General features: G+C 37.2%; 1 pseudogene; it reads right to left on the bottom strand.

Annotated features, from left to right (window-relative positions):
- Window positions 1-1,410: 1,410 nt before the first annotated feature.
- On the bottom strand, window positions 1,411-59,422 carry LOC149211116 (nuclear pore complex protein NUP155-like; annotated as a pseudogene).
- Between the last annotated feature and the right edge of the window lie 12,667 nt (window positions 59,423-72,089).

The following is a 72,089-nucleotide window of genomic DNA, read 5'->3' on the forward strand; positions in this document are numbered from 1 at the left end:
CACCGAGGGCAATGTTCACTCAAAGGGGAGGGGACTGTGACATCCCCACCCCAAATTCCTCGTATAAGCTATATTATAAGTGAATTATAAATACTTTGTAATATTGGAAATCAATAAAAATGGGATTGAGTCATGGGACACATATTCTAGATCTCAGGAGGTGGTCGCTTGCTTGGGATGTTATGGTTTCATGTGCAAAGAAGAAACCAAAAATGTAGGACAACCATTAAAGGAAGTATGCACATGTTGCTTGAGAGGAAACTGCAAGAAAAAGGGACAGGAAATGTATGGAGGGCTGCGCACTATAGGCCAACAAGGACGCAGTATTAATGGTGTCCGAGGGAGAGGCCAAGAAACGATGGAGACACAGGATTGAACAGAGAGATTCAGAAGGGAAGATATGAGGAAAACCCACATGGAGACAAATTGAGATGTGAGGGGGAGATACATTTAGATGAGAGGAAGAGATACAGACATACGAGGAATGGTATCGAGGAAAGACTTTGTTATCATTCTGTGATTTGAAGATTGGCAAGGCAAATTCACAAAAGATGCATCAAACTTATTAGGAGTCTAGGATCTAGCCCTCCTAGACCCAGAGAGGGATCTCTCTATATATTTAGGATTTAGATTTATTTCCAATGCTGTAATGTGTTAGGCTAGATAAAATAATGAAAGAAATTTATCACTTGATTGCTTGGTTGTTTTTTTGTTTGGTTGGGGTATATCATATTTGAATCCTTTCCATTGGGCTATGGAGTCAAATTTTGGGTGGTAACATCAATTTTCCAGAGCATTTACAAGGCAAGATAATTGTCTTTACTAGATCTAAGAGCAAAATGAGAAATGACATGACAAAAAAGTGATATCAGCAATGATTAAAAAGCAATTAAGTATTTTTTAATCATACATCAGAGGAAAACATTTAGATTACAAACACAGATAGAAATAAGGTGCTCCAACAACATATCTTAAACTAGAATTTCTGCTTTACAATAAGACTTAAGGATGCATAAATGAATAAGACAAAGATACATTCAGCAAAAAAAGGAAGACATCACCAGGTCAAAACATATCAAGTATCATGCAAACGATCCTTTTTATTGATGCTCCAGCTCAAAATTACAATGCTCCAAAGAGAAAAGATAGTTCAAATGACTTGGGTACAACCCCTAATACTTCTAATGCATGAAGTATTTAAAAAAAACCTATAGTGATTGCCTTATACACTTGGCAATCTGTTATTAGTTACACTGAAAGAAAATTGACAAGTGTAACCACGAAGTGGCCACACTGGGAAAACTGGGACATCTGATCCTCTTTTTTAGGGATGTTGTTGCTTGAGAAATCAATTTAACTCTAGTGGATTTGTTGACATGGTTGGTGTTGAATCAGATCTACGTTGTCGCTTCAATCATCCTTGTCTCCTTCTTCTTGATAATCACATAGGTCACTCCACACTTCTTCATCTGGAATCTTCATCTTCATTAGCCTCCTGTATATTTCATCAACTTCAGTGTATTTTTCAAAAGTTGGTTTGACTACAAAAATATGCTTCAGTTCATGTTCAATGTAGATCTGATTGTTAATAGCTTCTAGCAATGTCTTTCATGTTATGCTTCTTACCTTTGATATTGGAAAGATTTGTAGCATCCGTGGTTATTTCCTGAAGTTTCTTGACATAGTCCTCTCTGGCCATGAGTTTGTCATTTATGACAAACAAAGAGGGGAGACCTTTCAGATTAAACGCTGAATTCTGTTAAAGAACCTGTTCACTGTTACCTCCAAATTTTGACATTTTTCTTCTAGATGTACATTCAAGCTCTTCTTAGTCAGCACCTTCTTCACCTAAAGTATAGTCTTTGTCCTGTTTGATACTCCTAGTTCTTCCAATTCATACCTGTTTCTTGAATTTAGAAATTTGATTATCCTATTGGTTGTTGCTGGCATGTCTCCCAGCTCTTCATTTGTAGCTGAAATGGCTTCTCTAGCTTTCTTAACTAATTCTTTCTGTTCAAAGATAATTTGGATTCTTGGCAAAATTTCATTCATACCATTGATTCTGTTATTCCAAATAATCTCCTTAACTCTTCCTAGAGTGTTCCCAATAGATGATTATTTCTCTAGTTTTTGCAACCTTTCAATTAAGGTCCTTGCCCATTGCATCTCTACTGAGTGGTCACTTTCATCTCTTTTGATTTTTTCCTATAGAACACTGACTTGGGTTTCAAATCTCTTGATTTCTTCAGTCTGAATATTCATACCTTCCATGGACCTAGCTAATTGTTATGTGCTGCTTCTTGTCCCTGTGGCAGTAGTTGCTGGAGTGGCTGTTGGAAGAGCTAAGAGAGGAAGAGCTTCCATAGTAGTGCCAGCCATTTGTGTTGCCTTATCTTTCTCTTGTATCATTTTTGTCCATCTCTACTTCCATTTGTTTAATTTGGAGAGATTCTTCTATTATTAACTTCATCATTTCGGCCTTCTAACTCTCTATTTCCTCTATCACTTTGGTCAAGGGATCATGTGTTGCAGACATTTTGAGTTGCTTCCTCAAAGCTACTATATCCAACTCCTTTTCCGTGATTATTTCTTTTGTTGCTTTTACATCTAAAGGGTCATACCCAATCCTTACTACTAAGTCTTCTAAAGACTTAATTTTGTTGTCCTTTGACTGAGATGAAATCGTTTCCATCTTTAGCTAAGAATGAGCATTCGACAAGGCCACCTGCATTTTAAATAAACTCATGGAAGTACTGGTTAGAGTAGAGGAAATCATTTCACCTGCTTGTTTGTGCATTTCCATCTAATCAATAGGATGAACATTCTTGACATCAAATTCAAAAGAAGTTTGTTTGTAATCGGCTGGAGTTTTAGGTTCTATTGTCTGTGCCTCCAAGAATGCCATATGCATTTTGCCTTTTTCTAAATCAAAGGCTGAGAGAAGTCTTCCTTGAGAAGTTGCACTTTGTTTCCAAAATTGAGCATAAGTGCTCTTTTTCAACATCTCATTCCTGATATTTATCTCTCTGAAGGTGTCCAAGATGTTCTCCTCCTTTTCTCCAGTTACATTTGTAGATGAGGAAACTTGAAGAGACTGTTGCCTTTCTAAAATTGGAGTGTTAGGAAAATATTGACCTCTAGTTGGGGATGAATCTAGAATGTCAATGAGATTGATGACTATTTGTTGCGGTGATTCTTTGCCTATGTCCATGTGTCTCCTGGCCCTTTTTCTAAATTTTAGTTTGAATTCAGTCTCTAATGACTGATCCTCTCTTGGTCATTTCCCATGTTGCTCCCTCTTCTTGTTCCTTTCCTTTGTCTGACCTATCTTTTGTTCTCTGCCTTTCCTGCTATCTTGGGGTTTGTACACTTGAGGAAGAGATTACTTGTTCCTCAGCCTCTTGTAGGGTATTAGGAATCCACTCAATATGGTTCATGTATTTTTCAATTTTACGCCTTTGAGTGTGAATATAGGCTGTTGACTTGTTCTCCACCCTTTTCTTGGAGATGATGCCCCATGGATCATAGGACCATGTAAAATTGTGGGTGAATTTCATTTCCTTCAATCTCTTATCTACCTCTTCCCCTACTGCTATGTTGTTACAAATGAAAGGACCAATCTGGGATTTGATCCTAAATTGTGACTTTTTCTTGGCTGCTACAAAATGGAGTTCATCTGCATTGATCATTTGTGTGATGTATTCAAGTTCAAAGATCCTCAGGGTGAGTAACTTTGGTAGCTTATAAGGAGCCAACTCACAGCAATATACTCTTAATTCAGTGTAATTTTGGTACAAATACCAATCACCTGTTCTTGCTTGGTCTGGAAACTGCATCATCCTTCAAATTTCTTCACTGATTTTGGGTTCTAGAGTCCCACTAAGGAGGCTCATTGCTGGGTGAAGAAACATTTCTACAAATGTCTTGTAGCTGAATTCCTTTCAGTCCTTCATCACTAATGTTGTCCAGAAAATTATAGATTGGGGTTCACCTTCCTCATTCAACTTTCTCATTGAAAATTGGAACCCGTCTGCCTGAAAATAAACAAACATATATACCAAAACTGAGGAGTATTAAGACACTTCCTTTGTGAAGAAATTGAAAAACTAATCATGGATAGCATCTGCTAGAAATTGATTGAAATTGAAAAGGACAGAGGGCTTGGATTCTATTGATAAAATAGACAGAAAACCTATGATAGCTTCATCAAGCCACTGATCTGAATAATAGCCAAGTAAATAAGAAAGAACAATGACAATGTGTCTAGTTCTATCAGGGAAAAAAAAGGAGGAATAAGGAGGATTCTTGTTTGGCAGAGGTGTTTGCTCAGTCATGAAGAGTTCTAAGTTTTTAGCTCTCTTATAAAAATCTATTTTCTGATCGATTTTAGTGAGAATCTCATGGGAAAAGGGAGTAGTTCCTTCAATAACGGGAGCCTGCATCATCTGCATAATAGACTTGGCATATATAGTAAACAATATATGTCCTGTTGGGGCCATCACTGCTCTTCGCTATGGATTTTAGCATGAGTAGCATTTTCTAATTAATTCTGGGAAACTATGGGCTTTAGGGAAGATATAGAAAGATAAATTAGTGTCCCATAGGCATAGGTCATCCACTTCATCGACAAATTGATCCTCCAACCAGAAGTAGATGTCAAATAAATCAAACTCTGAGAGTGTTTCATGTATCTTAAAATCCCTGTTTGCAAGTGGTATGTGATCCAAATCCAATGGTGGGTGCACCATTGAATTAAACACATCATGTTCCTTTTTCTTCGGTGCCATGGTTGTCTTCTGTAAAACCTTTGAAAACTGAACTGCGTTGAATTTGTAACAGAAGGGGATGAGAATAAATGGGAATTAAGAGAAGGAGAAAGAAAAGGAATAACCTAGAAGAGGGGTTCAAGAAAGGGAATGTATGATCACTGTAGAAAAATAGATCCTTCTGCAACTGTGCTGTCGTATGAGCGTGCTCACTGTGTATGCCTGTATGAATTTGAATTGCACCTGCGAATGAAGAGAGCATATTAAAATTTGTGAATGGTGTGAAATGGTGCTTCTGTAGCTTTGGGGTGTTCTCGTTGGATTGGCCTGACTAGGCATGGGTCTGTTGGCTAACGGTCCAACCAATTCAATGTGCAATGGCGAGAATGGAGGTGATAGGCGGATGGGATGGGGTGGCGTCGTGAGGTGGCAGGAGTGATAAATGGTCACAGTGGGAGAGTGGTTTAGTTAAATGCATAAACCACTTTTCGGGGGGCCCTCGGAGTGGTAAGCGGAATGATAGGGGGTGCGAAATCCCGAGAGCATGACACGTCAGTGGTTTGACACCACTAATTTCGAACCCCCACCCCCCCAAAGGTTTAACTTTTGGAGGGTGAGGGGGTACCTGAAAATCATGTGGACCTTTAGATCATAGTGGGTAAGCTTAGATTAAGTGAGAGATGGGGGCAAGTAAAGTTGGATGTGACGGGTAAGTGATTGGACGTGACGGATAAGTGATTGGTGGGGTAGGGAAATACATCGGGGGGGTGGACTATAGGATATAGGGGTATAGAATAAGGTTAGGAAACATAACAAAAACCCCTTCCCCTTTTAATTTCTTTTCCCAACCTTAGGAAAAACATTGAGATGTGTCACCACAAAAAGAATTTTTCAGGTCTTTTTCCCTTTGAATTTTTCTCAATTCTACCTACCCTTATTTTTCTAATCTAACATCTTTCTTTTTTCTTTTGCAGGGTGCATTTGGACTTGCAAACCCTTTCACTTTTTATTTCATTTCTAACCTACTCTATCACTTATTTCTCCCATTGGTCCAGATTAAATAGTTGAACCAATTTTATTTCTACCTAGCTACTGATTTTCCAAGATTAAACTGTTTGGTAGATTTTTATTTTCTACCCTATCAACAAAAATTGGAATTTGTTCAATCATGCTTAGACTATATGATTTGAACAACATTTGGGTTTTCTTTTTCTACTTATTTGTTCTCTTTTGTTCTTTTTCTTCTTTTTCATATACCCTCTTTTCATTTTTTTTTATTTTTTTTGTGAAATCAATCGAATATTGAAATCTGTGACCAATTTGAAATCTGTAAACTGTGAAATACTCAATCACCTTGAGATACTATAAATTATAGGACCCTAATAGACTCAACAAGAGCTTCCAACATGCGGCGATGAAGAGAAGAGAAGAGAAGGGGATTGGTTCTTGATTCCTGGAGGCTTTGGGTTGAGTTTCTAGCCTCTGGAACCCTATAATAACTTGGGGTCCCTAGAGGCTATGGGTTGAGATAGGATCCCTGGAGCACTGTAATGCTTGGGTCCTTGGAGGTTGTGGGTTGAGATAGAGGTCTCTAGAGCCCTGTAATAGCTCAGGTCCCCAGAGGTTGTGGGTTGGGATGGAATATTTGGCGCCCAATAATAGCTTGGGTCCCCTGGAGGCTATGGGTTGAGATAGCATACTCTGGAGCCTTGTAACATCTTGGGAAGAGGCCATCCTGAAGAAAAAGTAGAGGAAAACTAGAATGAATGCTTTTGGTTACCATCCAGATGGTACAGTGGATTATGGAATCCATAGAAGCAGGTGAATCACTGTGTGTGCACTCAAGGATGAGATTAGGTGACTTTGGACCCCTGGTGTCATATAAGCAAGAATTTGTTAGCTACTAGTATTGAGGAAAGAAGTCCTTGGGAGTCCCTTAATCAGCAGCAGGTGGTGTGTTAGTCCCTGAAGAAAGCAACCTCACCTAGGCCGTAGAATTTGGATTGGGGGTGATGATTGTTAGCACCCTAATTTGCTCTATTTTTTCCATTTTCCCCTTCCTAAATCATAACCATTTACCGTTGTTTTACCTCTCTTATACACCCTCATCTTGCACCAGTCCAAGAACGGTGACATATTTCGTATGCACTTTATTTTTCATATTTTTAACTTAACTTAGCATTAATTAATCATTTATTACATGATTTCTTAATTTTAATCACTCTTTGTAAATTATCTATATGTCCAATGTTTATTTGGTAGTTATAGTACTTACCGTGACCATTGATCCTAGTGCAGGATCGGATCCTGTACCCTTTCCAGCACAGCAAATCCTTGCAGCAGTTCCGAACCTCCTTGATCACCACCTCGTTTTGAGCAACTTCAACCATGACAGCAAGATCAATCCAAAGGCAGCCAAGATCGAATCGCCCCATTTTGAGCAGCTTCAACCATGACAGCAAGATCGATCCAAAGGCAGCCGAGATCAAAACTATGAAGAACGAAAGCTGGAGATTGGCTACAGCCAGTTTTGTTAACTGTCTAAGTTTAAAGGCCAAGAAGCTAAATTCTGTGGTTGGTTATGTAATCGGTTGAAAGATCTATTTTGGCCCTTGGCCAAAGATCTATATAATGTAGAATGTAAATAGGACTAAAGGAGTTTTTGGATAGAACAGAGACACAACCAGAGAGGCGATAACAGGTTGTTGTATTTTGTTATCACCCGAATCTGGGTTGGACGATGTATTCACACATGTACTTGCCTCAGTGAATTAATAAAAGGGAGATCTGCCTCATGTTTTATAAATCGCATTTCTATATTTGAGCTGATGAATTTATTGAATTACTGAGCAACATTTTTTATTTAAAATGGAAAAGCGCTGGTTGGCTAGGGCCCAGCCAACACAACATGTTTACCCTATTTCTTGTTTCCTGTAATTTGTGTTTATATTGTCAAGTGTGATTTAATTTCAAGCACATGCATTCATGTCTGAGTGAAAGTGGATCTATTGTGTGAAGTAGCTAAATTTCCTTTCCTGCACTTGATTTCAGATTGGTTTTCCCCACCTGGTCCAAGCAGGAGAAACAAAGCTGCACTAGTGCACGTTGGTGTCGTATTTCCTATTCTGCAGTTCTGTTTGGTTGGTTTTCCTCGCCTGGTCCAAGCAGGAGAAATGAACCTGCACCAATGCACATTGGTGTGATGCAGCAAGCCTTTTTAATATACTTCCTGCAATTTTCTTTCTTTCATTAAGTGCTTTATGACAGGATAAATGTATATGGATTGTTTCTTTATTTCTGCACTCTGTCAAGATCAAAAGCATTCATTTTTTTTATGTGTGCAATTTGATTTAACAGTATAATAGCACTTGCAGTAACTAAGCACTCATTTTAAGAATTAAATGCTAAGTGCAAGAAGCTCTAATCTGGTGCAAGAACTAGTTTCTTGCCACGGGATCTAAGTGCTTTGAATCTGGAAAATTTCAAGCCCTTGCAGGAAGTAAAATTCCTTTAGTAAAGACACCATTTATACCTTCTACATAAATCTCTGTTCCTGCACTAGTGCAAGCAAGCTGCGATAGTGCAAGACGGATTAGTGCAAGAAGGAAATCTCTAAAGGAGTAGGTTTAAAGGGCCCATCTGATGAGACTACTAAGTGTCTCTACTAAAGAAAAACACACACTTAGTAGTTAAACAAGTGTTAGCTAGAGTGATTGCCCCTTTATTTTTAATTCCCTTTTGCAAATGCATTCTTCCTTGTTCCAGTCTTAGATTATTTTGATGGTTCAAGTTGCCTTTTTCTCTTTTTAGTTTGATTCTACAATCTTTCCTTTAAAGAAAGTAGGGATTTATATTAGAAAGATTCATACCATCTCTGGCATTGCCTGTGCTTCATCTCTAAGTTTACGGATCCCCTGGGTTGAAAAATTAAGTGTTGAGGAGTTTGCTTAAGTGTAATTCCTGCACCCAACATTTTGGTGTCGTTGTCGGGGAGGCGATTTGATTTGGTAAGAATTTTCTGATTATATAATAGAGGTAATTTTTCCTTTATTTTTGCAGTATTGTTTGGAAAAGCTTCTTTGAAGGAATTTTATTGGTGTTGATTTATTTTTGACAGCATTTTTTATTAGAAGTTGTTTGTTATTTTTCTTTCTTTTTTGAAATGAATGCCTAGAAAAGGTAAGGGTTCGAAGCCCAATAAGGGCCAAAAGAATTTTGAAAACAATTCTCATATTGGGTCTCCTTCTGTGAGCAGGAAGCCCAATCCAATTCAAACCCATCATGCATGAACAGTCCACTTGGATTCTGGTGACAACAGCTCAGGTGTGGTTCAGCCTGTTGAGGGCGGTTCAAGTAAAAGGGAAACCATGGCAGACCATGAAGATCATGTGGAAGGGACTGGTGAAAACCAGGTAACTAGGGAACAATCCACTTTTGTGTTTCCAATTGTGGACCCTGATACTATGGCGCAACTGAAGAATATTCCACCATCAGCTCTCCCTCATTTCCGTGGTAAAGTTCATGAAGATCCTGACTCTTTTTTATTCGAGTTTGATATGATTATTCAACTGATGCTCAGAAGTTAAGATTATTTCCTGTTACTCTCAAGGACTCAGCTCTACGCTGTTTTATGGGGTTGGGAGGAAACACTATAGCATCTTGGGATCAGATGAAGAGAGTGTTTTTGTCTAAATATCAAGAATATTGCAAAACTCGGGACATGCAGGATGAGATTTTTACAATCATACAGGATGATGACGAAACTCTTGAAGATTACCTAGAAAGGTTTCTATATATTTTACAAAGGTAGAAACTTAAGCTTGATTCCAGTACTATTAGAACCCTGTTCTTAAGAGGACTTTACTGATAATGCTAGAAATAATTTAAATCTGTTAGGACAAGGTGATATGTCTTAGCAAACTTTTGAAAAAATTTGTGAATTATGCAGGAAATTTTCAAGAAATCAGTATAGATCCAGTAGAGAAACTCGAAACAAAAAGAGAAAAACCGAATCTACTAATGTTATGATTATTGGACTAGAAAATAAAATGGAAAACATGAAAATTGATATAATGAATATTGTTACCAAACAGTTGGACTCTTTAAAATTTCAGCAAAAACTCATGAAGGGCAAGAGTCATTATGTATTTTTTGTCCTAAATGTAGAGACAAGCATCCTCCTAAGAGTGTCCTCTTAATTTGAAAGAAACTAATAAGTGTGTTATTTGTGCATAAGACCATGTCATAGAAAATTGTCCCTCTATACTAGGACTTAAAGTTGTATTTATAGGGGGACAGCCTAAAGATGAATACTTGTATGTTATGGGAGCAAGAAGAAATTGGCCTCGGGTAGGTGCAGGTATGGCTCCTAAATTTTCTCCACACTATTTTGGTTATAATTCACATACATATTCTTATCCTAACACTAATCAGCTGTGGCAGTATGGGAATCAATATCAGCATGGGCAACCTTCTCAACCATGGCAACAAGGTTGGAGAGGGCCAACTCATTCTCCATATTCCTACCAACCACCTATGCAGTCATAACCATCTACGCATACACCTTATTCAATGCCTCAACTTCCGAGTCAGTCTACTCCATTGTTGCCCTTACCTCCACCTTTTCGACCCCCTTAGTTTCCTGCTCAACATATGCCTAATCCTAACAATAATAAAGTAGTGAAAATGATCTATGTAACAAACCCACCTTTACCATTCGAGTACCAATCTATTCCAGTTGGGGTTCATGATATTCAATTAAGATCGGGAAGGACTGTCACATCGGAAAATCAGGAGCAACCTAGAGTGATTGTTGAAGAGAAAGGAGAAGAGAAAACTCTTAACCATTCTCTAAAAACTATCACTAAGCAGCCCTTACCCTCTGAATCCTTACCGTCTTCTTCCAAACAGCCTCCCTTCCCAAAGAGGCTAGTAATGGAAAGAAGTGAGCCTATTTTTGAGACTAGCTTGGCATTAGAGCTTCGAAATATTTTCATTAAGATACCTTTGCTTCAAGCCATCAAAGAGATCCCCATTTGTACCAATATTATTAAGGAACTCTGTCTCAAGAAACTCGGGAGGAAGAGATTGGAACCCCAAACCATTCAATTTGTTGGTATGGCCGCAGAGTTGATGATGGGATGTGTGTCTATGGAAAAATATACTAATCCTAGAAACCCAGTTGTCTCAGTTCATATTGGTAATGTCCTTGTCTCTAACGTCCTTATAGACCTGGGGGAAACCATTAATGTCATGACTAAGTAAACCATGGATCAACTTTGGTTATGTCATCTTCACCCTACTCCCACTATGCTTGAATTAGCAGATAGATCTAAAATTAAGCCAGAAGGAGTATTGGATGATGTGATCATATCATTAGATTCTTGGGAATATCCTACTGATTTCATTGTGCTTCAGCCAAAGCACCCAGTAGGAGGACATCCCTTGATCTTGGGTCAACCATGGCTTGCTACAGTCGATGCATATATTAGATGTCGTTCCGGTGATATGTATATTTCGCATGGAGATTCTAGGAAGAAAGTTATCTTATACTCCCCTGCCAGATCCATTCAGGACTTTCAAGATACTTTATGGTTGGATCAAAGCAGTGATGAGGAGACTCAACCTATTTACCTTATCCATCAGTATACTGGGTCTTCACAAGAAGATGAGATTCAAGATTTCCTGAATAATCTAGAAACTATGCCTAATTTTGAGCTATTGAGCCATATTTTCAGCCTAGATTTTCTCATTCTTTTGTACCACTACATTTGACCATCCCCTTGAGTACTCCTGATCCTGATACTCCTCTTGTTGAGATTAGCCTCGGTAAATCCTTGCATATTAGTTCAGATTTGGACTCATCTTAGCAGGAGCATCTTGTGAATTTGTTGCAAAACCATCTTAGTGCCTTTGCATGGGGCTATGAAGATATGAAGCGTATTCCTCCTGAAACTTGTACACATCATATCTATACTCAGGAAGGAACCCAACCTATCCGACAACCCCAACGGTGAATGAATCCATCTCTAAGAGATATTGTGAAGGAAGAAGTACATAAACTCTTGGATGCCAATTTTATCTATCCTATTTCCGACAGTCGGTGGGTCTCTCCATTAGTGCTAGTACCTAATAAAGTTTGAAGATGGCGTATTTGTATTGATTATCGAGAATTAAACAAAGCCACTCTCAAAGATTATTTCCCTCTCCCTTTCATTGACCAGGTGCTTGATACCCTTGCAGGAAAGAAATATTTTTCCTTTTTGGATGGCTTCAGTGGTTATAACCAGATACAGATTGCACCCGAAGATCAGGATAAAACTACTTTTACATGTCCATGGGGTACATTTTCTTATAGAGTGCTTCCCTTTGGTTTATGTAATGCCCCGGCTACCTTTCAAAGGGCAGTCCTAGCCATTTTTGCTGATCTAGAATTTGTAGAAATTTATATGGATGACTTTTCTGTGTTTGGTGATTCTTTTCAAGAAGCTCTCGAAAATCTGGAGAAAGTACTTCTTCATTGTTAGGAAGCCCATCTCACCTTGAGTGACAAGAAATGTATATTAATGTGCAAAGTGGGAGTGGTACTTGGCCATTTGATTTCTAGTAAAGGTATCCAAGTTCATACAGCAAAGAACGAAATCATTTTGCATCTTCCTGCACCCAAAACTCAAAGGGAAGTAAGAGGTTTTTTAGGACATACTGGTTACTATAGGAGATTCATTGAAAAAATTTCTAACATAGATGCCCCTCTTTTCCAATTTCTAGCTAAGGATAGTGAATTTTCTTGGACCACAACTTTCCAACAGTCTTTTGAAACATTGAAGGAAAAGTTAGTACATGCACTAGTTTTGAGAGGTCCTAACTGGTCCCTACCTTTTCACATTTCCTCTGATGCTTCAGATTTGGCTATTGGCGCAGCTTTAGGACAAGAGGAAAATAAACAATCCTATGTTATTTATTATATTAGTAAGAATTTTTCTTCCGCTGAATTAAATTATACAGTTACAGAGAAAGAGTATTTAGCTACAATTTTTGCAATTAATAAGTTCAGGCACTATATTACAGGATATGAAGTATTTGTACATACTGATCATTCTGCGATTAAATATTTGATGACCAAGCCATTGACTAGAAGTAGAGTGACTAGGTGGTTACTATTGTTGCAAGAATTTAATATTACTATTGTTGATAGACCTGGAAAATCTAATGTTGTAGTAGATTTTCTTTATAGATTAGATAATCCTGGTGAAGCAATTCCTGTTAATGATGATTTTCCAAGATGAACATCTTTTTGCTATGTCAACAAATTCTCCATGGTTTTCTGACATTTCTAATTACTTGGTTACTGGGAAAACACCACCCCACTTGTCTACTTGTGAAAAGTGGAATATTATTTAGAAAAGTGTTGCATACTCCTGGATTTAGAGGGATCTCTTTTACACTGGTCTAGATCTGATTATTCGTAGGTGTGTAAGAGAGGAGGAAGTGTTTGACATATTGAAATTTTCTCATGATGAACCTTGTGGAGGCCACTTCGTTGATAAGCGGACTACATATAAAGTATTGCATGGTGGTTACTTTTGGCCTTCCTTGTTTAAGGATGCCCAACAGTATGTCAGGCGCTGTGATAACTGTCAGCAAATGGGCCAGCCTAATCAAACCAATGAAATGCCTTTATTCCCCCAAGTTATGATCAAGCCATTTGAAAAATGGGCTATTGATTTTATAGGGACAATAAATCCAACATCATTAAGTAAAAAGCATATCTTGTTTTGTGTAGATTTTGTTACAAAATGGGTAGAAGCTAAAGTTGTTTCTTTTGCTACAGAAAAAGTTGTTGTTGATTTTCTTTTTACTGAAATCTTTACTAGATTTGATGTGCCTAGAGAAATTGTTTCTGACAATGGTCCGTAGTTTATTTCTAATCTGGTACAGGGTGTGATGGAGCAATATAAGATCCAGCATAGGAAATTTGCGCCATATCACCCGCAAGCAAATGGCCAGGTGGAATCCACAAACAAAGTGATTGAGTCCATTCTTACAAAGACAATAAATATGCATCAAAAGGACTGGGCTGAAATATTACCAGAAGCTTTGTGGGCATACAGAACCACTTGGAGAAATAGCATGGGACATACACCATATGAGCTGGTATATGGCAAACAAGTTCTGTTACCAATTGAATTCCAGATCAAAACTTTTAGAACTGCAGTTCAGTTAGGACTAGATCTCTCTGAGGCACAACAACAGTGTCTTCTCCAATTAAATGAGTTAGATGAATTTCATAGGGATGTTGTTCAGCAGAACATACTAATTCAGCAGCAACGCAAAAGGTGGCATGACAAGTCTATTCAGAAAAAGCAATTCCAACTAGGTGATTGGGTGCTCCTTTATGATTCTAGATTTAAAATTTTTAAAGGGAAATTCCATACATGTTGGATGGGACCTTATGAAGTGATCCGAGTATTCGAGAATGGAGCAGTAGAAGTTAAAACTATTGATGGAAAAAATTCAATATTCTTGGTAAATGGACACAGATTAAAGAAGTATTTTCAGCCACTTACCAGGAAAGATTTTACACAGCAAGTCCAACAGTAATTCGAGATGGTAGTGGTGAATGGTAACACCAACCTTATGAAAACATGAATTCTTCTTCTTCTTAAAAATTAAAAAATAAAAATAAGAATAAGAACATAAAAAGTAAAGAAAAAAACATTTTCCTGTAATTATGAAAATCAGTTCGCTGACATGATTGCAGAAGGATCATCCCGAAAACCATCTTGTTGACAGGAAGATCAAAAATTTCTAATAAAAAAAAAATGTTACTTGATCTTTAGATATGCTAGTGACCACCAAGTAAAAGCAGGTTCAACAGAACTAACCTTTATACGATTGGGGTAATTAGCATGGATATTTTTATTCAAGTAACACTTAATTTTCGCTGCAGTTATTTTTTTCTTGCACCAGTGTAGGCAAACCTTCCAGAATTTTTTTTTCCTTTCTTCATATTCCACTTTCGTAATATTCCCTCAGTTTTCTTCCTCAATCCCAGAATGATTAACCTTCCCATATTCTTTTGAATTTACCCTGTCTGTTTCAAAAAAATCCCACTTTACCCTTGAATTTTTTTCCCAATCCCACTTCTATTTATCCCCTCTTATGGTACTATTCTTGGAATCCCTGTAACAGAATTCCTTCCCATTCTGAAATTTCCCTTTTCCCACTTCTTTGTTCCCTCGTGAATTCATTGTAGGATCTTGCGCACAAAGAGAAAAAGGATATGCTTTGAAGTATCAAGAAAGGGTGAAGCAAATTTCTAGTATAATTTGAGGAAGCCGTGTTGGAAGTCCAGCCTATATTTTATTTAAATTCCCTGTTCTTTTTTAGATATTATGCTTGCACTAGTGCAAGCATGTTGTCCTATATGATAATGCAAGTAGAATGGTACCAGCAGAATAGCATAATTTAAGTGGTGCAAGAAGACCAGTGCAAGCATGCACCCTGTCAAAAACATAGTAAAATTTGTTATTTTTAGAGTATATGTCATAGGAAAGTGGTCATCATAAAATTTTATAAGAAGTCCTTTCACTTAGTAAATGAATACTCGTGCTATCATATTAACTAGAAGAAAATTATTTAAAGTAAAAGGTGTTTTTAAGTTAAGAATCATGATCATTTTTTAATGAATGCTAAGTTCTCTTTTTTGAATTATGAAGGAATGCAAAAGTGTTTAACCATTGCTTGGACATAATTGACCCTTTCTGCCATAATCCTAGATGTCCTTCACTCATGATGATTACCTCACCTAGTCGTTAAAACGTCGTTGCAAGTACCAATCCGACCTGATTTCAAAGATGTCGTGCATTCACGACTATTTCAGTGGAATGAATGGGTGATAAGATGGAAAGGATGGTGGATAGTTGGATCCCTATCTACAAGAACCAATTTTCCCAGTGTTTCATGTAGAATTCTTGACTGTTCATACCTGTTAAGTAGCGATGCCGCCTGTTCAAAGCGAACCCTCGTCGCTCAGTAGGGTAGAACAAACTATCGAGTATCACAATAGTCTTACACTATTACGAGACTTAGGCTTTCTTTAGTCCTTGCAGAAGTTTGATAGGCACGACAGAGAAATGGCCTTACAGTTTGCCAAAAGTTTCAAAAATGGCCGAGTAAAAATTTGGCCTCTAAAATTTGAAGTTATGAAAGAGTTTGTAGCAGCACCGACAGGCTTGGAAAATACTGGTGAGCAGTGGTTTAAGAATCAGAAACTAGAAAGAAAGCGATCGCAACGTTTTGTCATCGATAAGAAGATGAAGGTAGATTGGAAGGAAGGAGTTCCACGTAGTGCCCTTCTGGGACAGTGATAGGACCTCCTTTTCATCCTACAAAAATTTGTAACCTGTGAGGGAAGGTACTCTCGCACTTTTGTATATCATTTTAGAATGTTGTAGCATTTCGAAGCCGCCCGACACATCCATTGGAGGATGAATTTCCCCTATTTTTTGCTTAAGAACTTGGAAAAAATGGCCAAAGGTGTGCAGGACAGACGAGCAGACCGGACTGACACGAAGTTATATCACCACGGCCTGATAAATATTTTGGTCCAAAAACAACTAGAAGTTAAAGGCATGACCTAGGAGGCATTGTTAAAATGGCTACATAAAAAGACAGCTACTAGAAAGGAGACAAAGGACCCCGCCAACACAAGCAACGGCCCGAGTAAGAATGAAAAGGGAAGTCCTTCTTGCACTAGTGCAAAATTGAAATAACCAGAAAAATCAAAAGAAGGAAGGGCCCCATCTCCAAATAAGAAAATAGCTAGTGCACTTGTTGAAGAGGCTCCTTCTACGCCACCAATACAGGCACAGACCCTCGAAAAAGATAACTTGTCAGTCCTTGCAGACGCAATAAAATTTGCAGAGGTCGAAGATGACACTCTGTTGGTAGATTTCATTAAAAATCCCCGGAAAAAGAATAAAGAATCTGATGCAGGCAAAGAACCATAGGCCCCACAGGGTGTTGAATCCCCTCTTGCACCAATACAAGAATAGGCACTAGTACAAGAAGTAGAACTACAAAAAGAAGAACCAGAAGAAGAAGCAGAGGAAGAAGAACCAAAAGAAGAAGAACCAGAAGAAGAAGAACAAGAAGCAGAAGAAGCAGGAGAAGAAGAACCAGAAGAAGAAGAACCAGAGGAAGAATAATTTCCTGATGTAACCATGAGGGATATTGAGGTCCCTGAGGAAGACACTGTTAGAAAATTATATATTACGGAGCAATGGAACACATAAAATATTGCAGAAATATAAACACAGAAAACACACAAAACAAGAGAGACACAGATATACGTGGTTCACCCAGTTTGGGCTACGTCCACCCCGAACAGCCAGTCCTTCCTTTCTATTATCCAGCAAAATGAAGAGACACAACCTACAGCAAATCCGCTGTAATATCCTCTGTTTTCTCTCACAGTCTCACCTCTCTGTTTCTCGCTAACAGAATACACATCTATCACACAGCCTCAAATACAATACCCTCATACAAAGAGAGGGGTTGCCTTCTAGGGAAAAAACCCTAAACTAAACATAAGTTCTACCATCAGATCATCCACCTAATGAACAGCCCAGATTGACTAGAAATTACTATACTTTTACAAGGCAATTTTACAGCTGTTTTTAGCTTCGGGGGTGCTGCCCCCGAAACCCCCCGCCAGGGGGGGCTCCCAAAGGTCGCAGCCGCCCCCCCCTGGACCCCCCCTACAGCGAATATTTTACGGGATTTTGAACTGGGGTCCTATGTGGCGATACCTTTGAATATAGAAGATAATCAGGCTCCACACCCAACAATCTCCCACTTGGAGACTGATTGTAGCAACTCCACCGCTGCTCCATTTGCTGGACAATGACTCCTCTTTGGACCTGGCTGTTTCTCATCTTCATCGTCATCCTTGAAGACCAACTGAAACTGAGAATATTCTCAGTTTCTTCCTGGTTACAACTTTTGTTAGCATATCTGCAGGATTCTGGCTAGTGTGTATCTTTTCCAGCTTCAACTCTCCATCTTCCAACACTGATCGTATGAAATGGTACTTGAGCTGTATGTGTTTAGTCCTGGAATGAAATGCTGAGTTCTTTGCAAGATGAATGGCACTTTGACTATCACTGTATAACGTGCCAATATCATGCTCCTTACCCAATTCACCCATAAACCTTTGTAACCAAATCATTTCTTTACTAGCCTCTGTAGCAGCAACATACTCTGCTTATGTTGTTGAAAGTGCAACAACACTTTGGATTTTTGAAACCCAATTGACAGTTGTTCCTCCAACAGTAAATACATATCCTGTAGTGCTCCTCCTGTTATCTCTGTCACCTGCCATATCTGCATCAACATATCCTTCTAGGGAGATGTTTTAACCACCAAAGCATAATGCTTGATTTGTGGTACCTTTCAAATATCTGAGAATCCATTTCACTGCCATCCAATGTTCCTTTCCTGGATTGTTCATGTACCTGCTTACAACTCGCACTGCATGTGCAATATCAGGCCTTGTGCAGACCATTGCATACATTAAGCTTCCAACTGCTGATGCATATGGAACTTTAGACATATAATCCATGTCTTCTTGGGTCTTTGGGCACATTTCCTTGCTAAGTTTGAAATGGCTAGCAAAAGGTGTACTAATTGGTTTTGCATTGTGCATGTTAAATCTTTTCAACACCTTTTGTATGTACTCATTCTAAGACAATGTTAATTTACAATTTTTCCTGTCTCTAGTTATTCTCATACCAAGGATTTGTTTTGCAGCTCCCAAATCCTTCATTGCAAATGAATTTGCCAATTTTCTTTTGAGCACATTTATTTCCTGCATGTTAGATCCTGCAACAAGCATGTCATCTACATACAATAACAATATAATGTAGCTGCCATCATTTTGCTTTTTCAAATAAACACAATGATCAGAGTGACATCTAGTATAACCTTGTTCAAACATAAACTTGTCAAATTTTAGATACCACTGCCTTGGAGCCTGTTTTAAGCCATACAAGCTCTTCTTCAACCTACACACTAGTTTCTCCTTCCCTTTCACCTCATATCCTTGTGGCTGCTGCATATATATATCTTCCTCCAAATCCCCATGGAGAAAGGCTGTCTTTACATCTAACTGCTCAAGATGCAAATCTTCAGCTGCTACAAGTCTTAAAATGGTTCTGATTGAAGTCATTTTAACAACAGGAGAAAATATTTCATCAAAATCAATACCTTTCTTCTGTGCAAACCCCTTCACCACAAGTCTAGCTTTATACCTCTGTTTTCCTCCATCTTCTTCCTTCAGCCTGTAAACCCATTTATTCTTCAATGTAGTTTTTCCTATAGGCAACCTGACTAAATCCCAAGTCTGGTTATGCATTAAGGAGTCCATCTCTTCTTCCATGGCTACCTCCCACTTCTTCCTGCTTTCAACCTGCATTGCTTCTTCATAACATTCGGGTTCACCGGAATCAGTCAACAATAAATAATATAATGAAGGAGAGTATCGTTCAGGGGGTCTACTTATCCTGGTAGATCTTCTAACACCACTTTCAGGTGTTTGGGGTGCCTGTTGTTGTTGTGGTGGTTGTTGTTGTTGTGGTTGTTGATTATTATTATTTTCAGGCACCTTTACTTTTTCAGTGATTTCATCAAGAACTGTGTATTCCTTGTTTTCCTTTTCCTGTTTCTTTTCCTGCAACTAATTCTTATACAAGACCTTTTCATTGAATATTACATCTCTGCTCCTAATGATTTTGTGATTTTCATAATCATATAAGCGATAACCAAAATCATTAACACCATATCCAATAAAGGTACATTTCTTTGACTTTGCCTCAAGCTTTGTTCTATTTTCTTTATCAATATGGAAAAAGGCCTCACAACCAAAAGGCTTTAAAATAGAGTAGTTTACCCTTTTACCTGTCCATGCTTCCTCTGGAACACCACCATCCAAGGAACTTGAAGGCCCTCTGTTTATTAGATAAACAGCAGTATCTACAGCATCTGCCCAAAACTGTAAAGGGAATCCTGCATGCAATCTCATGCACCTTGCATGCTCCATGATTGTTCTGTTCATCCTTTCTGACACACAATTTTCTTGTGGTGTTCTTAGAACTGTCTTCTCTCTACGAATTCCATGCTCTGAACAGTACCTATCAAACTCTTTGCTGCAATATTCACCTCCATTATCTGATCTAAGACACTTCAATTTCTTTCCTGTCTCAATCTCAACCAAAGCTTTCCATTTCTTGAAAGTATCAAATATATCAGATTTATTCTTAATACAATAAATCCAAGTTTTTCTAGTTGCATCATCAATAAAAGTAACATAATAACGAGAACCACTGAGAGATGATACCTGAGCAGGTCCCCATACATCTGTATGCACAAGCTCTAATTTTTTATTCTTCTTTTCTTTCCCAACTCTGAGAAATCTGACTCTCTTCTGTTTTCCATAAATGCAGTTCTCACAGAAGTCCAAATCAACATTCTTCAAACCCGGCAACAAATTCCTTGAGTGAAGAATCTTCATCCCCTTTTCACTCATGTGTCCGAGCCTATGATGCCATAATGCTGCATCTGCTCCTTTGGAAGTTAAAGCATTAACAGAGTTAGAAATACCATTGCATAAATACAATGTACCAACCTTTTCACCTTTTGCTATTACCAGGGCTCCTTTAGTGACCTTCCAAGCTTTATCTGTGAAAGTTGTCACACAACCTTCACCGCCTAACTGCCCTGTTGAAATCAGATTTTTCTTTAGATCTGGAACATGCCTTACCTCCTTTAATAGCCATTGGTTTCCATTCTGCTGTTTTACAAGAACCTTACCCATTCCAACGATTTTACAGGGTTTATCATCACCGAGACGAACTTGTCCAAAATCTCCTTGAACATAGTCATGAAAGTATTTCTTATCAGGTGTGGCATGGAATGAAGCCCCTGAATCTACCACCCAGGAATCAGTAATATTTTCGAAAGAAAGAATCAAAGCATCTTGTAACACCTCACCTGTCACATTTGCTTCATGATTGTTTTTTTGTTGTGCATCTCCTTCTTTTCCCTTCTGAGATCTACAGTCTTTCTTTAGGTGTCCTTTCTTTCCACATTTCCAGCACACTATCCCCGATCTGGACTTGGATCTGCCTTTCCTTGATTTACTGCAATATCCTGAGCTCTTTCCTCTTTCCATTTTTCTTCCTCTAGACTCTGCACTCAAAGCATTTCCTGATGTCTCACTGGAGCTCTTCCATCGCATTTCCTCGCTAAGGATAGCACCGACAACATCATCAAACTTTAAAGTACTAGATCCAGAAACGGAGTTACTAATGGCCATTACCAAACCATTCCAACTTTCTGGTAATGAGCACAAGAATAACAGAGCTCTAACTTCATCATCAAAGTTTACCCCTACAGAACTTAACTGACTTGTAACTATATTAAAATCATTTAAATGGTTTGCAACAGATCCACCTTCCGACATATTCATATTAAATAACCGTTTCATAAGAAATACCTTGTTTGAGGCCGAGGGTTTTTCATATAGTTTTGACAACGTCTGCATCAAACCCTCTGTCGTGGTTTCCTTCGAAATGTTGAAGGCGACTGACGCAGCAAGGCACAACCATATTGTTCTGAGTGCCTTTCTATCGAGAAGGTTCCATTCTTCGTCTTTCATACCCGTCAGCATCTTTGTTTTTCCGCCCAATGGTAGGTATAGATCTTTCTGATACAGATAATCTTCCATCTGCATCTTCCACAGCGAGAAGTTTTGGCCATTAAATTTCTCGACCCTAAACTTACCATCTTCCACCATTGCTCCCACTCGAACCAGGAACCCTTCTTTCCTGCGAGTTTATCAGCCAAATAGACCTTCAGCTCTGATACCAGTTGTTAGAAAATTATATATTACGGAGCAATGGAACACATAAAATATTGCAGAAATATAAACACAGAAAACGCACAAAACAAGAGATACACAGATAAACGTGGTTCACCCAGTTTGGGCTATGTCCACCCCGAACAGCCAGTCCTTCCTTTCTATTATCCAGCAAAATGAAGAGACACAACCTACAGCAAATCCGCTGTAATATCCTCTGTTTTCTCTCATAGTCTCACCTCTATGTTTCTCGCTCACAGAATACACATCTATCACACAGCCTCAAATACAATACCCTCATACAAAGAGAGGGGTTGCCTTCTAGGGCAAAAAACCCTAAACTAAACATAAGTTCTACCATCAGATCATCCACCTAATGAACGGCCCAGATTGACTAGAAATTACTATACTTTTACAAGGCAATTTTGCAGCTGTTTTTAGCTTCAGGGGCGCTGCCCCCGAAACCCCCCGCCAGGGGGGGGCTCCCAAAGGTCGCAGCCGCCCCCCCTGGACCCCCCCTGCAGCGAATATTTTACGGGCGGCAACGAACTTGGGTCCTATGTGGCGATACCTTTGAATATAGAAGATAATCAGGCTCCACACCCAACAGACACAGCCCCTGTTGAGATAGAAAAAGAAAAAGATTTGGTAACTCCTGCTACCCGGGTAGTTGAACTAGAGCTTCAAGTGTAGAACTTAGAATAACTCATAGCTAAAGTGCAGGAGGATAAAGAACAGAGTAGAGAAGAATTAACTACGGAGATCTAGAAAAAGAAAAGAGAAGTTAAAGTCTGGAAGTACCGAGCTGCGCAATGTTTCAAGCGACTTAAAAAGGTGACAAAGAAACTAAAGAACATCAGAAAGAAGAAGTCTGAAACATTGCAGGATGATGTTAGTATGCTAGAGCAGGATTGAGCTGGAATGCTCAAAGTTTTGAAGGTTTTTTGCAAAGGTAAAGAGTTGTGTGAGGACACACAACAGTTTAGGGATGAGAGGATGTTAGCCCCTAATTTTCTCTCTTTTTTCCATTTTCCACTTCCTAAATCATAACCATTTATCGTTGTTTTACCTCTCTTCTACACCCTCGTCTTACACCAGTCCAAGAACGGTGACATATTTCATATGCAATTTATTTTTCATATTTTTAACTTAACTTATCATTAATTAATCATTTATTACATGATTTCTTACTTTTAATCATTCTTTGTAACTTATCGATATATCCAATGTTTATTTGGTAGTTATAGTACTTATCGTGACCACTGATCCTAGTGTAGGATCGGATCTTGCACCGTTGCCAGCACAGCAAATCCTTGTAGCATATCCGAACCTCCTTGATCACCGCCTCGTTTTGAGTAGCTTCAACCACGACAGCAAGATCAATCCAAATGTAGTCGAGATCGAATCGCCCTGTTTTGAGCAACTTCAACCAAGACAGCAAGATCGATCCAAAGGTAGCCGAGATCAAAACTGTGAAGAACGACAGCTGGAGATTGGCTACACCCAGTTTTTTTCACTGTCTAAGTTTAAAGGCCGAGAAGCTAAATTCTGTGGTTGGTTATGTAATCGGTTGAAAAATATATTTTGGCCCTTGGCCAAAGATCTATATAATGTAGAATGTAAATAGGACTAAGGGAGTTTTTGGATAGAACAGAGACACAGCCAGAGAGGCGGTAACAGGTTGTTGTATTTTGTTATCGCCTGAATTTGGGCTAGACGATGTATTCACGCATGTACTTGCCTCAGTGAATTAATAAAAGGGAGCTTCACCTCATGTTTTATAAATCGCATTTCTATATTTGAGCTGATGAATTGATTGAATTAATGAGCATCATTTTATATTTAAAAGGGGAATGCGCTAGTTGGCTAGGGCCCAGCTAACCCAGCACATTTACCCTATTTCCTGTTTCCTGTAATTTGTGTTTATATTGTCAAGTGTGATTTAATTTCAAGCACATGCATTCCTGTCTGAGTGAAAGTGGATCCGTTGTGTGAAGTAGCTAAATTTCCTTTCCTGCACTTGATTTCAGATTGGTTTTCCCTGCTTGGTCCAAGTAGGAGAAATAAACCTGCACCAATGCACATTGGTGTGATATTTTCTTTTCTATAGTTCTGTTTGGTTGGTTTTCCTCGCCTGGTCCAAGAAGGAGAAATGAGCCTGAACTGTTGCACGTTGGTGTGATGCAGCAAGCCTTCTTAGTCTACTTCTCACAAATTTATTTCTTTCATTAAATGCTTTATGACAGGATAAATGTATATGGATTGTTTCTTTATTTCTTCTCTCTGTCAAGATCATAAACATTCATTTTCTTTATGTGTGCAATTTGATTTAACAATATAATAGCACTTGCAGTAACTAAGCACTCGTTTTAAGAATTAAATGCTAAGTGCAAGAAGCTTTGATCTAGTGCAAGAACTAGTTTCTTGCCACGGGATCTAAGTACTTTGAACCTGAAAAAGTTCAAGCCCTTGCAGGAAGTAAAACGCCTTTAGTAAAGACACCATTTATACCTTTTGCACAAATCTTTGTTCCTGCACTAGTGCAAGCAGACTGTGATAGTGTAGGACAGATTAGTGCAAGAAGGAAATCTCTAAAGGAGCAAGTTTAAAGGGCCCATCTGATGAGACTGCTACGTGTCTCTACTAAAGAAAAACACACGCTCAGTAGTTAAACAATAGTTAGCTAGAGTGATTGCCCCTTTATTTTTAATTCCCTTTTGCCAATGCATTCTTCCTTGTTCCAGTCTTAGATTATTTTGATGTTTCAAGTTGCCTTTTTCTCTTTTTAGTTTGATTCTACAATCTTTCCTATAAAGAAAGTAGGAATTTATATTAGAAAGATTCATACCATCTCTGGCATTGCCTGTGCTTCGTCTCTAAGTTTACGGATCCCCCGGGTTGACAAATTTAGTGTTGAGGAGTTTTCTTAAGTGTAATTCCTGCACCCAACAATGGTTGCAAGTAAGTGTGGTTGCAGCTATCTACGGTTGGGTGGAGAGTCCTTGTCCAAGACTCAATTTCCCTGCAAGTTCAAAGATATGTATCTGTTTATGTTTTTTATCTTTTATTGAATCATGTCATTGTTTGTAGATAATGGTTCTGGATTCTAAAACAACATTGTGTCGATTATGCTTGAATATGTGGTACATCTCTATGGGAATCTGTTATTGACACATATATATCTGTGTGTGTGTGTGTGTGTGTGAAAATATAGATTCATGTGTGTGAAAGCTAAAAGAAAAAATGTGTGTAATGATTGCTAATGGTAGACACAGAACATATGATGCATAAGAGGCATGCAAAATTGCATGGTAATAAATATTAAGCCACAATATTGTGTTGAGTCTAGATCTACATACATGTTTAATAGTGCGAGAAGTAGAACATAAATGACTTATTAAGAAAGAGACAAAACTCATTTCATGTCACGATCAAGCCATGAGAGCTTGGAGTAAACTTGGGAAAGAAGAGTGGGTTTTGAGACCCTTCTTATTAATATCAATGTTACATGTAAGACCCTCTACATAGCAAGGTCTATATTTTCATGTGTGTCATTTGTTGGCCAAGTTACAAGTTGTGGTGTTGCATGGAAAGCAATGCATTTATATAAAGTGAGTGTTTCCCTGTGACCAATTAAGCCACCAACCTTACTTGAATGTCCTTCGGCCTTGCATTTTTAGCATGATGGATACCTATTGTTGGCATCTTGGGGAGCTTGTAAAGGCACCTGAAGGCTCTATGTATCGACATGTAGTTTCTTGTAGGCTCGACGTAGGGTCCATTACCATTGGTTTGCGGCATGAGAAGTAGGAACCTATAAGGAGTCTCCGCCAAGCTCGTGGTAGGAAAAACATCCAGGAGCGCCTATGCCACCCTGGGTGGCATTCCCACCCTATGGGAAGGGAAGAGTCGTAGACCAAGAACTCATTGGAGAATTTGTCACTTAAGTGTAGGAGGGATAGTGTCGTAGGTCACCTTAAGAAACCAAGGGTATCGTCATGAAACCGTGGAGTAGGTCTGAGAGTTTACCAGATTCCTGAGAAAGAGATTACATAGTCAGTAAGACTAGCTCAAAGAAGGATGTGTGATGGTAGAGCTTGTAGCCAAGGAGGTTACAGAGCTCCTCATCTAAGACTGTGCATTTCAGAGTCGATATCATTTGACTGATTCATGGCAAGAATGAGGGTGAAGGCCATGGTGTAGAGTAACGGAGTGAGGCCATGAACTTACAAGATAAGTTTAGGATAAAATTACCCTTTGGCCAATCAAAACCTAGTCAAGGGAGGCTTTTGATTGGTGGAACTAGATTCCACTCATGTGATTGGTCAAAATGAAGGAGTCGAAAGGGTGTAGAGCCTTAAACCCATAAGGTAATTTAAAATAGATTCAGGGACATAATAGGAAGGGCATCCAAGTTTTGTCGACAAATGGTGACAAAGACTTCTTCCGTCACCCAGATCTTCCAAAGGGGAAGTTCCCAGAGGTGGCCACCCCAGAATCTCGGAAGGTCGAAACCCTAGAGTGTTGTGTGAATGGTTTATTAAATTGTTTCGGGTTCAAGGGTTCTCGTTTTATGAAGTGAAACCAAGTGTGAATCCAGTCGCCAAGGGATGTCACTCACTTCTTAACCCGGACAGATGGTGACTCATCGTCAAAGTGGAGATTACTTCAGCATGATTCTTTGAAGGACATGTGGAAATTAGTTTGGGAGTTTTGGGGTACTCAAAGGAGCCACATACAGGTTGCACATCGACCTCTCACAGATCAACACATGATGTGGATGATGTTGGCCTGAAGTCACCCAGGAGATGGATAGGCCTCGAAGGTCAGAATCCCAGTGAACATGAAGGGTTGAATGTCCCAAGGAATCACAAGAACCAGGGATCATCATTTGGTAGTGCACTGATTGATGAAGAAATTCTTTATCACTTGGGGACATTAACTCTGAAGTAGTCAAGCATATGGGTTGGGGTAGCACAAGAACATCGGAAAATGGCACATGGAGGGTCACGTGGCATCTTGGAGTATTGGAAGCCTGTAACTACTGCAGAAAGCAATATCAAAAGGTCAGATTCTTGGGGGAGGCATCACTTGAGAGCTCAAAACATCTGAAGGCTCTGGAGTCGAGACACATCATCCAGATGGTTGGATTCCCACGGGGGGGATGTTTCAATTTGAGAGTTGAGATGTCGTGAGGGTCCCATATTTGTGGTGCGTCGACCAAAGATATGGATTCTGGAGGGGGAAGCATTGTAGATTCAAGGTATGTTGGGGTCCCTGAGCCATACCAAACTACATATATATATATATATATATATATATATATATATATATATATATCACCCCATTCCTTGAATTTGAAATGAAGGGGTCGAGTACATTACAATTCATTAATAAGTTGAATGAAACATGTAAATGAAGGAACATTCTAGTAGACTAGTGGTTGTAGAAGTTAGGTACCCATGCCTTTTGATGGATAGTTGTTCCTTTATGTGGACCTAAAAAGTTTGGTGATGTTTGCATGATTAATTTATGAAGTGAAAGATCCAAGTTGGACCAAAGGTAGAATTTTTTGATGAGGAGGTTCTCTGGTGAAGTGTGTTCTATAGAACATATGTTGATGAAGACCTCAGATCATGAATATTAAGACAAGTAGTCATTAAGGAGGAGTGTTGGAGTATGTAATTCCTACTTGTCTTATGTGTGTATGATAATATTTGATTATTAAGTTTATTGGTCATAAGTAGGTAGAGTTTTTTTTTCTCTATATAGAGAGTATCTTCCTATCATTTAGGAGGTTGTTAAAGCCTAGTTGGCTTGAGAATTGTTCTTCAACTAGTTAGTTTCCTGGTCTAGTGTGAGGTTGAGATATTTGCTCAACTAAAGGATTGTGTGTTCATGATAGTTTTCCTATCTTGAGACCAAGTGTATTGTATTTATATTTGTACTATTATTTGATTAATAAAGCACTCAACACAATTTTGTGTGTGTAATAATGTCTACTCTTCAGTTTCTTAACAGGCTTGACATCCACTACATTCTTAGTGGGTTGGATGTCAAAATTATAAACTATTAACATGTTGGAATAATTAATATTATTGTCTTGAAATTTGATAATATGCATTATGAGGGAGCAGTCTATTCATGTAATATTCCTCTCTCATTGAATCCGACCACCTAACAATTTAAAATTGCAGTCAATTTTGAACTTTAATGATTTTCTAAGCTTATGCTTTGGTTTAAAATTGAACCCAAGCGAACAAGGTTTTGAAATGCATGGAGTTATGATCATACAAAACACAAGCTATCCCTAGAACTCTAGTTATGTTTAACTCCATTTTTTCCCTGAAAAATGGATTTCTTTGTTGCAAGTTTAACTTATAATCAGAGAAAATGTTGGGTCCCTATAATACTAGTGATTACCCCATTAATATTGTAGTTGCACCCCTTATTAATATTGTTGTGCCCCTATTATCCCAATATTGTTATTACTGTGCCCCATAGAATCCCTCTGTTATTATTTTTGTGGCTTTATATTATTATTGTTAGGTCAGCTAGGTTATATTGTGACTCCTTAGACTCCTATACATAGAAAGGAGGTTTTGTCATTTGAATCACCCAAGAATTATTCATTTATGTAATGTAAAGGAGGTTGCTCCCTCGAAGAGGCTGAATTCTAAGGCGTTGATCTATATTTTCTATCTTTTCTTGAGCTGGTTTCATAACATTTGGTATCAGAGCTTTGGATTCTAGGGTTTCGCTGCTCCAAACAGGTCATCGTGGAATTTTCCCTATAACTTTTTTATGCGATGTTTCAGAAGCTAAAACAAAAACCCATTTGAGAAGAAATCACACTGAATCTCAGGTCCAAATTTCAGATCTTTTCGAGCTATATTTACGGAGATATGAGCTGAGGAAGTTGGCCTTTGTGCAGACTCCTGAATTTCATTCCAAACAGGTGACCTGGGGAAATCATCATAACTTTCTCTCTGAGCATCGGATTGAAATTTCGTAAGAAGGTACAGAAAGAGGATAGACTGTAGTTTCTTGTATATCTTTTTCAGAGCCAAAGGTCGAAACAGGGACACGTGGCACGTCGTACAAGTTCGCTCTACTGAACTGGTCTATAATCAGGTCACTGTGGGAGATTTGACATAACTCTTCCTTGGAGAATCCAATTGGGATCAGACTGGTGGCATTGGAAAGAGGACATAGAGGGCTACTACAGGTCACAATTTCAGAATTGGATGATCCAAAATTACAGAGATACATCAAAGGCAATATCAAGCTCCTACAAAGTGAAAAAAAGGTGTGTAGATTCTTTTAAATTTTTGCTTAACATTGGTTTGAAAATTTATTTTGAAGGAATTCAAAGGGCATAGTAGAGAATTATTATCGGTAATGGATGCCCTGAGGAAAGAAAATGCAAACACCTAGTAAGCAACCTGAAAGCCCTAGCATGACTAATGAAGAAGAGGAAGAAATGCTACATGATATATCAAAATTACAAGAACAAGTGCAACAAATGTCACGCTCACAAAAGCTAACAGAAGCTAAGATAAATGGCGTGGAATCTAAGATAAAGGGCACGAAAGCTAAGATGGATGATTTGAAGATAGATTTGAAGACAGATTTGAAGAGAGACATGGCAGATTTGAAGACAGATTTGAAGAGAGACATGGCAAATTTGAAGACAGATTTGACAAATTTTCTACAAGAAATACTTACTAATGGTGAAAAGGTTGTAAAGGAAACTGATGATGCAAACAAAAGAAATGTTAATCATGATTTCATAGACTCTAATGTGGGATCGAAGACCCACCATATTCTAAAAATCGATATGAGGAAATTTGATGGCAAGGATCCCGCAACATGGATATTACAGATGGAGCAATTTTTTGATATCAATAATGTGCAAAACACACAAAAGGTACGTATTGCAACTTTATATTTGGAACCAAATTAGTTTGTGTGGTATCAATGGCTTTTCTCTCGTAAAAAAATTATCACTTGGGCAATTTTTACGGAAGAACTGACAGCACATTATGAGGATACAAAAAGCAACACTTTTTTTAGCCAATTGATAAGTCTCAAACAAAAGGGTTCAATAATGGAGCACATTGAGGAGTTCCAAAAATTGAACATAAGGGTAAAAAATATTCCAGATGAGCATAGGATTGATGTGTTCATAGGGTCTTTAAAGGATAATATCCAACATGATGTTCGCCTTTGGGAACCCGATTCATTAGAGAAGGCATTCAGGTTAGCAAGAAAAATGGAAAGCAAAATTATGGCAACCAGAAAGCATACCACTCACAACTATAAAGATGGAAGTGTTGTTGCCCCTAGTCTTCCACAACCTATAAGGTTGACACCACAACAATTGGAAGAAAAAGGAGCAAAAGGGCTTTGTTACAGTTGTGATAGCAAATACACTAAAGGTCATAAGTGTGCTAAGAAGAACTTATTCTACATTGATTGCGAAGAGGAAGAAGAAAAGGAGCAAGAAAGCTCAAAAGAAGAGGATATACTCCAAGAAAAAAGCCTAGATAAAGAAGAAATGAATCCGACCATATCTTGTAATGCATTGGCTGGAATTACCACTCCTCAAACCATCAAGATAGAAGGACAAGTCAAGAATAAAAAGGTAATAGTGTTGATTGATTCAGGAAGTACCCACAATTTTTTTTATTGTAAGGTAGCAAAAGAATTGAATTGCTTCTTATATCCAGCACCAGAGTGTCAAGTGATGGTTGCAAATGGAGGAACAATAAATTGCTCTGGAAAGTGCCATAATATCAAGCTATTGATGGGAGAATATGTATTGACTAGCCCAATGCTTTCCATTCCAATGGGAGGTGCTGATGTTGTACTAGGAGTCTAATGGCTACAATCCTTGGGTACAATAGCTTTTAATTTTCAAGAACTTTTCATGAAATTTTTTGTGGAAGGAAAGGAAGTTGAATTAAGGGGTATTGCAGGGAAACTAGGAAAGATAATTAGCTCTAACGGTATGACAAAGACTCTAAAAAAGGAACAAAGGGGTGTAATTGCACAATTATGTTTGCTAGATGTTTCCACATTGGAATCATCTATTTCTCCAGATCTCCAAAAAGTATTGAACAATCATTCCAAGGTATTTGAGACTCCCAAAGGTCTCCCACCTATTTGTGACCATGATCATGCTATTCATCTAATTCCAGGAAGTGTTCCTCCAAACATTAGGCCGTACAGATATCCCTATGCCCAAAAGAGTGAAATTGAACGTATGGTTGTAGAAATGCTAGAGGCTGGTATAATTCAACCAAGTCAAAGTCTCTATATAATGATTTTATATATAGTCTCTATATAATTTTTTCGATTTTTAAGGTAAAATGATTTTATATTGTAAAATTTGGGCAAATTATTTAAAAAAAATTGGAAATTGATGAATCTTGTTTTTGGAAAAATCATGAAAAAATAGCCCGCCTGCGAATATTAGCCCCTAAAATTTGCCATACTTATAATGTATGATGAATAGAGGATAAGATTTTTTTTTTCCATTTTGAAAGCAAGTGTTGATGACAACCATATACATATGAATCCTTCTATGGAAAAATTATGGTTACATAATATGAATCAATACATTCTATCAATGCTTACTCATCTTTGAACCTTTGTGTAAACCATGTGCATAAGAGATGGAAGCATGAGGGTTGTTGAATATAAAGGGACTTGGCATAATATCCATTTGTGCATAGTAGAAGTGGTTTCATTGGTGGTGCAATGCAGTGTAGGGAAATAATATCTTAAATAGTAAGTGTTATGTGCTTTTTAATATCGTGTCTATACCCTACCATCCTCCTTATCATCCTTATCTTTAGCCTAATAAGCAATGAGATGCAAATTGGTGACAAATGTAAATGAACGCTTCCTATGAGTCCTTTCATCTTCTTTTATTAATGAGAAAAAAGAACTCAAATATTCATAACTAACTATAAAATAGTAACCCCTCTAACCAACCTTTCTATACGTAAATTTATTTTATCTTCTATCATTTATTTATAAACAATTCCAAATCATTTATTTTAACTTCAATTATAATTTTAATTTACTTTAATGCTCTCTTTCACCACTTTGAAATATCCTAGGCTTAATTTATTTTTATATTTAATTTCATCAAAATTCAATTGGCTATATAATAAGAGAGTAGTCTTTAAGTGTGACTTTTTGGAAAGTTTTTCAGTTTATTTTCCAATCTAATTTATCTAGAATATGGCACGGATTCAATGACATCACAAGTTTGACAGGTGAACTTTTTACAATCGAAGTGCCCCACGGGATTTTGAGGTTTCTAAATCCATATATGTAGTAAAAAAAACCAGTTTAAACAACACAAATCAAGATTTGGCCACAATTTTTTTTTTCCCTGTGAATTCCAATGAGAAGTCCATCAGAAACTCCAAAAAAATGCACGTAAAGACTACTCCCATAATAAGTTTGTGTTAGAATTCTTCGAAATATTAAACTAAATAATTATGTGACTTTGCAATTATGTTCTTACTATTAATGCACTTAAAGACTACTCCTATAATAAGTTTGTGTTAGATTTCTTCGAAATATTAAACGAAATAATTATGTGACTTTGCAATTATGTTCTTACTATTACTTGTGTTATTCATACCAAAAATCCTTTGCCTTTCTTTTTTTTTAAGTAATTATTAAGTTTTATATATTACTACTTTTTAAAATTAAATATTTTTTGTTAGATTTTAGACTTTTGTGATCTATATTGCAAATGAGAATGTCTTTAGGATTAATCACATCATTAGGATTTGGTCGACATTTCGAATCAGCTAAGGTGGTTCATCCTCAAGGCAAAGGTGAAAAAGTCAATCAATCTTAAAAAATAAATAGCAAGGATGCTCCAAAGTTAGCCATTAAAAAATAGTTATTAAATTAATTAAAATAATATTTAATTATAAACTAACTATTAAAAATTAGTTGTTATCTATATATATAAAGAAAGAATTAATTAAATAAAATCACTTATATTATAAAGAGTTAAATTGTATACAATGTATTAGAACTAAGGAACGTAAGAATATTTATTAGAATAAGTATAATATTCTTATTCATATTAAAATAAATTAATTAATTAAAATTATAAAAATTAAATTAAGGATTTGAGTATTTAGAATAAGAAAATTTATTAAAATAAGTTTAATATTCTTATTAAATTAAATTAAAATAAAATAATTAATTGAAATTTAAAATTATATTAAGAATTTATGTATTTTTTTAATTAATAATATTTAATGGTAAAAAAAGGAGGGGAATAGGGGTGAAATCAAGAAGAGAGGGTCAGAATTAGCTCCTACTTAATTTCCAACCATCGTTTTTGTTGAGATTGATTGCTTGTTTCTCAATCTCAATAATCTCTCTTAACTTCCTATGGTGGAAGTGATCAACCCTAGCAATAACTCTAGAATCCTCAATGGAAACATGGTGCTTGGATTTCTCCACATAATTGAAAATAAATAAATAAATAATATTGGAAAATTAATTAATAATTAATTAATAGTGTAGTATAATTAATTAATGGATTTATTTATTTTTTCGAGAGTATTTTTGGAGTGAACTCTATTTAACATTTAACAAAGATTTTAAAAAACTTTGAGTTTAACTTATTTAATTAGAATTCCAATATTTCATGGGTTGATTTTTTTTGGGGCATTGAATCCATTTAACATTTAAAAATATATTTTAAATAACAAAAAATAATAATCTTCTGGTTTGTATCGATAGATTTTGGTGAAAAAAATCATCTCATTTATTAACTAGATTGACCCTTAATTAATTAATTATTTTAATAAATTAATATTTTCTTAAATTAAATATATATTTTTAAACGATAATTTTTAATAGAAAAATGTGTAGCGATTGGTATTATGGTTATTTCGTTTTTGGTCAATGAGGTAGATGAAAAAAAATAGAAAAATGTGTAGCGATTGGTATTATGGTTATTTTGTTTTTGGTCAATGAGGCAGATGAAAAAAAAATAGATGCATATTATGGTCTCGAGAGGAACGAGGCACGTAGAAACACATGGGCTATATTTGATTGGGCTTCATACATTGAATTTACATGAAGTAAATTCAATGTTATAAATGGGGTAAAGTACAATAAAGTGATAATTATGAAGTTATTTTTTATATTCCTTGTACCAGATTCATGATGGGAATGTAAAAAATTGTGATACCCAACACTTTGGAACAAAGGAATGTAAGCACAACTACAAAGTTAAGTGTAATGGAAATTTCCATGAAACTTGTGCCCTCAACATTTCACATGGATTTCATGTTATTGAAAGCACCATCTAATCAATCATAGAATGACATTTCACATGGATTCAATCATAGAATAACATTTCACATGGATTTCATGTTATTGAAAGCAACATCTAATCCATCATAGAGTATCTGCCCTCAACATTTCACATAGATTTCATGTTATTGAAAGCACCATCTAACCAATCATAGAATAACATCTCACATGGATTTCATGTTATTGAAAACAACATCTAATCAATCATAGAGTCATAGAGTATAGGTGGTTAATAGCAAACATCTAATCAATAATAAAACAAACAAATAGATAGTCTAGTCATATGTGCTATCACCCAGATGAGTTTGTGTCACACCCACATGGACCCTTAAGGGGAGGGGGCAAAAGTCAAGCAACTCATCATAAAAGATAATGTTGTTGTGCACCCTTCTTTGTAAATGGGCTTAAATCAAATAATGACCCAATTCTGAATCATGGCAATGGAGTACCTCGTTTATATGCTTGCACTTTTTAGGTAAGGCATGGAGTGGTGTTAAGGTATGGAATTAAATTAGATAGTGATACTTTTTATGTAAGATGTGAAATTAAATTAGTTGTAATGTAATTTTTTCTTATCATCATGTTTTTTTTTAATATAAAGTAAGATACTTTTTATGTAAGATGGGAAATTAAATTACTTGTAATGTAAATTTTTCTTGTCATCCCTTTTTTTAAATATAAGTTACAATTTGAGATAAGAAAAAGGTCACTTTTTCTTGTCATCCTTTTTTTTAATATAAGGTACGATTTGACATAAGAAAAAGATAATGGAAAATTTTATGACAATTGTAAAGGTGTTAAAGGTGTTAGGGTTGAAATTTAAAAAACATTACATTGATTATAAATAACATTTTTATTATATAATTTTTATTTTTTCAAATTAATAATTTATAATAAATATCAATTATATTTATTAGAAAAAATATTTTATATTGAAGATTTTGATATTTATATTAATATATATAACTATGAAGATATTTGAAATGATGATTTTATATTTAGAGAACATTTAAAATAACTATGTGTATATGTAAACTTCATGTGTGTTATAGAAAATATTTCTTCATAGAGCTAAATTTTTAATAAACTTTTTGAGGTCTATAACTATGGATTTGGGCACGTGGCTCACCCCATATGATAGTTTGTGGCCTTCTCTCTATCATAGCCCTTCCCTACACGTGTTCTTGGTCATCCACTATTCTCTTACCACAACTAAGGGCTTCATTATACTCTTGCATATTGCACCCTTCTCCCTTTATGTCAATGCCCAGTCACATCAATATGGACAAGGAGTTGGTGGATTAATCCTCCAACCCACCTCGCTCACTAGTATTTAAGGCACAATCAGAATATCTATTTGCTATGATCACCTTCTCTCCGTCACCAGCAATTTTTTTTCTCTGACACATCATGGAAATAGTTGGAAATAGTTCATCACTACGACTGACCCCTCGTCTTTTAGCATTAACCCTTCTCTTAGCACATTTAGTCATGCCTCGTTGTCTTCCTCTTCTCCTCCTATAGGATAAGACCATGGTTTTCCTCCCTTGCTCACCTCCCTCCCTATCCCCTCACTACTCTCCCCTCTACCTTACCCCACCATTTGTTCCTTCACTCCCCCTTTTACTCCCTACCAACCCCTCCCCTTGATAATGTTTCTCCCTCCCTACTACCCCTCAGTGCCCCCTCCCCTGTCCACTCATCATTCCCTTCCCCCTCTTCTAGCCACTCGATCTTGGGATGTTCTTCCTATTGTTTTATGCCCCATGCCCATCCATAAGCTAAGACAACTTCCTTTGGAGGCCTAATCTCTAACCCAATGCTCTCTAATCTCAAAGGATGCAAGTCTCGACTACTGAAGTAAAACCAAAAAGAAATCATTAACATAAACAAAGGTCATCAAAGAAACGTCACAATGTCCCTTGGAGAAGGAGCAACCCCACCCATTGTTCCCAACTGATTCCGTTATATTTTAATACATGAGTGTTTGGGGGTGCTCGCAAACCCCTAAAACTTAAGCATCTCATCAGTAAACACAATACTAACATTATCTTCCTACAGGAAACCATGTCCTCGGGCTCTCAAGCAAGCTTGTTGATAAATCCATGGCTAAAAGATTGGTCCTTCACTTTTGTAGATGCTCAAGGGCATTCTCAAGGCTTGCTTATTGGCTAGAATGTGGAATATAGAGACATTGAGAATAACTTTTACAATTCAACCATGTGGTCAATTTGTTCATCATTGAACACAACATGGATATAAAATTCCTCAATATATATGGGTCATATGTAGGCCATATTCCATATTGGGAAGCACTTGCCTCTTCTGAAGCTTTCATAGGACCCCTCATCATTGGAGGGGACTTAAATCTAACTATTTCCTCAGTAAATTTGGGGACGTAATGCCAAATTTGACTCACAAGGTTAATTCCTTAGGACCTTTTTCGAGCTTCATAACTTGGTGGAACCTTCTCCATTAACAATTTCTCCCACATGGGGGAAATTTTGCACTAGTGAGGCCTTCATAGTGAAAGACTGGACATATATTTTATTTCAAATGATGTATTTAGAAACTCGCAGATCCTACAATGTTAGGTGTCCTCTAATGGTATATCTGATCACCAACCTATCATTCTTCGTTTTGCACAAGAGTCTTGACATCATCCTATCCCATTTTTCTATAATCACGTGTGGCTTTTGGAAGAAGAATTTGTCTCTTTGGTTCACCACAATTGGATGCACATTATAAAATCCCCATCATTCTCTAATATGGAGCTATTTGTGGAAACTATAGCAAGGCTTAGAGCAGTGGCTAAGCCCTAGGCTTTAAAATTTAGGAAATCTTAGCAAGGTCACCTTCGGGTGATTAAATCTGACAACTAATCCTTGATGGAGTCTCCAGGCAATTCCCTATCCCAGATCATATCTCCACTCTTCACTTACTTGAAGTAGAATGACACACCCTTCTAGAAACATAAGAATCAGAACGATGCTTAAAAATCATAACTACCTGGATAAAAGAAGGGACAATAATACTAATTTTTTTCACCACTCTTCCTCCTTCCATAGAAACCAAAAACCAATTTGGGAGGTACTCCTACAAGACAGAACAAGGCCTAAATCCTTTGATGAAATGGCTAGGATGAGTGTGTCCCATTTGAAAACTCTTTTCAAGAAACCATCCATATGTCAAATTCAAGATGTTTTGGAGGTATTGTTGGCATTGATGTTGCAGTTGTTGGTTGCAATTTTTTATGGTTAGCATTGATGTCAACCTTGGCATGTATTGTAGATTATTATGTTGGTTTTGGTTATGTTTATTAGATTGTTAGTTGCAGAGTGTTTACCTTGGTATTTGTATAACATGTATTAGTATTACCATGGTATCTTCCTATGGTATTGGCTTGAAATTACCATGGTACAAGAGTCCATGGTATTGGCATAACCATGTATTTACCTGTGGTATGACCTAAAGATTTCCATGGTACAGGGGTCCATGGTATTGGCATAACCATGGTATTGACCTCTGATATTGACTTGGAGTTTACTATGGTACAAGTGGCTGTGGTATTGGGATATCCATGGTATTTTCCCGTGGTATTCACTTGGAGATTGTTGAGGATATTTTGAAAAATTCTTGAGTGAGTGAGTGTGTTGTGTGGATTGACTCTGTGATTGATGGGGTTGTGTTGAGAGTTTATTCGAGAGAGAAAGTATTTTTTGTTGTGTGCAAGGGTCCAGTTTGAAATATTCTGAAATGTAGCCCTGGATGATTAGCAGATCGAGATAGCTTGGTGAAGAAGGGATGGTGTTCCTTCCGATGGTGGTTGGTAGCTTCAGTAAAGGAAGCAGAATTATCATAGTCCAATGGGTGGTGGGCGAGGCTTGTTGGGGGTATATGCCTTCAATGGATGGGTGTTCACAAATTCAATTTGGTGTGAGAAACTTCCTTGCCAAAAATAGCCAGCTATGATGATGTAAAAGAATTTGTTTGATTAATAAAATTTGAAGCAAATCAACAACAACAACAAGTGTTTTTCCTTCCCTAGAGAGGGTTTTCCACTAGAAAATATGTGTGTCCTCTTATGTGCATTTTTTCCTTGTTGATTCTTTATGGTGCTTTTATATGGTGATTTTGCATGCTTTAATACTTTGATTTCATGCTAGTTTGATAAGTATAACTAATGGATTATTGAAACTAGTGTTTTGGTAAAAAGAATTAAAATTTAAGTAAATCCTATTGCTACTAATTCACCCACCCCCCTCAGTAGTAAGGCCATTTCCAAAAATTGGTATCATAGCCTGGTTCTCTTAGGGAATCTTGATCACTTGAGAGCAGATTGTGCACCGTGGTGAAAAACAGGAGGAAACAATCTCATTAGAAGAAGAGATGCAAACGATGCAAGAATGTTGCAAAACCTAGAGAACCTCTTTTGCTGGTAAAAAGTATGGCCAACAATATTTTCAGTCATGGAAATTTCCTTAAAAATCTAGTGATGATGATTTTGAGATTATATAAGATGAAAATAATCAATGTTTTGAAGTTGATTCCTTAAGAAGTGAGGAAGGTTTTTTGCCAGTGGAGGAATCTGAGGATGATGAATTTAAATGATGAGTAACCCTTGAGGCTGATGAAAAATCTCAAGCAAGACTAATTGAGAAGCTAACTTTAGAGAATAGAGATCTGAAGAAATTTTTGCAGATTCTTGAGGAGAAAGAATATTCCTTCAAGGAAGAAAATTTGGATCTGAAAAATCAGTTAGAGAAAGAAAGGAGAACTGAAAAGGAGAATGGAAGCTAGATGAAGGAACATATTATCAATTGCAGAAACTTGAAGTAGAAAAAGAAGAAAGTGGATCAAGTCAAACAGGAGCAAATCAAGCAAAAATAAAAAATCCCAAAGCATAAAGTTCAAGAAGAAATGAAGGAAGCCATCATCAAGATCAAGAGTCGAGTCAAGAGATAAAGAAGGTGCCAAGAAGAGTTTTGAACAATGTTAGGTGTTTTAGCTGTGAGAAATTTGGGCACACTTCAGCAAATTGTAGAAGTAAAAAGACAAATCACTCTAAGAGAAACTCGTAGCTAAATTCACAAGCAGTCTCATCATTTTCGAGGTACAATTTTTTTCATGGGTACTGTTATTTGTGTAATGATTTTGGGCATAAATCTATTCATTGTAAAAAGATGCCATTTCCACCATTTCTTGGGTTGTAACAACCCTACTGAAAATTCCATGTAATAAAAGTTAATAAAGGCAAAAAATAATAACCACGATTGATGGGACACTTACTCCAAGTTGAATGTTGGGCAAGACATCCTAGTGTGGGTGTAATTTGGTTATTACTGGCTAAGGAAAATGGAAAAGACAATGGCTAAGGATTTCGAAAGGAAAAATGAAATTTTTGGAACATTTATTTATGAAAATAATGGAAATTAGGAGTAAAGGGAGGTGAAAGGTCACAGAGTTCATGTGAGGAGGAAAATGAAGAAAATAGAGACCTCATTCATAAACGGGCTTCTGAGGATTATTTGGTAATTTTTTATTAGTTCAATGTTGGAGCTCTCTCATTATTCTCTCTCTCTCTCTCTCTCATACTCTTGGATACTTAGAGTTTTGTTGGAGCACTCTTGGAGGGTGTGGCATACTTGGATTTTTGGATCAAGAATGCAAATGAAGAGCAGGAAAGTGCAAGAGGACATTGGGATTAGCAGCTACAACTATATTTGATTGCAAGTACTGAGTTTCATGTATGTTTTCCTCACTATTTTTGGCATGCATCGCATATGCATATGGATTTTGGTCATGATATGTCACTCCCATGGAGGATTTCCTAGATTGACAGTGGATTGCCTAACCTTGACATTCCTAGATAGCCATGGAGATTTTGTGTTTAGTTCATTGTTTTGTTTTGGTTGGTTCTCATGTTTCCTTAGCTTGGGTTGAGTTATTAGTTCCTGGAAGCCCTAGTTGGACAAACACTCTGGAAGCTCTGTAACAGCTTGGGTTGAGTTACTAGTCCTGGAAGCCTTGGTTGGACAAACGCTCTGGAAGCCCTTGTTGGGTTGAGTTACTAGTCCTGGAATCCTTGGTTGGACAAACGTTATGGAAGCCTGGCAACAATTATGGGTTGAGTTACTAGTCCTTGAAGCCTTGGTTGGAACAAACACTCTAGAGCCCTGGAAGGCTTGGACAAAGACCAATCTGATGATTGTTTTGTGATGTCCGACTGTGAGGTGGAATCAATGTTGATGGGTTGAGGTGGATGGCCTCTGGAATCCTTGGATGGTTTTGGATTTTTGTGTTTTATGAGATCCCACATTCATGCTTGGAATATGGCATGGAGGTGAATGGATGAGGAGAGATTTGGCTCGCCATCTTATGGTTGGGTGGAAAGTGGAAGTTCCATCTCAGGTTTGGATTTTGCATCAGAAATATGAGGTTGTTTATCCTTGTATTTCTATGAGTATTATACTGGTTTATATGTGGATCATATGGTTGTGATTTCATTAGTATTTATGTTGCTATTATGTTGGTTATTTACAAGTTTTATTACAGTATCTATGTATGGCTCTCATCATGTTTTTACTTGTAAATGAATGAACAATATATCTATGACCGAATGGATGAAATGGAAGTTTATATGTGGAGGTATCAAAGCTTCTTCATGATTCTCATCTAAGTATGAGACCCCTATGCTCAGATATGTTATTTACACATATAGATTACATATTCATGATATGTTTGAAAAAATCCCTATCATGGCTAGTATGGGTCTAGTCTAGGTCTTATTCAAGTGATTGCATTTATACTCTCATTTCCTTGTTACTTTTCTGTTATGAAGATGTAATTCAATTCTAGGAAGTGACCTAGGCTCTGGGCCTGAAAAAAAGTGTCTCAAATCCCAGGGATGCTGCACAACACTGTGCAAAATAGTCCCTGGATGCTAGCTTACATGCCTATGAGAGCATCCAAAGGCCCTAGACGTTGGCATGCCCATAGCATGAGAGCGTCCAGAGGTCAAGTGGTCCAAAATCCCAGTGGGACCTAGGGGCTGCTTTTTAGAAAGGTTGTATTGGTTCCTGAAGGTCCTAATGTTTATTTTGAATGTCTGTATGGTGTGTTTCCATCGGTTCCACTTCCTTAACGTGACTGAGGAGGTTGAATCATATCATAGTGGCCTCTCTTTGCATGTTTACCCCAAATGACCAGTTGCTTGGGTAGATGTGGGAGGAGGTTGTTACATGGGCACATTATATGCTTTATCTACAATAATGTTGGCCACAGATCCAAGGCTTTTTTGTTGCCTTTATCCCTTTACGGATTTAGTCAACAAAGAAAAATCTGAAGGAGAAAAAGAAAACCAAAATAGGGTCAAACCAAAAAGCCACACGTCAAGGTTTGGAGAAAAAATGATCAAAATGAAATTTGAGGCCAACTCGGCCTTATGGGGAGCATAAAACAAAAAGTGCATCATCTCAGGGGGAGCTCCCCAAAGGAAAAGGAATATTTCCCTATCTACTTCAATATAAATAATTGAGTTTTTTATGATATATTTTTTGTCTCTTTTGTTCTTATGCTTGGAAGGTGTTCTGGTTCAATGTGGTTCATTTTATACTTGAAATGAGATCTTTATCTCTGCTTGAAAGTTTTCCTCTGACCCAATGTGCAAGTGTGCAGATCTATGATCTTCGATGAAGTAGCATTTTGTAAAAATCACAGATCGAAAATAAAAATATTTTTGTTGTTGAACACTTTTGGGGCCATATGGTTAAGCCTTAGTTTGAGTCTGACACAACTTGTAGTAAAAACACAGACTATGAAGAGTTAGTGAACTCTTACTTATGATGCAATGAAATAATCAGAAAGGGAAAAAGAGTGTGTGATTGGCAGAGCGCATGGATTGTGTGTAGAAACATGGTGCAGTTGCAACCAAGTTTGGTGAACTATTGTCACAGCAAAAATGGACATGCATGAGAAAATGATTAAAATAAACGCACGTTGAAGAAGTCAACTATGTGTGTGAATGCATCTTGGTTGAAGTAATGGATTATTTTAAACAATGTAGTTGCTTTGGAATGCCTTTATGAGATGTGGTCAATTTAAAAAAAAAAATGTTGAGCAGTTGTGATTTTATTTGTCATGGTGTGAACGCATTATGGTGTAGTGGTAGAGTTAGTTTTTTATTTGGTCTCGCAAGTAGTTGAACGTAGTAAATGATGGAACAATATTTGAATGTATGTTATGAAGAAAATTTTTATGCATGGGATGTGCGTTGATGCAGTACTAAGGTAGTTGAGTTATTTGTGAGATAAATATGAGAGATTAGAAGATGAAGGTCTTTTACCTGTATCTGCAACAAAGAGTCAAGGGAGCCAGTGGAAATGATAAGTTCAAAAAGTGTGGAGAGGGACCTAGATGTTTTGGTAGAAGATGTTAAAAAGAAGAAAAAAAAAGTTAATGATGCCCCTAGCAAAGCTTGGGAATGTAAAGAATCATAAATGTGCTCATGTAAAAATTATGTTTGTGAATAACCTTCAAAATCCTACTCGACATCATGAGTGAAACATAAAAGAGATCTTAGTGAGTAAAAGGCGTTGCTAGAAGGAGCTATGTTGCACCATAACGACGACGTTTTTTTATGGGTTTGGAGCGATAGAGCAAGAATGAACAGACAGGAAGCATGGAAAATTTTAGGGGCTAATTTTTGTAGGCAGGCTAAGATTAATGTTTTTTCCAAAATCAAATCACTAATTTCCATTTTTCTTTTAAATGATTCACCCAAATTTTATAGTATAAAATTATTTTACCTTAAAAATCGCCAGAAAATTATATAGAGTATATAAAATCGTTATAAATTTGAATATTTTCACAAAAATATTCCTAAACATTTTATAGTTTTCATATTAGGGACTAATAAGATTTGCCAAGGTTTCGAAACTTTTAGATAAATTTACATCCCTAAAGTTTTCCCTTCAAAGAAGTGGGATCATTAAACCTTGATGGAAATATGAAGGGCGTTTCAAATTAGAGATCGTGTGGTTTTATAGTTGTGTGTAAAGCTACGTGAAGTAGTGTGAGATCCACAACCCGCGTGAAGGAAGATCTTTTGCACTATATGTAATGAAATGCATTAACTATGAAGCTTTGTGGCTTGATTGGTTATGTCTGGCAAAACTGTATTGCATATTTCATATCGATCTAGTTGATGGAATGTGTAAGATCAATCAACCCTCAATGAGCTTGCCAATCCACAACTTATTCTACCCATCAGGCTGCTAAGGATCTCCCTGAGAGTATAAAATTGAAACCCTCTTTCAATAGTAGAAGAGAAATTTCTAGTGATGGATATCAACATATTATGGCATGGACATTAACATTTTGTGAACTAGCAATGGAAGCTAAGAATTTCAAGCCTGAGTGTCTCTTTAAAATAATAATAAAAATGGAAGTAAAAAGATTTGATGGATTCGCTCTAAAGAGATATTGAAATAAATCGTTGTGTGAATATTCAAGTGAAACTGCAATAACCATTTGTGATGCAAACTTAGACAATGTCTTGTAACAATATCTGGGTTGTGTTAATCGTATACCTTTTTCATTGCTAGATTTGAAGCTTTGGAGGGTGCGCCATGTTACCATGTTTTGCAAGAATTTGAAAGTATACATGATGAATCTGTTTGAGTCAGTGAGAATCCACTATGATAGAGCTTTCGAATGATTGAGTAGATACTTTAGATATGGTAGATTCCACGGAAGGTAAGATGACGGCAGGACTTGCATTATAGAATGGGAGTAAGCTAGAAATATTTAGGAATGTCATGTCACAAAAAGAATTGGGCGTGCATATATTGTATAAGATGAGCATATGGTGGAAGTGCGAGAATAATGCTTCTCAGTTCATATGTGATGAAGAAGAATTTAATTTTTCATCAAATAATAGGGTTGCTTGATACACTATGAATTTCATAAACAATTGAATGATGGAATAAATACAATTATTTTTCTGAATTGAATTATGGTAGCAAGAGTATAGAGAATCTCAAATAAGCAAGCTCTAAAATGGTGAATCTCAAAGTCGTGCGAGGTGAAGTAGTGAATATTGTTAGAATAAGGAATTGCTGAGAGGGGGAGGTGAATCAGTAATTAAGAAAAAAAAATCTTACTATGCTTAAATTCCCTTCTTATGATCTTTAACTTGTGACAACATTCATTCACAAAATAGTAAACCAATAATATTTCACACACACATATTCAAATAACAATCACATGAGCATCACACAATTGACACAAAGTTTTTCAAGTGGAAACCCAAAGGGGAAAAACCACCAATTTCTTGTTTGTTTATGGTGTAAATTAAGCACCCACTTAATTACATCAGTTTGATTGTAAGCACCCACTCACAGGAGGCACCAACCCCCTTTTTTTAGAAGGCACCAACTTGTTAAGAGGCACCAACCTATTTAGTATGCAAGCAACAACATGCCTTTGGCTAGCAAGTACCAACTTTCGAAGAGGCACCAACCTCTTCAGTATGAAGGGACCAACTTGCCCTTGCCACTGTTCTACTATTTCATACAATTTTCAAACTGAAAACAGAGGCATACAATTATACAAGTAAAATGCCAATAAATGGCTCTCTATAGATTCAACTTCTACACTCTGCTTTTGTGCTCACTTGCAGCAGATCTGCTCTTGCTACTCTCGACAACACTTCCTTTGCATTATGTCATCACTATCAAGGGTGCTTCACTGAATTCTCTCCAGCACTACCCTCACCATTCTCCACACAACACTCTCACTCCTCTTGCTACACTAATAGACAAGGTCATCTTAGGTGCTTCAACCTCTCTATCATTATGCGCCTCACTCACAACTCAATACCCTCACACATCTTCTCAATTCTCTTCAGCACATACACAATAATATAGTATTCCACAGTAGCTCAATGGAAATTTTTAGTTTTGTTCCTGTGTTGCACTGAGCTTAATTTTGTCTTTGTCGCCATCCACACTGCCCTGGAGTGTACTCTTGGCATGGCACCCCATTCTTCTATTGCATCACTTCTTACAAATTCTCTCATTGCATTAAAACATAAGAATGGGCTTCGTTCACTTTACCATATCACTGTGTGACTCTCCATGCTAAGAATTTAATCTTAGTCCACCTACACACTCCATTGAGATTCCCCATGCCTACTCATGGCTCACAGAGCTTGACTATGCTTCTGCATGGCGTCTTTGTTTTTCATTTATTTCTATAACACGTGCACAAGATATCAGATATGGCTTTCTTTCAACATCAAGACATGCCCATCAGCTCTTTGACAATTGCCATTACTCCTTAGACCAACTCCTATGCTCCCGCATTCAATCTTGCAAGTGTTGAGCCATATGCCTTTAACTCTTTGTATTACATTATCGAAGCCCAATATGTCCTGTATTATTTCAATAGTGATATATCAAAGCTTTTACTCATCAGGACTTTAATGATTAAAGACATTATGAAAATAGAGTTCCGATGTCCTTGGCTCCTTTTGTTTAACCCCTTTCTGTTTTCCTCCATGGGACTGGGTGTGGTGACTAGAGGCTTAGTGTTACACAGTAATTTGTCATCGTCCTTGTTACCCCTTTTCCGCACATTTGAGGACTTATTCCGGGACCTATGAGAAGTGACATAACCTGAAAACACTTGCATTGTATCCCCTTGAGTATGTACTTCATATGCCCTGAAGACACCTTCTGCAAAATACCCATAAAAATAGCCCTTTTTACATTGGCGCGGTTCCACTATGTATCACTCACGCCAATGGGAGAAATCCTCTAAAGAGGGCGCGCCAGCTGGCGCTCTGTCTCAGAGTCGCACTCGCGCCAGCCCAGTTGGGTAAAGTTTTTAACAAACAAACTTACAAAGGTTCTTCCTAACCTATTCATGAACCGATTCCATCTTGAGTTAGTTCAGTTGGGCTTCGAATCTCCATAGAAGGGAAGTAGTTCTCCACCTCTCATGGAAGCTTATTACTGATAAAGCCAATCCCATGAATCTTGTGGATGACCCTAACTCCTTCTCCTCTATCTATAAAAGTTTGTCCTTTTGCCTTTGACAAGTTAGTCTCCAAGTTCCAAATTCTAAGTCCCAAAGTTTGAGAATTGCTAAGCTGATGCTACAAGAAGCCTTCTCCATTCCCATGAAGCTAAATCTAAAGTGAGGAGATTCTTGTCCAAGTAACCAAGGAGAGAGAGGCTTGTTACCCATTCCCAACAAGTTTTGCAAGGCATGCGTTGCTGATCACCCAGCCAAAGGAGGATTTGACGTCAGAACTATGGTTGTATTCTTCTTTGTTGTTTATCAATAATAGACGACTATCATTATGGTTCCACTCTTATTGTCTTTGTAATGATGATTGAGTTATATCCTTTCTGAATGATATATAGTTGCATCTATTGGATTTTATGCTTGTGTTTGTGTCGTTCTTTGCATGTGCAGGTGTCCGTTCACGAGGATCGTGGGGATTGTGACCGGCCGGAGTAAAGGAACGGGAGCGACGACTCTTCTACAAATATTAGCATTGGAATCCAGGTAGGCCCTCATCATCGGTCTTTGATTTGCAATTAGGAACCTACGTGTTAGCGTTGTTTGATTATTGCTAGACCCCATTTGGGCCAGTAGGGATCGCCTCTATCCGCAGAGGGGATTTACCTCCTCAACAATTTGGCGACTCCACTAGGGAAATGTGATCTTATAACAAGCATAGTTTTTCGTTTCAAGCTTGTGTAAACAAGAAACCGAATCCAAGCAGAGTTCTCTATGGTTCAAGCTTGTGTAAAAATGAACCCATAGCTGATTTACATCTCATGATTATCGCCTATCCGCTAAATTCTGCTAGATGAGCCTTGGTTGTTTCATTCCATTTCCACCATCTCTTTGGCCAATCATATGCTTTCACTTGGTCGTTTTCCTTTCCTGGAGGAACCGCAGCAATGAGTGGTTTTATTAGCCAGCCTCTTGACCATTACATGTTTTGAGCAATTCCACCATTGCCGGAACCAGTTGCTGCCCTTTATACCACTCGTTCCTCCAGGACGATTCACCTTTAAGCTCTTTTCTAACTCGTAAAATATGAAAAGATTGCCGAGTATTTTTTTCCTTTTTTGACTCGTTAAAGAGAATAAAAATGGAGGTCCGATTTCAGCTCTTTTCTGACCATTTAAAGATGAAAAGATCACCGAGTTATTCCTCTTGACTCGTTAAACGTAAATAAGAGGCGGTCTGCCTTTAAGCTCTTTTATGACCATGTAAAGACGAAAAGATCATCGGGCCCTTGTCGTTTCAGCCTCGTTAACGATTACGAAACGACGTGTTTTCGATCGCTTTTTTACTTTTTCAAGTCGAAGTCACTAATTATGAAAAGTACTCCTCGATCATAGTGGTCGAGCGGTTCTTTCGAGCATTGTTTTATACTTTTTCGGGCTCGAGAGACACAACTTTACGAAAAAGGACACCCATGGAGTTTACTTTTCTGCTGTCTTTTCAAACTCTCTAAACATGAAAAGACGTCGAGTTCTTCCTCTGTCAAGCTCGTTAATACTTGATGACATTGGATTCCGTCGAAATGACGCTTTACAAGCATATGCTATCCTTGTCAAGCTTGTCATCAAAAAATAACCTGGGTACTCGCCAGCAATGGTGGGGAAAATGGAACCACAATTATTGTCGTGTCGGCAGTATGTCGTTCTTGAACATGGCACTTGTCTGCATTTGTGTCTGGGTGGGGACATATCATCTTGTTTTTACACTTGCCTCCGTGGGTTTAGGTTATCTTGTTTGACCTCTCATCTGCTCATTACCTCGTCACCATGACCCTTGATCATTTGATGTCAAATACTGCCAAGTCCACTGTCGTGCCACCAATATGTTCAAGAGAAGTTGACCTCTGCAGAATACTCAACCTCCCTCTGATGCCTCACATAATCCTGATTCACAAAACATTTTTATCTTTCTCTGTCTCGTGTCGATGATGTGGGAAACATTATGGCCCACCTTCGATTAAGGTCACTTCCTGTCGACTTCAGCTCATTATCCAGGAAGTTGACCTAGAGACTCCCTTCAGGTGCCTTAGAGCCTGCATGCCTCAATGGTAGGTTCTTTGTGTTCGACGCGAGGTTTTCATCATTGGCCTCTGATCGCATGATTCTACAGGTGTTCGACGCCGGCTCACTGATTCACACGTCGTAGATTGTACCTAAAGTACCTTGAGGACCATTGTCATTATTGGTGGTACCTCTCACGTCTGTTAACAGTTTTCATCATTGACTGGTAATCAGACGATGTTCTTGCATGTTCGACTTCGACTCCCATATTCGCATGCTTGAACTTGTACTTTGTTCGGGTCGAGATGGAGCGCAAGACCCTGGATTTTGTCTGTTGAGATCCAGGTTGCGATTTTGTGGATTATTATGATCATTACATGACTCATTCACTGGATGGCTTCGACCATGCCTGAGTCTACTTATCAATCCTCACTGGATGGTTGTGCCCATACCACATACGTCATGTACTTGAGATATCAGTTGTACTTCTTCATGCAGGTTCTCCGGCGGCAGTGTTTTCAGTTGGCCATGTTCTTGTAAAGCATTTCACCCCTCTCTCTCTTTTGGGCCTCATGCTTTAGGGGGCATCTGTTACATAGTAATTTGTCACCGTCCTTGTTACCCCTTTTCCCGCACATTTGAGGACTTATTCCGGGACCTGTGAGAAGTGACATAACCTGAAAACACTTGCATTGTATCCCCTTGAGTATGTACTTCATATGCCCTGAAGACACCTTCTGCAAAATACCCATAAAAATAGCCCTTTTTACATTGGCGCGGTTCCACTGTGTATCACTCGCGCCAATGGGAGAAATCCTCCAAAGAGGGCGCGCCAACTGACGCTCTGTCTCAGAGTTGCACTCGCACCAGCCCAATTGGGTAAAGTTTTTAACAAACAAACTTACAAAGGTTCTTCCTAACCTATTCATGAACCGATTCCATCTTGAGTTAGTTCAGTTAGGCTTCGAATCTCCATAGAAGGGAAGTAGTTCTCCACCTCTCATGGAAGTTTATTACTGATAAAGCCAATCCCATGAATCTTGTGGATGACCCTAACTCCTTCTCCTCTATCTATAAAAGCTTGTCCTTTTTCCTTTGACAAGTTAGTCTCAAAGTTCCAAATTCTAAGTCCCAAAGTCTGAGAATTGCTAAGCTTATGTTACAAGAAGCCTTCTTCATTCCCATGAAGCTAAATCTAAAGTGAGGAGATTCTTGTCCAAGTAACCAAGGAGAGAGAGGCTTGTTCCCCATTCCCAACAAGTTTTGCAAGGCATGTGTTGCTGATCACCCAACCAAAGGAGGATTTGACGTCAGAACTATGGTTGTATTCTTCTTTGTTGTTTATCAATAATAGACGACTATCATTATGGTTCCACTCTTATTGTCTTTGTAATGATGATTGAGTTATATCCTTTCTGACTGATATATATAGTTGCATCTATTGGATTTTATGCTTGTGTTTGTGTCATTCTTTGCATGTGCAGGTGTCCGTTCACGAGGATCGTGGGGATTGTGACCTGCCGGAGTAAAGGAACAGGAGCGACGAATCTTCTACAAATATTAGCATTGGAATCCAGGTAGGCCCTCATCATCGGTCTTTTATTTACAATTAGGAACCTGCGTGTTAGCGTTGTTTGATTGTTGCTAGACCCCATTTGGGCTAGTAGGGATCGCCTCTGTCCACAGAGGGGATTTACCTCCTCAACAAGAAGTAGATAAGAGGGGAACAAAGGAGACCAACCTCTGTCTTGCGCTTTGTTCCTTGCTTGATTCCTCTCCCTTCCGATAGATCTTTTCCACTCGCTTCCTCGTCTACCCAGCTTCAAAGAGCACCTGTTGAATCAAAGCAACATAACACTATCCAAGAACAGAGATCTACTATCACAAACAATATAGGACCAGATATATATTGACCACACAAATGCATATATCATCAATCATACAAGAATGTGGAGGAAAACTTGAATAGCTTTATTAATATCAAGAATAGCAAAGAGGATTACAACTAATTGTTTTGACCCACCATCATCCTTTCAGCAAGAAAACCCTTCTTCACCTCATGAAAAGCTTAGATCACCCAACACTATGATGTTACACCAAGAAACCAGCAGCACTTCCTTACAAGATACAAAATTCCAGCCTCCGGATCTCTGGGATGAGGGATCCATATATAGATGATTGTAGGGAGGTGAGTTAGCTTTTGAGATTTGATTAGTGTCCTCTCTCTGATAGTTCTTGATTCCACTTGGAGATTGATGATCTCTTACTCATCCCTGGGCGAATGCAAAGAGGCAAGTGTCACAGGAGAAGTTTCTGGAAGATTCCATGATCCTCCACCTCAAAAATTGACTCTGCCATTTGTCCACTCTTGCCCATTGCACCCCATAGAAGGGCTTTTCAATATGCATCGCACCTCCCATGTTCATTTAGGTGGGATGCAACGCACTTTGACCATGGAGTAGGTGAGATGGTCCAGTTTTGACCAGTTCTGAGTAGTTTTTCATGGAGAACTTCTAGGAGATGATGTAATTAGTTGACCTTGTTCTTTTAGGGGTTGGAACAACACTTTTAGGGACTTAGGAGCCCTTGGTTTATGGACATGTTTGATTGGGGTTGCAGTGCCCAAAAATGTCTATAACACCGGCTGGAAGGAAACACATTGGTAGCAAATGGGTGTTCAAAAAGAAGACAAATGAAGAAGGAAAAGTGGAGAAATACAAAGCTTGGTTGGTAGCAAAATGTTATTCCCAAGTGTCGGGAATTGATTTTGGTGATATTTTTTCTCCTGTTGCCAAGGTAACTTCTATTAGATTACTTTTATCTGTTGCTGCTGCTTTTGATTTTGAGGTAGAACAGATGGATGTGAAGACAACATTTCTTCACGGGGATCTGGAAGAGGAGATCTACATGAAGCAACCTGAAGGCTTTGCGGTGAAGGGTAAGAAAGAACTGGTGTGTAAGTTAAAGAAGTCTCTGTATGGGTTAAAACAGTCACTAAGGATGTGGAATCATAAATTTGATACATTTATACGGGGACTTGGCTTCACCAGAAGAAAAGCAGATCATTGTGTGTATTCTAAATTAATTGGTGACCATGTTATTTATCTGGTCTTGTATGTGGATGATATGTTGCTAGTTGGAAATGACAAAGAAATTATCCAGGATTTGAAGACCCAATTGTCCTCCAAATTTGACATGAAAGATCTTGGTGCTGCAAACTATATTTTGGGCATGGAAAATAAAAGAGATCGTACAAAGAGGAAGCTCTGGTTAAACCAGAGGAAGTATGTCGAGACAATACTGCAGAGGTTTAATATGTAGGATAGTAAACCGGTGAAGGTTCCTATTCCTGTAGGTGTGAGGTTATCTGTTGAACAGTGTCCCTAGACACAAGAAGAGGAAGAGGACATGTCCCATGTTCCATATGCAAGTGTAGTCGGTAGCCTGATGTATGCAATGGTCTGTACTAGACCAAACATTACACATGCAGTGGGAGTATTGAGCAGCTTTATGTCAAAACCAGGGAAGGAGCACTGGACAACAGTGAAGCGGGTTTTCAGGGATTTGCGTGGCACTACTGATTATGGTTTGTGCTACCAAGGAAGACCAAGATTGGACATAGTGTTGGATATTCATGGCTTTGTTGATGTAGACTGGGCTGGAGATCTGGATCAGAAAAGATCTACAAGTGGGTATGTGTTTAACCTATTTGGAGGTGCAGTCATTTGGATGAGTAAGAAACAATCTGTAGTGGCATTATCAACTACAGAGGCAGAATACATGGCAGCCACTCATGCAAGCAAGGAAGCAGTTTGGTTGTAGAGATTGTGTTCAAGTATGGGGTTAGTACAAGAAGCTATATGGATAGACTGTGACAGCCAAAGTGCAATTTTCTTGGCAAAGAACCTCGCATATCATTCAAAGACAAAGCACATTGATGTTCAATATCACTTGTTGAGGGATATGATAGAAGACAAAAAAGTGTTGCTGGTAAAGGTGGACACTTTGAAGAATACTGCAGATGCATTGACAAAATCTGTGAGCTCTGAGAAGTTCTCTTGGTGTAGAGAAACAATGGGCATTTTAGGGCTGGAAAAATGACTAAGCTCTCTTGTGGCCCCCTGTAGAAAGAAAACAACAAGTGGGAAAATTTTGGGTTGTGTTATATTATTTCCATGACTAGCCCATGTAGTTAACCGGGGGTTTAGAGGGGGGTCGGAGCACCCCCTTCATTGCGCCGATTGTGTAGCGAGGGGGTGTCACTGGGGGTTTGAGGTGTACCCATAACCCTACTTTATGGGATCCGGGGCAGCGCCCCAGAAAATTTTGGTTTTGGACCCTATGTTAGGTTGGGCAGACCCACCTATGGTTTTGTGCATGATTTTCGCACATGTTTTTTTGGACGCAATGGTTTTCGGTCCATGGTATTGGATGTGATGGTTTTTCGGTCCATGGTATTGGATGCTTCAGTATGTATAAATATGTATTATAACATTGAAAGGAAAATAATGAAAAATCAAGCTGGTAGTCCCAGTTTTTGGATCCAGGGGAAAATATCTGTACAGGGTTAAAACCTACATTTGATTTTCTCCCAAAAAATATTTTTCCTGCTCTGATACCAAAATGATGCCAGCGTAAGCCAACAATACCCATAGTATGCATATAAAATGCATAATCTCATTTATTCCGGGGAATTTCATTTATCCTGCCTAGTCAAACCTTCATCAGTTAAGGTTTAAGACCCCTTAATAAATTCTCATGCGAAAATGTTTCAAAAACTAATCAATGGTCTAAACCTTAATTAATCACTCCAGCGAAAACTTTACTCCATCCTCATAAACTTTGATTAATTCTTAAACCCGCGCTTATTAACCATACCCTCTTACTCTGGTTTCAACACTAATCATACCATGGTTAATTACCCTTAATCCGCTTTATTATAGAAATATACATAAATCACTTTTAACTTTACCTTTCCACTTTTTCCACGGCTTTGGCACATTTCCCGAGGCTCACCTAAAAATGACGTAAGATGACATGGGATTGTACAACAATCAAACAATACCGATTGAATAGCAATTGAACAGCACCGATTGAATAGCAATTGAATAGCGCCCGATTGAACAGCAATTGAACAACACTTGCAATTGAACAGCAATTGAACATCATTTGAACAACACCCAATTGAACAGCACCCGATTGAACAACAATTAATCCCACGTTGACTTTCCACATTTAATTTCCCCTTTTTTCACAGACTGTATCTAATTACTTCTCCATTGTTTGATCAAGACACACTTGATCCGACACCCAACAGTGATATCACATGGACTACTTACACGACATTTAATTGCCTGATCATCTTACATCACATGTCGCAATTTCTTCTGCCCAAGCTTCATTCACTCATGAATGATGTGATGCGGTATTAATCCAATGGTCAGCACAACAATGATCCAACGGTCTGCGGCCCTTCAACTAACACACTGGTTAAAAAATGGTTAACCCCCGCAGTTGACTGTGACGTCAGCAGTTGAAAACATGATCGACCGCTAGGGTTTAATACGGCTCTTTAACCATGATCAAAACGTTCATCTAATCCTATCCCTGCACTTACTAATAACTCGATTTCATCACTAGCTCACCATTCCAGAATGTCTTGTTACCAAGTTCAATTCTACCAGTTCATTTCTCCGCTAACAATGTAAACTTTGAAACGGGAACTGATACTGTTACCCGTTTCGTAGAGATAGCAAAAAATGACCCGATTTTCAAAAGTGGTGATGCAGAATACACATGTTTTTTTTAGAACATGGTTTTTGGAACTTTAATTCTTTTCATGTGCATTAAGTTTTAGAATGGTAGTGATTTTCATGCTGATTTTAAAAAGTGAGTATTCTGCATCACACCCTTTTTTTAAAAGACCTATTTTTTGACTTTAAATTTTCTAGTGTGTGAAATGTAAATAATTATTTCGTAACCCTTTTTTTAAAAGACCTATTTTTTGACTTTAAATTTTCTAATGTATGAAATGTAAATAATTATTTCGTAAATTTAATAATTTTGGAAGTGATCTTCTTCTTCATATTTTCTAGTTTTTATTTTTTTTATTTTTATTTTTGTAGTGGGGCTTTTATTGATTTGCATATTTAAAGAAGAAGGTCGATATTTTACATTTTCGATATTCTACATATTTATACATCATTAATTAAATTTTCAATCCACATGAAATAATTGTCTCTAAAAAACAAATATAAAAATATATATATAAAAGACAAAAACAAAAAATAAAAAATGTTAAAAAAAATTGATATCATAAACCATAAAAGAATTTGGAAAAAAAAAAAAAACAATTATAAAAATATATATATATATATAAAATTAAGTAAATATTGAGAAATAATATATATATATATATATATATATATATATATATATATATATATATATATATATAAACAAAAACTAGGAAAAAAAAATAGAAACAAACTAGTTTAAAGAAAAAAATAGAAAAATAACGAAAAAAAATTTTAAAAACTAGTGAAATTAATATTTAAAAAAAAAAAAGCAAAAAATGTAAAAAAAAAAAAATCTCACAAACCATAAAGAATTTGGAAAAAAGAAACAAAATATATATATATATATATATATATATATATATATATATATATATAGAAATAGAGAAATTAAAAAAAAAAATAGAAAAAACTAGAATAAAAATAAAAATAAAAATAAAAACAAACTAATAAAAAAAAAAAAATAGAAAATTAACGAAAAAAATAAAAAAACTAGTAAAATTAATATTAAAAAAACAAAAATTAAATTAAATTATAAAAAAAATAAACCAAAAAAATGGTTATTTTTTATTAAAAAAAACAAAAATACAATTATCTTTTATTAAATATACCTATTTTATTTAAAACTAAATAAATAATTTTTTTTTTAAACAATATTGTCTTTTATTAAAAAAAAAAAAAATTAAACAATTTTTATTATTATTATTTTTTAATTTAAAAATTCAAATTATTAAAACTACATTTTATATTTTCAAAAAAAAAATAAAAAAAAATTAAACCTACATTTTATGTTTAAAAAAAAAAAAAAAAAAAAATTTACATATTTTTTTAAACCATCTTTTTTTAATTAAAAAAAAAAAATTATAATGTTTTTTTAAACAATATGTTATTTATGTCAAAATATAAATCATTAAAAAAAAAAAAATTAAAACCAATTTTAATTTTTTAATTTAAAATTTAAAAAATTAATATTTTTTTTTTAAATTAATATATTAAAAAAATTAATTATAATTATGTGTTGTATAAAAAAATAAAAAAATATTATTAAAGTTTTTTTATTTTTTATTTATTAAAACAAAATTTTTAAAACATATTAAACTTTTTTAATTAATATTAACATTTTATTTAAAAAATAATAAATAAAAAAAATGCCCGTGCAACCCCTCCCTCTAAATATATCATTATTTGCTTCCCGGCGTTTACATCGTAATCCTATGGAATATATAATAAATTTATTATATATATATATATATATATATATATAATTTTATTAAATAATTATTGTAAATATAACATATTTTAATTTATTATATTGGTATTTTTATAAAAAACAAATTTAATTTTAAAATATAAATAAATCATTTTAATTTTAATAAATTGAAAAACCCCCTACGCGGCCCCCTCCGCCCACCCCGCCCTCCCCCTGCCCCCTCCGCCCACCCCTCCCTCCCCCCGCCCCCTCCCCGGCCTCCTCCACCCGCGCAGGGCCACCCCCGGGCCGCCCCGCCCCGCCTCGCCCTCCCCGCCCTCCCCCCACCCCCTTCCCGGCCCCCTCCGCCCACCACGCCCTCCCCCCGCCCCCTCCCCGGTCTCCTCCACTCGCGCAGGGCCACCCCCGGGCCGCCCGTCGGGCGGGGCGGGGCGGCCCGGGGTGGCGCTGCGCGCCTAGCAGCATATCTTCTAGCTCTTTGAAGTCACGATATACAGGTTCAGTATGCCCCTGTGACAGTGCCAATCTACGAACCTCTGTCATATACCTGGTTGCTGCACTTATGATCTTGTCTTTTATTCCTTGATTAATAGAAGCAGTTTGCTCAGACGTTAACACCCCTCCGAGAATAAGAGAAGCACCAGTGGCACTTGTGCCCATTCTCTGTGCAAGGGCTGAAAGTGTCCACTCACGAAGAACTGTTAATACTGATCGAAGAAGTCGCAGCCGAAGTGCTGGTGATGGCAAGATCGCTCCACTAGATAATAAGCGTTCATATGCACGATGTACAGCCTCTGCTGCTCCTTTACATGCAACAATTAATGCCCTTGCAACATCCTCATCCCCAACAGGTTCAAGTCATGAAGTTGTCCTTTCCAATGCTGCTTTTTCAAGATGAAGACATATTGTATCTAAAGGCAAGCTAACCCCATCTCCTGGGTACAACTTAGATCCAACTCTCCTTAGCACAGAACAACCTTCTGCTACGCCACCTCTACTGAGGGCTTGATCAAGCAATCTAGCCCATGTTTCCCGCATAATGCCACTATCAGCATCTCCAGCATAATTTGAGAAGTGGAGAATTTCCAAACAAACCTCCCAAAGCTCAAAAGGGACTGCATACTCATTATACAGCTGTGTAATACTTTTTAGCTCTAGAGATATCTCTGTAGCCTTTTCCTTTGCATTTTGTGCAAGAGCATCTTCAGCTACAATGTTCCTTGCAGGAAATGGGTCATTTGAAGGTGAGGTGTCACCTAGTCCCGCAGTTTCAACCCTTGATGATATTCGTTCTAATTCTTCCTTAATTTTCATCTGGAAACGGAGTACAGCAAGTTTTCCTTCCAAAAGCTCCAGCAATCCATTGTCACAATGGTCAACCATAGAGTTCACTGTGGCATGGGTACTGCACGCACTCCTTGCTTGCAATACAGCATTACTGAGATACTGATATCTTTGCTCTAGTGTCAACATTTCACCACCTTCCACTTGCCTCCTTTCTGACAGCCTTAAGAGTACATGTGCTGCAAGCACATGTTGCCTTTTGTATACATAGTAACGAGCAAGAAGTTCCAGGTATTTGGCTTGCTCAAGATTCAAAGCTTGTCGTGTACGAGTAATGGATGAAGGAGCGGAAGGCATTGTTGATTTGATTATTAAATTGCCAGACTTTGATTGCTCCCGACTTGCACTCTGCAAGAAAGGTACCAGATCTGGTCCCGCAAGCTCCAGCAGTTCATTCTCAAGCCCAAGTTCAATCATTGTTCGATACAAATATTCATGAAAAGCTTGATCAGGCCATCGAACACTAAGCTGAATAATTTGACGTATATATCACTCTTGAGATGCTTGGTCAAGTAAAGGCCGGCTTGCAGTATGTCGGACAGGAGATCCAAACTCTCTATGAAGTATTTTCTGACCAGGTTCACCTTTTAATGATCGAAGAGCATTCATCACAACCTCATAACACTATTCTCGCAAGGCAAGTGCAGCCTGTCGACGATTCGGATCAATTTGTTCATTAATCGCATCCTCTGCAGGATCTAGAGCCCGGGCCTTTTGGAGGGGAAGCTCCACAACTGCTTCGTAGAATCTTAATTCTTCAAATCGCTGGCATACAGTCAGCAGGTCAGCAGTTTCAGGAACTTTAACCAAGAGGTCCAGAGCTTCTTTTGCCAACTTTTCTTTCTCCTCAGAATCCATAGTAACAACAGCTCTTTCCAGGCACTCAACGGCTTGAAAAAATCTGTAATCCGATTCGTTGTAGTAGCTTGGGCATCCTTCCCGCAATTTGACACTGATATCATCCACAGTGCCTCTACCATCCGACCCTATATAGTACTCCATCAGTGCAGCAACCAGCCTGGTGGCAATCTGGTCACCCTCATCTGAACAGACAAACTGATGAAACGTCAATTGAGCCAGCTTCCATCGCAAGTTACTATCCAAGCTCTGAGCTAGTCGAGCCACATGGTGTTGAGAAAGAAGTTGCAGAAGTAAAAGTGCCTCGCCAGACCTCCTGAGCAAGCGCCTGATGCACTCAATTCCTCTAACCTCCATAGCAGCCAACTCTGCTGGATTGTAACGTACCCTCTGTCTCTTGTTGGAGACTGTTGGGATACTTCCTTGATCCCCACCTCGGACAGGTGTATTAAATAAATTTCTTCCAGCACCCTGGTCCTTAATCCCAAAGCTTCCATTTGCACTATACAAAATTGAGCCAGCCATGTCTCCTAGACCAACAACACGACCATATAGCCCTCTTCTCTGGTTTCTCCTTGACCTTAAGAATTGCCCGCCGCCCGTCGGGCGGGGCGGGGCGGCCCGGGGGTGGCTATCACGCCCCTACACCTGCGGTGCTCTTCCAACCACTTATAGCGAGGTGCGGCACCACCGAACGCTTTCTTTTCACCAATACTCACCTTCGTGGACTACGCCTAATTCACTTGTCCTTACTTAGTTTGTGTTTCGCAACCAAGTAAAATGCATTTATCCTTTATACTTAATGAAGCCCATACTCATTCATTATCCATATGCAATTAACCAAGAACATCAACAATTGCAAACAAGTATAAAGGGAGGGGCAACTCCCGAACAGTCTGCCCAACAATATATTATAACAGTTTCTTCAATAATACATCATCAAGTATACTTGGCAAAACTCCAAGTCTATACTTAGAATAATTTACAATCAAGGCATAGAACAGCCTTTACAATACATGTGCCAACCTCATACGGTAGGAGGGTGCTCACCCGAGACACCAAGAACTCCACCTCTAAGTTCTGCACAAAACCACCTCAAAACCGCACCTTGATCGACCTACACCTGACCTCCGGTAAAACTGCGCACTTCACAAGTGGAGCGCATGAGATATGCGCACTCCTCTTTTCTGCGCACTCCTTTACCCCTTATCCAATGCGTAGTAGGAAGTGCGAGCTGCTTGAGTGATGATCCCAAATGAGACTTGCGTCCTCACAATATATACACAAGTCTGCTCAACGTAAGGGTGTGTCTAGCCTTAAGGCCGACCCCTAAAACATGTTAAAACGCCCATCGAATGGCTATAGTGTATGTCGGCCTTGCCATCGTGCAAAGCCTCTCCACGCCAAGGTATAAGTCCTTCGCTTCACGCATTTTTCCCACTAAGTGTCGCGCGCCCTCATGTAACGTCGCACTTAGCTCGCCAAAACGTCGCATATGTCCGAAAGTGGAGCGCCCGCTCGTCGCATGTTCGCCCGCTCGTCGCACCGGTGTGCGCCTGCCGTGCCCGTGCGCCCATCGCACTCGACGCTCGTCTGCCCGAGTTGCGAAGACCTTACAGTGGCGCTGTCGCGCGCAACGCCACCCCCGGGTCGCCCCGCCCCGCCCGTCTGGCGGGGCGGGGCGGCCCGGGGGTGGCCCTGCGTGGGTGGAGGAGGCCGGGGAGGGGGCGGGGGGAGGGGGCGGGGGGAGGGAGGGGTGGGCGGGGGGGACCGGGGAGGGGCCGGGGTAGGCGGGGGGGGGCCGGGGAGGGAGGGGTGGGCGGTGTTTTCTTTTTATTATTATTTTTTAAATAAAACCTTAATACTAATTAAAAAAATTTAATATGTTTTAAAAATTGTGTTTTAATAAATAAAAAATAAAAAAACTTTAATAATATTTTTTTATTTTTTTAATATAATAATTAAAAAAAAAATTATTATTTTTTTAAATTTTAAATTAAAAAATTAAAATCTGTTTTTAAAAAATTAAATTTTTTTTTTATGATTTATATTTTAAAATAAATAACATATTGTTTTGAAACAAAAGTTATAAAAAAAACTAAAATTTAATTTTGATTAAAATATTTTAATAAAAAAATTTATTAATTTTTTTGAATAAATTAAAATTTAATAATTTTTATTGCTACGGTTTAATGAATTTTTTCTTTCAAATTAACAAAAAAAAAAAAAATACATTTAAAAAAAAAATTATCTTTAATTTTTTTGTTTGTTTTTAAATAAATAATGAAAATTTAATAAAAAATTTTATTTATTTATTTATTCTTAAATCAAAAAGACTTTTTTTTGTAAGTTGAAAATGTTCTTTAATTTTTATTTTTTTTTTATTGAAAAATACCTATATTTTTAAAATTTCGATATTTTTTTAGTTTTTTTTTTTTTAATAATTTGAGCTTATTTTTGTCTTTTTATTTTTTTCTACATGTTTTTAATATTAATTTTACTAGTTTTTAATTTTATTTTTTTTGTTAATTTTCTATTTTTATTTAATCTAATTTGTTTTTTTTTTGGGGGGGGGCTAGTTTTTGTTAATGATTTTTTTAATCTTTATATTTTTACTTACTTAAATTTATATATATAAATTTTTTATTTTTTTATTTTTTTTTCCAAATTCTTTTATGATTAAACAGTTTTTTTTTAATATTTTTTATTTATATTTTGTCTCATATATATGTATTTTTACATTTATTTTTTAAGTAATCATCATTTTAATCTTAATTTCACTAATTTTTATTTTTTATTTTTGGTTAATTTTCCTTCTTCTTTTTTTAAATCTAGTTTGTTTTTAATTTTAATTTTTTTTAGTTTTCTGTTAATGTTTTTTTTTTATTTTTCTATTGTTACCTATTTAATTTTATAGTTTTTTAAATGTGTTTTTTTTTTTTTTCCCAAATTTTTTTATGGTTTACATGTTTGTTTTTTTTCCCCAATTTTTTTTGGATATATTTTTTTACTATTTATTTGTTTATAATTTGTAATTTTTTTCTAGTTTTTTAATTCTTATTTTTTATAGGTTAATTTTGTTTTGTTGTTTTTTTTTTACATTTTACATTTTTATGATTGATTTTATTTTTAATGTTTGATTTTTTTTGTTTTGTGTTTTTTATTTTATGTTTTGTTTTTAGTATATATTTTTATTTATGTTTTGTTATTTTTATTTTTTATTTTTTTGTTTTGTGTTTTTTCATTGTTTTAATTTTAATTTTTATTTTTATTTTTATTTTAATTTTTATTTTTTGAAATTTTAATGTTTTTCGGGGTCATGATAAAATATTTTATTCTATTATTTTGAAATGTTGAAATTTCACCCTTGAAAAAAAAATTGTTATCCCAGCATCAACACTTTTCGTTTTGAGGGTGTTTTTTGCACAAAATTTACCATTGAGAAAAAAAAAAATGTTATTCGAACATCAACACTTCGTTTTGAGGGCGTTTTTTGGACAATTTTTACACCAAAAATTGGTTTTCACCGTCATTTTTAAAACATGTTGAAAATTTAGCTTGGAAAAAAAAAAGTGTTATTCCAGCATCAACACTTTTCGTTTTTAGCACTGTTTTTGATGTTTTTTCGGGGTTTTTTGGCCAGAGTTCCCGTTTTGAGTTTATAGTTCCCGTTTCAAAGTTTACATTGTTCGCTTAGGAACAATGCGTCGAGACTTCTTTGATTTCTCCCCCTACAACTTATACCTTTGTTTCTTTAACACCACTTCGAATTGGAATACATAATACACTGTCTTATTTCCTTTCATTCAGATTTCATAATTACTTGACCTGTATATACATCTATTAAATCCGACTGGAATCTCACGGATTCTACCTAGAGGATAAGTCTTTTGTCACTCAGAATGACTTTCATAAATTCAACTTGAATTCATTCATCATGGTTTATCACACAAAACCATAAATTCCCAATTACAGATCACTCAACACATAAAAGGAATGACACACACAGTCACAATGAATTCAATTTCCTCATTCATTAGCAAATGTATGGATACAAATAAAACTTTGTTTTTACAATCTAGCTTTAGCCTGATCTGCCTTTACATAATCTGTATCAATGGCCCATTTTCGTTTCAAATGCCAGTAGGCTCACAATCCAAACCTCATATCTATTTTCTATCTCGCTAACTCTACTTGACTAACACGACTTACTCGACTTACTCGACTAACTCAACTGACTCTTTTTCTGCCTTTTTGGCTTACGTTTATACAAAAGGACTCTGTTTCCAATTCTGGTTCAGATCCTCAATCTTCTCAACTAAATCCTAAGAATCCTCTAAGTCCTCAATTAGTTTCTAAAATATCTTCTTTATCCCTTAAGGATCTCAACTTTCAACTAGTCCTAAGGATCCTCCATAAATCATGAACTACTTTCTAAGATTACAATATCTCAATCTACTAATTACTCATCATCACTCATGTTCTCCTACATTTGGGAACATTTACAAATATCCTCACAATACTTAATTAATTCCTATTTTCAATAAAATCACTCAAAACCTAAGTAATTACATTAATTCAACACTTAGGAAACCAACTTCCTTAAAACACAAGACCCTCCTATGTCTACTATAATACAATGATTCTTTTGAGCCAAATTCTCCTGCATCAGGGCATCAACTTGCAAAATGTATGAAAATAGAATTTAAAATTTCCATGATCGGAGAACTGCCCTTCTTCCTAGTTTTGCAAATTATTCAGTCTCCACAAAGAGTGTTTATATCCCAATCCAAATATCTCAAGGAAACTCTAAAGAAATTTGGGTTGGAAGATTACAAACTAGTCAGCGCACCCATGACTACAGGCTACAAGTTGTGCAAAGAAAATGGAACAATGCCAGTAAATCAGACTGAATATAGGTTAAGGATAGGAAGATTACTATATTTGATAGCTTCAAGGCCATACATCATGCAAGCAGTAGGGCTTGTGGCAATATTTGAAGCATTCCCACATAAGAGTCATGTTGTTGTTGCCAAAATGATTTTCAAATATCTTCAAGGAACAACAGAGAATTGTCTGTGGTATGCGAAGAGCGAAGAATTCAAGTTGAGGGCCTACACGGATGCAGACTAGTTTAGAAGCCTTGATGACAAGAAAAGTACTTATGGTGCAGCTTTCTTCCTAGGAAAATGTTTGGTGTCATGGGTCAGCAAGAAACAGGACTCCATTTCTCTGTTGACTGCTGAAGGAGAGTATATTGTTGTTGCTACCTTCTATATGCATATTATATGGATGAAGCAAACCTTGAACACTATACAGGTAGAGCTGGCTAATCCCTTTCCAATAATGTTTGACAACACAAGTGCCATCAGCGTCTCTAAAAACCCAGTCATGCATTCAAAAACTAAGCATATTCCTATCAAGTTCCATTTCTTGAGGGAAAAGGTTACATCCAACACTGTCAAACTTGAATATGTGGCCATTAAAGAACAAAAGGTAGATATTTTCACCAACCCACCAACAAGAGAACCATTTGAATATCTCAAACAGTAGATAGGAGTTGTGACTGCTCCCTCAAAATGACTTCATTTTAGCAGGTGTGGCAGCTACTCAACATGTGGAGTTCATGGGAGAGTAGGTTGCAATGGTTTAGGAGGAGTATTCAAGAAGTATTATTTGCCACTGATGTCAAAGGGGGAGAATATTGGCATCAGACTAGACCATCCCTTGCCTGAGGGGGAGTTTATGGTGTTGCCACCAATGACAAAGGGGGAGATTGTTGGACAATTGGTGGTGGTTGGGTTAGTATTGGCATGTATGTTGGCACTGATGTCAACCAACCTCGCAAGAATGTGTGCTATAGAAAATGTATGGCTTAGGAGGATTCCTATGATATTTGCAAGCTTTATGTCGAGAATCATCATAGTAGCAGGCTTATTGAAGAAGCCATAAAATGATGATTACAGTGATGGACCTGCTGGAATTCCATGATAGCCACAAGCTTCATGTAGAGAATCATCACAATAGCAGGCTTACTAAAGAAGCCATAAAATTATCACTATGGTGGTTGAGAGTTCATTTGTCCAAGCACAAAGTGGAAGAGTTAAGGAGCATAGGCATTGTAGTCATCCCACAAGTAGAAAATGGAATCAAATCCTACATCAGACCCTATCCAATGCAAAGTGCTTTGGTAGAGTTTTTCAATGATATGCAGAAGTCTAAAATTGGTTTCCTGGATCAAAAGATATGATCTGTCGAAGTCCAGGAATTTGAAGCCGAAGGAAGGAAGGAATATCAAAACCTCTAAGGTCGGCATATCGGATATCGGGATATTGGATATCAACATATCGGGCATATCAAATATCAGGATATCAGATATAGGCATACTAGGCATATCGGATATCGGGATAGCTGAGATAAGCATACCGAATATATCGGATATTGGAAACTTGGAATATTAGAAAGACTAAGACATTGGAATATTGAGATATTAGAGGACTAGAACATCAGAATATTGGAACTTCTTAACTAAGGTACTCTAAGAAGTTACAATTTCTAGCATTTATGATAGTACTATAAAGCACCAAGGAATGCCGAAGAATATTAACAAAGAATTTTGTTGTAAAACCAAGGCTTGATGGGTCCTCTTCTCTCTCCTCTGGTAGGACACATGGCGACATAACATTGGCTCCATGAAGCTTAAGTGGCATCTGAAGTTAGTATGACATGGCAGTATTACAGGACACATGGCAGGTTGATTCAACATTATTGGGTGCCCTAATGTGCCAAATCTGGGTGACATGTGTCATCGTTGTGAAGCCGCCACGTGGAGTGATAACATCATATCAGAGGTTGGCATATTGGATGATGAATACCTCATAACTTCAGTGTGGATGATTTCGAAAAAGTTATGATGAAAGGGTCTTAATGATATCATGTTGGCTCTTGGTCATGAAAATCCAAAGAACCAAGGGCGTAGATCAGTTAGCAAAGGAAGATTAGCTCCAGGAAGAAACAAAACACATTAGCACCTAAAATCTAAGAACTGCAAGGACCATCTCTAGTTGGGTACTGTGAAAAGAAACTACCACAAGACACAACAGTGGCAAGGGGAGCCATGCCTAAGTATGGTTAGGAAGTTAAAGGACAGATAGAAAAGACTACCTTGCACATAGTGCCTTAATGGAACAAAACCATCACCTGCAATGGAGAAGTTGTGTTGAGAAAATTACAAGTGTGTTGTGGTGTGAGTGGAGTGCGTTTAGACAGAGAAGTCGAAGCACCAAGGAGGACACAATTCTATACAGGAACAAGTGTTGAAGAGCAGTTGAGAGCCCTTAACGCAGGAGGCAGAGTGCAAAGGAAGTGTTGCTATGAGTAGCAATAAAGTACATGTTGCATGTGAGCACGGAAGAAAAAGTTCATAATTTGAATCTGCAAACAACCATTGTTGGTATTTTACTTGTTTTATTGTATGCCTATTTTTTCCGTTTGAAACTTGCATGAAATAGTAGAAGAGTGGGAAGAGCAGGTTGGTGCCTGCATACTGAAGAGGTTGGTGCCTCTTAACAAGTTGGGGCTTTCTAACCAAAGGGGGTTGGTGCCTCTTGTGAGTGGGTTCTCACAAAAGTGGGCACTTAATTTACATCATAAAAAAACAACAAATTTTGTGGTTTTTTCCCTCTGGGTTTCCACGTGAAAAAACATTATGTCAAATGTGTGTGTGTTTCTCATGATATTATTGTATTAACATGTGTTTTTGAAATATTGTTGGTTCACTACTTTTGTGAATGAATGATATCACAAGTAAAAGAAAATAAGAATGGATTGTAAGCATAATAAGAAAAAGATAAGAGTTTCATAATTATTGATACACCCCCCCCTCTCAGCAATTCCTTATTTCAACAAAAATCCACGAGATGGTGGAGGAATCAAGAAATACTAGATCCATTTATCTAGAGATAAATTCCACTTTCTTCTCACTGGCCCCAAAACCAGGACTCTTTGATAACCTAGATGGGTTTAGGCCTATTTCCCTATGCAATGTGTTGTACAAAATTATCTCATTCGTAATAGTAAATAGGTTGAAACCACTTCTCCCTCTCCAAGTATCCCATAACCAATATGGATTTGTGTAGGGGCAACAGATAGCGAATGGAATTATTGTCGTGCAAGAAATTATTCACTCTCTATGGTTGTTGAAAATACTGGATTAACTCTTAAAACTCTTCATGGAAGCCTCCGATACAATGATTAATAAAAATAAGTCAAATATTTTTTTCTTCAACTATTCAGAGATTGTCTAACTCAGGCTAACTCGAGCTCTAGGCTTCAGCAACCTACCTAAAAATTATTTGGGTGTGCCTTTGGTCTGACATCACAATAGAGTCACTACATGGGAAAGCCTCATAGAGAGAACTCTACACAAAGTTGGTAATTTCGCCTATCGAACACTCAATTTTCCCAGTAACCTAGTATTGATCAAAGTTGTTTTACAAGCAATACCAAATTACCAATTATCGGTAATTCCCATAAAAAGTACAGTATGTCAACAACTAAGGACTATTTGGAGTATTTTTTTATGGATAGGTTCTTTAAATACATGCAAGTGGGCCTTCGTTGGTTGGAACAAACTGGTTACACCAAAGTAGATGGGTGGGTTGGGTCTTAGAGACCCTCACCTCATAAGTTTGGCCTACGCTATGAAGTTATGGTGACTCTCAGTTTAGGGTGGTCCACAAGTTTGGAAGAAAATTTGTCTTCAAAAGTATATGCGTAGGACTACTCAGGAGGATCATTTATGATTTGAAGGTAAGATCAATGGTTTTGGTATCTAGAATTGGGATCAGGAGGGTAAGGAACTTGTAAGAAAATATGCTTTTTGGGAGGTCATAAGAGGGATGACACTCAACTTTTTGTGAGGACTCTTGGCAACAATTTCCACCTTTGGAAGGAAATGAATAGTTACAAGACATAAATCACTTAACAAAAGAACAAGGGGCTGTCTATTGGAAAATTACACGAGAAAATCCATATTGGAGGTAGTGGAAGGACAGGGGAAACTAGGCTAGTACAAAAAGCGTCCATGGGTAGGAAGAATTTCAGTGAATAATTGAAAATAGAGAGATAAGAGTCTCCCATAAGCAAGACATTCTCTGCTAGGGATGACAATCAATAAGGACATTTACTCTAAAAGAAGTTTATTCTCTATTAGTGGATGTCCAAACTTATGAGAATACTATCATGTGGAGGACATTGTGGAAAGAATCTGGATGGCCTAAGATCTCAACTTTCCTGTGGTTTATTACATGGGGACGTTCTTTAACTTGGGATCAACTTAGAAGGAAGAGTTTTGAGGGTCCATCGTATTGTGCTCTATGTCTCCAAGTGGAAGAAACTGCAGAGCATCTCCTAATCTCTTTCCCTTACACCAGAAGTTTGTGGCATTTTTTCCACCAAAGTTTTAGGTGTACCTTGCCCAGTAGCATGAATATTAAATCATGAATCGACCAATGGTGTGATCATAAGTATAAGAATCTGGTGGTCTTACAAGTGTGGCATCTCACCCTGGGTTTTGCATGGTGGAATTTTTGGAAGGAGCACAGCCTCAAAATATTTTAAGGGAAAGAACGTCATATTTCGCTTCTACAAGGACAAATCTGAGACTATGATATTAAAAATTCTTGATATTTCACCTAATATGTGGATCTCTACTCCTAGGAATAATGGGTGTAAGGATAACAACAAAAATTTGTTCCCCCCCCCAAGATATTTAACCCATTTGAGTTTTAATGGGACATCAAAGGGCAACCTAGGAATGGAAAGTTATGGTAGAATTCTCAAGGATGAAAAATCAGAACCAATACATGTTTATGCCTTCTCATGAGGTATAGCAACAAATAAAATTGCAAATTTCTTGGAACTTGAGAAAGGTTTACAAATAGCTATAAGAGAAGGGTTTCATTTGATCTAGGTTCATGGTGACTCTCAACTAGTCATCCAAACCATCTGCAAAATGATCCTACGGCACACGTAAGAAAACTCATTCACAGTTGGCACCTTCAGGAAGTGGTAAGTAACATAAAAATATTATTCTTGAACTTTGATTATGTTATTCCTATTCATACACAACAAGAAGGAAATAAGGTAGCTGATGTATTAGAGAATTGGAGTAGCTCGGAGAAGCACATAGCCTTAGATGAATCTTGGTCGACGATGGCTAGGAGTAAGGAGATTTTTTTTAAAGAAATGGCTAGCACAAGATAAACATTGTGCAGGAATATAAATCCTCGATGGAGGTTTTTTTATGTCAACCATTTTCCAACGTAATGGTTCTCTGGTGGCATATTCACAACGACACCATAATTATTGACATGCACACAATATATGTGGTGAAGAGGGTGGTGACCCTTAGTGGTAGAGCTAGGCTCCACACTTGCAATCACATGTTCTTAGCGTGGCACAGTTTGGGATCACAAGCCAATTCACATTTGATCTTCAGAGCGACTTAAATGTGAGCACATGGGAGGTATTGTCTTTACATACATTAAGTTTCCCAGTTTCAAATTGTGTTATGCCTTCTCTCAAATGGTTTGCCCCTCTCATGGAGGATTGGTTGTGAGAAAATTCACCTCTAATAGTCAAGCTATGCTCATTTATGAGAAAATCATGCTCAAACATCTTAGAAGAATGGAGTATTGAATTATTCTCTACACCTAGCTCATGATGAAAAGAGTCCCTGCACCTTGCCTCATTTTATATGCTCAGTCCCTCACATCTTTGGCCTGTATTTTTATGTTTATGGGCTCATGGTGGTGGAATTATTGGTTCAAGGTTGCGACTTGTGTCTATATACAACCATTATTCTATTCAGGAAGGTGCAAAGGCATTTTTTTTTCTCGTATTTCACTTACATTGCTAAAGTATGGTTCTATCATAGCCTTATGGAGGTCAAGCTATCTCTTTGTAGTCAAATTATATCTTCCTATATTTCACTTACATTGTTAAAGTACAGTTTTTTCATAGCCTTGGAGAGGTTGGGTTATCTCTTTGTATCGTGTTCCTGTTTTTCAATAACATTGTTAAAGTATGGTTCTATCTTAAACTTAGCCTATCGCTCTTAAATTGCCTATTTTCTTCCTAAATTATTTGATTTTTTATGAAAAATAGCTTTAAGAGAGGAATTTTTCCTTTACATCAGTCAAGAAAAGTATCAATAGCAAAGCAAAGTCCTCTGCAGAAAAGCATCTTTAAAACTCTACAATTGTCATCCAGAAGCTCTTAAGGAGCCAATGATTCTCCCCACTTAATCAGCTTTCATTTTTAGAGTGTAATTCTAAAATATACTTAAAGGATAGGAGGTCTCATCAAGAGCAAGCTTACCATGATCATAAGATTATAACTAACTAACAATACCAATACTGCATATCAAAACAGGGTAATGGCTTAAGATTATATTAATCAATGAACAAGGGGTCTCATTAAGAGCCAGCTTGTTCAGTTAAGTTACAAATCAAGTGAATGGAATTATCAATATTGGTCACCATACCAAGGTATTGTCCTTTAAGAGATAAAAGATAAATAGTTGAAGGAATAATGCATTACTTCAGAAAATAAAGAAAGCAATAAGTATAATTACGAGCTTATCTTTAAAATTGCATTCTGATTTAAGTGGGATACTGAATCATTGTTGGTTAAAAGGTAACCCTGTTGAGCCTATGAATGCCTACTGGAAGCAGAGGCTCTACCTATGACAATTGAGTATACCAAAAATTGATGTAAGGAGAGACGCCTTGCTTTTATCTTTAAAAAACCAAGCAAAGACTAATGTAGACAAAGTGACCTTTTATGTGAAAAGAATAATCAAAAGAACGATAGTTAAGTAGATGTTGTTTTATTGATAAAGAGCAGTATTACTTACCTTATATTCCATGTAGCTTATTTTATTTTCAAAATTATCTTTATTTTGGAAGTTTTAGAAATTTCAAGAAAATCTCAGATATAATTGGTTCTGCCAAGTGAATGCCAATTTTTGTGTTATTCAACAACCCCCCATTTATTAATAGTAGTTAATATTACATTAATAAATGGGGACCCTTTAAAAAATCCATTCAAAAAACAAAACTTAGCATTTTGGCATTTCTTTTATTTTGGAATAAAGCAAGATATCAATCAAACCCCCCCCCCCCTTTTCCTAGAGAACTACTAAATGCTTACCTTCCCACATACAGCATGATTAAGCATCATTAAAAGATCTTCCTAACCCTCCAAATCAATTAAAATGATTAAAAAAGGACTCTATGCTCAAAACTATCATAATTCTGACATAAACTAAGTCCTTAAGCTCTTTCTTCAAAAGTTGAGTCTCGCATCGCATATTTCCATATATGAAGGACCCACTTTAAAACAGTTATTTCAAAACATGTGAGATGCGAAATTGCGATGGCTTTATAACCTTTATCGCATCACATTTTGGACATTCAAATGAACACCGCAAACCTACCACTAGCCAATATTTCAAAATGCAATCAAGACCTGGACCCACTCCTTAAATGTATCATAAGCAAATGTTTTAGGTCCGCCACTCATTAAAAAGGGTCTTTTACATAGAAAAACCTAGCAAGTAGCTACGTTTTGAAATGATAAACGAGCGGCTCGCATCTTGCATCTCGCAGAAACACAACAGAAGGTAAGAAAGGTGAAAAGGAATAATGTGATATTGTGATTTGTGATATTGCTTCGCAAATCGGACAATCACCATCACCGCAATTCAAAGGCTTACCACCCTAGAAGCTTTCTTCCCGTTTTATGATGTAGACATTTATGAGCATTAAAGGTAAGGGATAATGAAGCACTAGTTTGCATTTAGTAAGAGATAACTACATTTATGTGTGAAAAGCCATTTAGTGTGATATGATATCTTCTTACGTGCATTCGAATAAAACTCCTTTTATCACCTTTACAAGTTATCTGCATTATTTCATTTTATGTCCATTATCATCTTTGTGTATCTGACAGCTCTTGTTCTTCACTTTTAGGGAAAATCCACAAAGAAAATTGTTGAAAGCAATGGTGAAGAAATGCAAGGCAGTCATCTCTGAGAAGTCAAAAATGACTCCTCTGTTACGGATACTACATGTAACCTAAAGGAGGAACCTCTACATGGGAGGCCATGTATAATATACTGGAGGAAGAGCAACCAAGGATTCTCGAAAAGAATATTACAGTTGACAGACATGATTCCTTAGACGCTTCCATGTTAGAGACAACATGCTCGTTTTTGCACCACATAGCCGCGCGCCTGAAGATAATCCCTTATACCAACATGGTTAAGTGGTTTATTGATGAAGCTGACATCTCAGACAGAGAATTCAAGACAAGAAGCCAAGAGGTAATGGGATCTTTTACCCTAGACTACCTATGGCTTATGTACCACCTACCAAAGCCACAAGTCATCTACAACAGTCAGTTCGTCGAGAATTTTACAAAAGAGAACGAGGACCCAACAGACTGCACCCAGGCCTTGTCAAATAATGAGGACAAAATCAAGAAAGACAAAAATGGTATGTACACTACTTTGTCTATTTGTCCCCCTCATATTTTTGTAGCAGCCATGCTATGTAGACTATTTGGAAACCTCGATAGTACTAAATTCTCCCCAAAGTAGTTTTCGTTAATAGATGTAGTCGTTAATGCAACTGTAATGAATTGGGCACAAATTTTGTCTAACAATTTAGCAAGAAAAATAATCGAGTATAGAAGGAAAAGAAGTGTTGCTTCGAAGGTTTACCCTCCATTTTTTATGAGTGCCTATGTAATGGATGCAATTTGTTTTGGTTCAAAATTCCCTATCATGGGATGGAAGTGGACTGTGAAAAATCCACTTCCCATTCAAATATACCATAAGGACATGTGGGAATCCAACTTTCAACCACATTTTTTCTAGATTTGTCATGGAGTTATGATCCCTATTCACAAGCGGCTTTATAACTGAGATGTCCCCAGGCTTTCCCAAGAAGCTAAGGTAGATATCCTCCCGGTGGCCAGATAGTTTGGGGAGGATAAATTTACGTATATCAGGATATTTGGCAACATCACCTCACCCCATGTCCTCCCATACTATGTTCCAAAAAAATTGATGGCTAGAGAAATAGCCTATCAAACAGCTAGTGAAGGAGGGATGAGCAAGACATCAAAGGAATCAAAAAAGGCCATATGTCCTACATTCCCTTTACAATGTGGAGC

This window comes from Pinus tabuliformis, chromosome 1_2, assembly GCF_031772625.1.
Source record: "Pinus tabuliformis cultivar Carrire ecotype Pingquan chromosome 1_2, CPIR1, whole genome shotgun sequence".
Lineage (NCBI taxonomy): Eukaryota > Viridiplantae > Streptophyta > Pinopsida > Pinales > Pinaceae > Pinus > Pinus tabuliformis.